General features: G+C 31.4%; 7 protein-coding genes across 12 annotated transcripts; 4 read left to right on the top strand and 3 right to left on the bottom strand.

The window, feature by feature from the left end:
* Positions 1-10,731: 10,731 nt before the first annotated feature.
* LOC137808497 (aspartyl protease family protein 1) lies at positions 10,732-15,019 on the top strand. Of its 3 annotated transcripts, none has more exons than XM_068609637.2 (10): positions 10,732-11,304; positions 11,656-11,788; positions 12,068-12,306; positions 12,598-12,822; positions 12,949-13,084; positions 13,155-13,237; positions 13,316-13,412; positions 13,497-13,557; positions 14,412-14,483; positions 14,561-15,019. In XM_068609637.2, exons 1-10 carry the CDS (start codon positions 11,012-11,014, stop codon positions 14,746-14,748), a joined length of 1,527 nt encoding a protein of 508 aa, XP_068465738.1. In that variant the 5' UTR covers positions 10,732-11,011; the 3' UTR covers positions 14,749-15,019. The 3 variants fall into 3 exon arrangements, 2 of the variants coding, with proteins under 2 accessions (XP_068465738.1, XP_068465739.2); XR_016519320.1 differs by having other exon boundaries at positions 10,776-11,304; positions 13,160-13,237; XM_068609638.2 differs by having other exon boundaries at positions 10,837-11,329.
* Positions 15,020-15,044: 25 nt separating this feature from the next.
* On the bottom strand, positions 15,045-21,890 carry LOC137808496 (pre-rRNA-processing ESF1-like protein). Its single transcript, XM_068609636.2, has 8 exons — positions 21,716-21,890; positions 19,621-20,233; positions 19,453-19,524; positions 19,138-19,361; positions 18,090-18,252; positions 17,771-17,899; positions 16,185-16,870; positions 15,045-15,698 (listed from the first exon to the last, which is right to left on the bottom strand). Exons 2-8 carry the CDS (start codon positions 20,164-20,166, stop codon positions 15,392-15,394), a joined length of 2,127 nt encoding a protein of 708 aa, XP_068465737.1. The 5' UTR covers positions 20,167-20,233; positions 21,716-21,890; the 3' UTR covers positions 15,045-15,391.
* A 2,154-nt stretch (positions 21,891-24,044) lies between these two features.
* LOC137808495 (cell wall integrity/stress response component) lies at positions 24,045-26,317 on the top strand. Of its 2 annotated transcripts, XM_068609635.2 has the most exons (5): positions 24,045-24,519; positions 24,592-24,710; positions 24,807-24,864; positions 25,255-25,332; positions 25,912-26,317. In XM_068609635.2, exons 1-5 carry the CDS (start codon positions 24,342-24,344, stop codon positions 26,103-26,105), a joined length of 627 nt encoding a protein of 208 aa, XP_068465736.1. In that variant the 5' UTR covers positions 24,045-24,341; the 3' UTR covers positions 26,106-26,317. The 2 variants fall into 2 exon arrangements, with proteins under 2 accessions (XP_068465736.1, XP_090155924.1); XM_090299798.1 differs by having other exon boundaries at positions 24,228-24,710.
* An 8,679-nt stretch (positions 26,318-34,996) lies between these two features.
* Positions 34,997-39,319, top strand: LOC137808499 (la-related protein 1C). The gene is made up of 6 exons (XM_068609639.1): positions 34,997-35,755; positions 36,042-36,558; positions 36,637-36,793; positions 36,896-36,986; positions 38,139-38,210; positions 38,328-39,319. Exons 1-6 carry the CDS (start codon positions 35,405-35,407, stop codon positions 38,601-38,603), a joined length of 1,464 nt encoding a protein of 487 aa, XP_068465740.1. The 5' UTR covers positions 34,997-35,404; the 3' UTR covers positions 38,604-39,319.
* A 7,715-nt stretch (positions 39,320-47,034) lies between these two features.
* Positions 47,035-48,345, bottom strand: LOC137805983 (bZIP transcription factor 27). 2 transcript variants are annotated; one of them, XM_068605858.2, is made up of 3 exons: positions 47,888-48,345; positions 47,691-47,768; positions 47,035-47,316 (listed from the first exon to the last, which is right to left on the bottom strand). In XM_068605858.2, the coding sequence occupies exons 1-3, from the start codon at positions 48,206-48,208 to the stop codon at positions 47,248-47,250; spliced, it is 468 nt and encodes a 155-aa protein (XP_068461959.1). In that variant the 5' UTR covers positions 48,209-48,345; the 3' UTR covers positions 47,035-47,247. The 2 variants fall into 2 exon arrangements, with proteins under 2 accessions (XP_068461959.1, XP_068461958.1); XM_068605857.2 differs by lacking the exon at positions 47,035-47,316 and having other exon boundaries at positions 47,499-47,768.
* Positions 48,346-52,231: 3,886 nt separating this feature from the next.
* On the top strand, positions 52,232-64,687 carry EMB3006 (embryo defective 3006). 2 transcript variants are annotated; one of them, XM_068609634.2, is made up of 10 exons: positions 52,232-52,354; positions 53,971-53,996; positions 54,125-54,273; positions 55,628-55,696; positions 56,731-56,760; positions 57,284-57,316; positions 58,841-58,911; positions 59,241-59,322; positions 64,153-64,245; positions 64,384-64,687. In XM_068609634.2, exons 3-10 carry the CDS (start codon positions 54,142-54,144, stop codon positions 64,441-64,443), a joined length of 570 nt encoding a protein of 189 aa, XP_068465735.1. In that variant the 5' UTR covers positions 52,232-52,354; positions 53,971-53,996; positions 54,125-54,141; the 3' UTR covers positions 64,444-64,687. The 2 variants fall into 2 exon arrangements, with proteins under 2 accessions (XP_068465735.1, XP_090155923.1); XM_090299797.1 differs by lacking the exon at positions 56,731-56,760.
* A 527-nt stretch (positions 64,688-65,214) lies between these two features.
* Positions 65,215-66,919, bottom strand: LOC137808493 (SKP1-like protein 1A). Its single transcript, XM_068609633.2, has 2 exons — positions 66,538-66,919; positions 65,215-65,655 (listed from the first exon to the last, which is right to left on the bottom strand). The coding sequence occupies exons 1-2, from the start codon at positions 66,829-66,831 to the stop codon at positions 65,482-65,484; spliced, it is 468 nt and encodes a 155-aa protein (XP_068465734.1). The 5' UTR covers positions 66,832-66,919; the 3' UTR covers positions 65,215-65,481.
* Between the last annotated feature and the right edge of the window lie 3,566 nt (positions 66,920-70,485).

The following is a 70,485-nucleotide window of genomic DNA, read 5'->3' as shown; positions in this document are numbered from 1 at the left end:
TTTTTATCGATGTGAATTTTCTAACAAAAAGTTTTTCATCGTGAGATGGAAAAAGTTCCTAGTAGTACACTGTGTCCGAATAAAAACAAAAACAAACATTCAAACCCTCCAAGAATCGAATTCGCGTACTATAAAAGTAAATTTCAAACCAAAAGAAAAATTTGTATTATAATTTTATCTAAGATAAAAAAAAAATGTCTATCTCTAATAAAGAAAAGTTTAAAACTAGAAAATTAAAAAGTCGATCTAAATTAGTTCAATTTAGATTTTATTTTTATGTTTAAGTGGAATCATATGTTATTTTTCTGGTTAATTGGGATGGATTTTGAATTAAAAATCAAATGAAAAGGCCTTATACTTTTCATCAACCTATTAAATTGTACAAAGTTGATTGTTTCAAAAATATTTGGAAATTTTTGAATCTCTTTGGTGCTAATGCCATGAATCAATTGTCGTTTCATCATTCATTCATGCATCACCAAGAAAAAAACACAAAATAAAAAAATAAAAAAAATCCTAAAAGAAGAAAAACCTGCAACCACAAGCAAAAGACTGGGTAAACAACTTCACCCATCACAATCAATAACACTAACTATTAATTACTGCCACTTTGCTTAACTGAAATGAAAATTTCACAATTCATAAATAATTTTTTTTATAGTAAATAAACAGTTTAGTTGCTTTGGTCTATTGCATGAGTTCAACTCTTAATTATGTAATTATATTCAAGTTTTAATAGTGTGGATTTGGTCTTTTAAATATAAAAAATGTTATTTTAGTCTTTAAAATTTTTAATTATAATAATTAAATATTTCTTATATTTTTTTTTAATTTGAATTTACTAGTGTGATTTTTATGGATAACATGTTTGAGATTAAAATTTAGTCTTTTCAACAAGTTTTCAAATTAGAATCTTATTAATAAAAAAACGTGATTAAGAGATAAAAGACCATTAATTGATTTTTTTCAATAAAAATTGTGGTCAACAATACTCCACATCAATAAAATGGTATAAAAACTTATATATTTAGTGAAAGGATTTAGTTAACATGATTAGAATCTAGGAAACTAAAACTGCATATTTAGAATATTTGAGCAACTAAATATGATAACAATTAGAACAAATAAGAGTAAATCGGTTCAAAATCAATTCAACAAAAAATATTAAAGAAGATAAAAAGTCTTTTTCTTGAACTGTATAATATGATAAGAAAGAAACATTCTTAAATGGAATTGATGTTGAAATTAGGGGCGCCATTGCCTCCACAAAATGAGCACCGGATTGATGAGTAATTTGGATTCAATCTATTGGTTCTTTATGCACAAGAATTAAAAAAATTAAAATTATATTAAAAATAAAAAAATATTAATATATTTGTAATATAGAAAATAAAAGCTGGAAAATTTTATTTTATTTTTTATTAGAGTATTCCATCAAATTTTAAACCAATTTAACTTTCATAATATAAAAGTTAATTAAAAAAATTTAGAAAAGAAAAAATATATTTTAAAATAATTTTTTTAAACAACTATTTTATTTTTCAAAATCTAAAACAACTATTTTAACTTTTAAAATTCGATTTATAAAATTCATGAAAAAAAAATTAAAAAATACAAAAAAAACACTTTTTTTATTTTATTTTTGTGCGGAGCCACAATCTCATATTTGATAATGAATATTACAGTTTTTTTTTTTTTATAAAAGTTTTCATGTTAGGCATTACTATGCAACTTGACATTTCAGCTAGGCTGACACCTCAAGTAACAACAATTATCTGCCATCACATGAAAAAAGTATTATTAAAAAAAAGAAAAAGAAAGAAAATACAAAAATATGGGGAGATTAGACCAAAACTCACATGTTAACAAAAACGATACATAGGTAGACTATACCTATTCATAAAGAATTCTAAGAACAGACTAGATGGAAGTCTATTATACTAATGAAATGATTCTCTATGAATGAACCCTAAATTAGTCAACTTATCAGCACATGCATTTCCCTCACGAAAAATATGAGTAACCCTAAACCTGATTGTCCTACAGAAATTAAGACAAGTATTCCATCGATTACGAAACATCCACGGAACATTAGTCCTAGCAGTAAACGCAGCACAAACCAAGACAGAATCACATTCAAGCCAAACATTAGTAAGTCCCATCTTTTGAGCTTCCTCCATAGCATGTATAACTCCATAAAACTCAGCAACCAAAGCAGTCTGAACTTCAAGAAATCCTGAAAAAGCACCAATAAATTCTTCCATACTCCCACGAAAAATACCTCCAGAAGTAGCAAGACCGGGATACCCCTAGCAGCCCCATCAGTGTTAATTTTAACCCATCCTGGTGAAGGAAATTCCCATCTAACAGGAAGAGGACGAAAAACTTTCCCACTATGAGTCTTAATACCAAAAAACTTAATCACGTTGAAATCCAACATATCATTTTTCATTGAAGCTTTAGACGAATTTCCCACTAGACAAGTTAAATCTTTAATTACCGAAATAGCCTTAGAAACCTCAATCTTATCCTGAAATCTAGCATAATTCCCCATACGCCATATCATCCATATAGAAAAGGTTATCACAGCAAGCTTAATCAATTTAACTAAAGGACTACCATCACTCTTAATAAAAGAAAGAAGATCATCCTTATTAGAGAAATGAGAAGTAAGAAAAACTTGTCGAACCCAACTCCAAATATGTAATGCATTAGAACATTCAAAAAATAGATGTTGAATAGATTCTTCATACTTTTCACAAAGCGTACACATAGAACATATATGCAAACCCTTATTCTGAATATGCAGATCTGTAGGAAGTCGCCCATGAAAAATTTTCCAGAGTACTATAGTTTTGGAAGGCGAAATAGATGAAGACCAAATGAACTTACCCCAACCACATGGAACTCCTGGTTCCAAGAAAAAAGCCCTAGCCGATTTAAGAGTGAAACGACCAGACTCATCTAGAATCCAATTAGGAATATCTTGTTCCTCTCTAACCATTATATGATTAAAAAAATGCGGCATCTGCTGTAAAGATAAGAGAATATTCCAATCATAACCTAACCAAAATTGAGAGACTGTATCTGGAATGCTGGCCCCATCAGAGAACCATGCAATATTTGCTAAAGAAGTAGTAGAACACCATTTATCATTCCAGAAATTAATAAAAGAACCTGTACCAACAGTCCAAGAAGTATAATCAAGTATGATAGAATAAAATTGTTTAATTCCAAGCCAAAGAGAGGAGGATCTATAAACCATTCTAAACTCGTATTTTGATTTAAGAACTCTGGCTTTCAAGAGTAAAGACCAAGGTTTGTTGCTATAAGCAAAGTTCCAAGCAAGCTTAAGAAGATATGCATTATTTTCATGATGAAGATTAATAATATTCAAGCCTCCATCCTCAAGAGGTGAACAAATTTTCGTCCAATTAACGGTAGCGATACTTTTTTTCATAATATCACTAGTCCAAATAAAATTTCGGCACCACTGCTCAACTTGCTTAATAAGTGAAACAGACCATTTATACATATTAAAACTATAAGCTAGAAATCCAGTAATCACTGTATTGACCAGTTGGATCCGACCCATCATGCTAAGAGATTTACCTTTCCAAGATGCTAGTTTCAATTTGACTTTATCAACCAAAGGTTGAAGAAATCGACACTTTGGAGCACCAACAAAGATACACACTCCTAAATAATTGAAAGGCAAAAATCATGACTACAAGAAAGAATATTTTGAATTTTGGTGACAAATCTTGGAGAATTATCCATGGTGAAGAAACTACTTTTAGAGTTATTAATATATTTACCAGAAAAATCACCATATGTTTTAAGAAAAGTACTCAAATTTCGAAGAGACTTAATATCCCCCTACAAAAAATAAAAATGTCATAAGCATACAAAATATGAGAGGGAGTGAGATAACCTTTCGGACTAGCCATATTTAAAATCTTCTTATCATTCACAAGCTTAGAAATACCTCTACTAAGAACTTCCTCTGCAAGACAAAAAAGTAAAGGAGACAATGGATCACCTTGTCTTACACCTCGACTGCAGGGAAAGAAACCCACCAAACTTCCACTTATTTTGATAGAAAGCATAGCTGAACGGAGAATTGTACTAATCCAACTGACAAACGATGGGTGAAAACCAAAGCGTTTCAAAACTAATAATAAGAACTTCCAACTCAGAGTGTCAAAAGCTTTATGAATATCAACTTTGTAAGCCACATTACCTCCTCTAACCTTTTTAGAAAGCATGTTAATAGCTTCAGAAGCAATACCAATGCAATCCTGAATCTGTCTACCCTGCACAAACTCATATTGATTAGGAGAAATGATTCTAGCAGCCACAAGAGCAAGTCTATCCGCTAGTATCTTGGAAATAATTTTAAATTTGAAATTAGCAACAACAATTGGCCTGTAATCTTTAATGGAATCAGCACCCTAAATCTTAGGAATAAGAGATACCACATTACTGTTAATTCCAAGGAGAACCCAATTTTGTTTAAAGAACTGTTGAGCAGCATTACTAACATCTGTCCCAATAATTTCGCAGCAAGAATGATAGAAAACACCACCAAAACCATCAGGACCAGGAGCACTATTACCGTTAAGATTAAAAACAGCATTCTTGATTTCAGAAAAATGAGGACATTTAATCAACATCATATTCTCCTCAGAGGAAACCATCGTAGGAATATAAGTACCAATAAAATCTTCCATATTATCAGCATTCAGAACATTAGAAATAGACTCAGCATAAAGATTTTTATAAAAGTCCAAAATATGATCCTCAATGATTTTAGGATCCTCCGTAACCTCATTATCAATCCGTAGATGATGAATCCCACTAGAATTATTTCTCCTTTTGACCACAGCATGAAAAAAAGCGGTATTTCGATCTCCATCCTTGAACCATAACATCTTAGCCCTTTCTTTCCAAAACAAATATTGACAGTGAAGAGCACGATCAAGCACCTCCTTAGCAATCTTTTCTTAATAGAGAAGCCCATCACTATCAGACAAACTAGCAGTCTCTAAGTTTTTTTGAATACCAAGGAGGATACCCTGCTTAAGAAGAACTGCATTGTGAACATTACCAAAAGAATTTTTATTCCAGTCTCTGAGCTCAAGTTTCAACCTTTTTAACTTATGTTGCAAGATAAACATAGGACAACCAACAACCTTATTAGCCCAAGAATCATGAATAAGCTTCATACACGAAGTGTCCTGAAGCCACATAGAAAAGAAACAAAAATTGCTAACCTTCCGCAAAGAATTACTAGCAAGACTAGCAAGAATAAGGGAATGTCTTCTGTGAATTCTATGCAACCCTCTCCTTCCGTTACACTAAGTATAACAAGATCCAATAAAAGGCATACAAGAAAGATCATTAGTATTAATCCATTCCAGAAATTCATTACAAGAAACCTGATTAGGAGCCACCCCCCCCCTTACAGTCATCCGCCGAGAACACAACATTAAAATCTCTCATAATACACCAAGGCCCTGTGAAGAAACTAAGATCCCTCCACAAAAATCGTCTAGACAAGTATGTGTTTGCACCATAAACACTTGCAAAGCTAAAACTTTTATCCTGCAGAAGACAAGTTACAGAGATAAATTGATCATTAACCAAGAAATTTTGGACAAGATTAGGAACCGACAAACACCAAAGCTTAGCAACTTTATTAACAATAGGAGACGTAGCCACCAAATGCATATTAACAGATTTGAAAAGGACGTCGAAAGCATTAGTGTACGACATCATGGGTTCAGCAAGAAAAACCAGGAGAGGTTTATGTAGGTTAAGTAAACTAAGCAACATCTCCACAGTTTTGTGGTTTCCCAATCCTCTGACATTCCAAAAAAATGAAGAGACCTTCATTGCGACATTGTAGAGAGAACTGCCTTAGCAGTTTTCCTAGATTTACCAGTCCCCTTAGGTGGTCTCCCTGGTTTTCTTTTAGTGCGAACTGTTTCTTCCCCATTATCACTGCCATCCTCCTCCATCTCATTAGAGTTAGCCCAAAATTTTGAAACAACCTGATTTTCAATATGATCAGAATTAATTCCAACAATGGTAGGCAGAATAGTTGACACTCCAATATGAGAATCACCTCCCACATTTATAGTTTCCAAACCATCAAGAGAGGAAAAGTGATTTTGAAGGACCAACGATATTGATTTAACATCCCCAATATATTTAGCCTTCCAAGGGGAGGTATGAGGCGACTGAGATGGTACAGTCACAATAGCAGAGACCTCCACATTAGGATTAGTATCTACATGTGATTTAGCCCTCCTAGGAAAGGTAGTACGCAACGGAGATGGTACAATCACAGGAGCATAGGCCTCCACCTGATGATCATCAATAAGAGTCGTTGAATGTGACTCTAAGTCCTTAGCTTGAATAACAACAAGTGAATCCAAAGTGGGAGTGGACAACCCCTGCTTGGGTGAGGACCTATCATGATCTGAAGCATCCTCAAGAGGAGGCATATCTGCAAAATCATCCTCCCTTCCATCTGTTTTATCAACAAGGTGACCCAAAGGTGACCCTACATTAACCCCACCAGTAGCATCAACTTTCAAATTATCCATGGGACCTTCTAAGAGCTTCATCTGCAGATCTTTTTTTCGATATTCTTTACGTTGGGTTGGAATCGTGGTCCTCCCTTGTTCCTGTTCATCAGAAGGTGTCTTTTGAGAAGGTTTATGTTGAGGCCCAAGAACACGACCCTGGTCATGGATCACCCGGCACTGAGCAAGCTCGTGCCCAATCATCTTACAATGAGAGCAAAATGGAGGGAGCCATTCATATTCCACACCAGCTACAAAAGCAAAGTCTGAACGTTCAACCAAGAGGTGATCAGGAAGAGGGGACAACAGATCAATATCCACCAGCACTCTAGCAAACATACCCCTATTCTTTCTCATAGTATGCTCATCCAAAGACAAAGGAGTACCAAGGCCTCTGACGATGGAAAATATTGTCCTTGGTTTCCAATACTCCAAAGGCAAATGGTAAATTCTAACCCAGGTCTGAGCTTTGGTACTCTTCATGGTAGCTGGGACAAAGTCTTTTGTCCAGGCAAACAGTCTCAATAAACCAGGAGTTAACTTCAGGGAACCCATCCCGAGGGCCCAGCGCATGTCTTCTATAGAAGCGAACTCAAACTCATAGAAACCCTTTCCAAGAGGAATTGCTTTCCATGGTCCAAGAGCTTTCCACACCGGCTGCAACTTTTTAGTTAAATCCAGGTGTGTGAGAGGTTTATCCCCCTTAGATAGAATAACCCGACCATGGAGATGGGTTTTGCAATCCTCAAGACCAACCAAGTAATCTGCCTCATCAATCCGGACAACAATCATGTCACCCTTAATACAAGGGGTAGGTAGCTGGGACAAAGGAATGTCACATGTATTTCCCAAAGCCTGAGCAAAAGTCTTCCTTTGACCGGACATTTTATTATCTGGACATACTTTTCGATCCATCAAACAAGTCCATGGAATGAGAAAACCCGTAGAGCCCTCCGCCATTTTAAAAGGCTAACAAGTTGCCGCCAAGAACTTCCGCAAGACACACGGAATAGCAATCGCACCGCACCACCACGCGAGCCAACAACTCTACTGTCGCGCGAGCCACCACCGCTACAGTCACCACCGTCGGTCGTGCCGGACTGTAAACGCCTCGCACCAGCCCAACAACCACTGTGCTCCGTCGACCAGGCACCGTCGCGCAAACGCGAAACCACACGCCACCGCACAAGACTCTTGCACCGCACCACGTCGTCTTCTACAGCTCTCGCACCACCAGCGAACCACCTACAGTTATACAAAATAGTTATAAGCAAATAAGTGAACAAAATAATGAGTGTACATCTATGAGGTTCAGATACGTTTCATAGATGACGTATCCGTCTTGGACACACGTATATCGGTGAAGTGTCAAATTCAAAAAATATTTGTTAGGTTCCTAATAATTCTAACACAATTTTAACATAATTTATAATAAAAAAAATACATTAATCTTATTATGATTATAAAAGTAAGGTATAAATCCTTTTGAATCGGTCATGAAAAACATTATTCTGCTACACAAAAATCTAAAACATACTTATACACATAAATTTTGATTATCAATTTATATGATTCATAATTATATAATATATCTGTGTCTCCTTATTCTACATTTTAAAAATTATACATATTTTCATATCATATATTTTAGAGATTATACTTATCTCTATATCTTATATTTTAGAAATTATATATATTTTCATATTCATCCGAGTATCTTATTCATGTCCGTCATTTTTATCATTTTTAGTTTAGAGGGTTGTTGTTCAGTCTGTGATCTTATTGCTTGTGTCACGTGCACATTACTCAGAATAACTGTTACTAAACCTATGACATTTAATAAATGGGCACGTGACTTAGTCAGAGAGTGCGTCCAGCAAAGACAAATTATTATGCATAAATTCATCATCACTAATAAAATCAAAATCACCAAACTACTAAATGATTACTGTATTATATTTAAAAATAAAATCATTATCATAATGATATGTAAAACCTCATATAACTATTTGCTTAATATATTAATTAAATTATAATTAAACTGCTAGCCCCAAGAAAAGGAGAATATATCAACATTTTCAAAATAGTTAAGGTGATTAAATAGTTTTATAAATTTTATAGATTTAAGACTGTTTTATTTGTATAATTGGAAATATTGGGAATTGATTTAAGCAATCTTTAGTCTTTGAGATATGATTAAATCCAGTGTGATATAAACTTGTCTGTAGATTCGAAATCATTTATTTAACTTCCACTTTCACGTAAATATATAGTTAACATCAAGTTTATTTATAAATATGTTAATACTCACATTATTTTTAATTTTAAAATAGTATCTTGCATTTTTTAAAGTTTTAATGAAAGAAATATTCAATATTTTCTATTTTTTATAAAATATTTATTTCCCTTGTGTTTTCAATAAAATGACATACATTTTTTATGCTTTTAAAGCGAAATTTATCTTTTTTATTTAAAAATAATATACTGGCAAAATATTAAATAAAAAAACCATGAATACTAAAAATTATAGAATGTATGATTCAATTTATTAGCTTCGACGTGAAGCTTAAGATAAAGACCTTAATGGTCTTACCACACACAACCTTAAATAAGAAAATTATATATAATAAAATAATAAGATAAATTATACACCAGATAAAAAGTATTAACAGTATTCTGAAAATTATAATTAAAAATATACATTGGTTATTACTACATATTACTAAAAAAATCATTAAATAAAAATTAATTTCAATAATTAAAAAAATTATTATTATATTAATTAAATTATATATTATTTTTGAAAAAAAATATATTAATATTTTAATTAATTTTTATTATTAATAAATAATTTAAAAATTAATATCTAATCAATTACTAATGTTTTAGTTAGAAAAATTGATTGCTAAAACTAATCTTAAAATTTAATTAAATATTAATTTATAAATTATTTATTAATAATATAAACTGATGCTAATAATTTTGTTATTTTAATTTAGTTAATATAATAATTAACATTTTTATTTAATGGCTTCTTTTTAAGTAGTATATTGAGTTGACTTGTAAATTTTTTTTTCTAAAAGTGTTGACGTGTACTTTTGGTTGTACTACTTACCATTAATTAAGTAATAAATTTCATAATAGGTGATATAACTTCTATTGACTTGATCTAGTCGCTTCAGCGAGACCACCAAAGTTTTGGAAATTTATTCTATTATGTTGACCGTACATTAATTATATGATAAGAATTATATAAAAAACCTAATACTTATATATTAATAGAATCATTTGAGAGGCTGAAAAATTAGTTAAATTCACTAACACTTAATTATATTGCAAAAAATCATAAAATATGTTTATCTTGTTTTTTATCGACAATAAAAATAAATAAATAAATAGAAACTACTTCATGGGTGGTCCAACCCTTATACATAAATACCTGACAATAAACTTCTATTAGATCACCTACCTACCAACTTAGCAAAGGGATTATCATACCAACATTATCCAACCTTAATGAATCAACCTTAAATAAACCATAAGATTTAATATCAAACCTTAAAATATGTTTATCTTAAATCATGGAATTAATCAAATCCATGTATTATGTGTTGATTTTAAATTTGAGAGATAATATCATTAATTATATATGGTTTACTGTTAGAAATTAATGTTCTGACACAATTTTATTCTTAACAAATATGAGTCGAGAAAAAACAAAATATAAATTATTCTTAACCTTAGAATTCCAAATCCACTTCCAAATGATATGATATGAACACCCAAACATATTCAATAAAATGCAATTTTTAGTTTGAAGATTTGTCATACGATAAGAAAACTCAATAAGAATGGACATGGATGAGTAGTGAAAGAGATGGAAATGGGGTTGCTCTCTGCATCCTAAATGGCAATCAACAACCACATGTTAACTTGTTACACAACTCAAATACTTTCTACTCTCAACAATCATAGAGACAAAGGACACATCATTATAATTTATTTTAGTTAAAAGATTGACAATAGTTATTATAATCATCAAATTTTAACTAGAAAAGGACGCAAAAATTTATTATTTACTTTTATTTAATAAATAAAAACCAAGGTGGTGATTAAATTGAATTAATGAACATAACAAGGGACCCGCAATTTACTTGTGGAACCATTCCCAATTGGACAAACAAAACATTAGAACAGTCGAAACTTTTGCCTGTAACTTCAACTCTGTAATCCTCGACCAAACACCTTTGTTTGTGTCAAACACCATAACCCACAAACCATATCTTATTTTTTGTCTTGCAACTCAACATTTTTCATCAAACAACAAGATTGAGGATCACAAGAAAATTTCAGGAAAACTAAGCCCCATAATTCTCCACCCCACACCCCACATAGTAAACTGTTAGCTTGAACAACTCATGGGTTGTAGGTGTGTTAGTTTGGCATGGATGATGTTAGTGGTGGGTTTGGCTTCAGAGAGTTGTTATGGTTTGGGCACATTTGGGTTTGACATACACCACAGGCTCTCGGATCCGGTTAAGGGGATTCTGGGCATTGCTGATGATTTTCCTCTAAAGGGAAGCCCTCAGTACTATGCTGCTATGGCCCACAGAGATCGCATATTCCGGGGCCGGAGACTCGCCGCCGACCACCACACGCCGCTCACCTTCGCTGCCGGCAATGACACTTACCAGATTCCTGCCTTTGGATTGTATGACAATTCTTCACCCCCGCTAGTTAATTTTCTAACTTACTTATTTTTTCTTTATTGGTATTCTTTTTGAAAAAAGTCAAGTTTTCTGGGTCAGTTTATATCAGAATTCTGCCTCAAATTATATGACCCCAGAAGAATATTTGTGCTGGGAAAGTGCAGATGTAATTTTTGTTTGCTTGAAAAGTTCTAGCACTTTATGTGTTTTAGAGTGAAATCTGATGCCAAAGGGTTTGTTAGTTAAAGAAAAGGTTTGGTTGTTATTTTGATGTAACAAGGAAAAGTTTTGTTGGGTATTTTCTATGTTGCTGTTTGTGTACTGATAATGTCTTCTCGTTATTTGGATTTCAGTTTGCATTTTGCGAATGTTTCGGTTGGTACACCACCTTCATGGTTTCTGGTCGCGTTGGATACAGGCAGTGACTTGTTTTGGTTACCTTGTAATTGTACCAGATGTGTGCCAGATTTGATATCAAGAGGAAAAGTATTCATATTTTCCTACCCTATTGGTTTCTCCTTCTTTTTTCATGATTAATCAATGTTTTTAGAACTTTTGTTAAACAGTTAAAAAGATTTTTTTTATTAAAATAGGTAAAAATACATTATAAAGAAAAAAACCCTTTTTGTATCACTGTGCTCCTTGCTAGAAGTGAAGACCTTATATAAAACTTCACTTCCATTATTCTTGGTTAAATGGATTCACTTTTCATGTATTTCATGCTAAGCCATCTTCATCATCATCATTGTTTTTCCTTTTTGGCAGATAATTAAACTTAATACCTATGATCTTGATAAATCATCGACAAGCAATAGAGTTTCATGCACCAATAGTACCTACTGTATACAAAGACAACAGTGTCCTTCATCTGGCAGCAGTTGTCGATATCGAGTTGACTATCTTTCAAATAATACTTCATCTAGGGGAATCTTGGTAGAGGATGTGTTGCACTTGATTACAGATGATGATCAAACAAATGATGCTGACACAAGAATTATTTTTGGGTAAAATACTAGACATCTAACTGAAAATATTTATTGACTGTGTTTGCATTTGAAGGTTGAATAAACAATTGGCCCTTCCCTTTGATTCTTGAACTAATCGTTGCTTCTTCTTAATAGTGTTAGAAATTAAACATAGACTAAAATTAGAACATTTTATATTTTATATAGTTGATTTGATAACATTGAGTTAATATTAGAGTCTATTTGAACTAGAGTTTACGAGGCCTATCTGAGTTTGACTTAAAGTCTACTATAGTCTTTCTTTGAAACTGCTTTCTTAATCTGTTGCAGTTGTGGCCAAGTTCAAACTGGTGCTTTTCAAGATGGGGGAATTCCAAATGGCCTATTTGGACTTGGAATGGATAATAGATCTGTTCCTAGCATCCTAGCCAAAGAAGGGCTCATCTCAAATTCCTTTTCAATGTGTTTTGGATCTCGTGGTTCTGGAAGAATCACGTTTGGTGACAGTGGCAGCCCAGACCAAAGAAAAACACCATTCAACCTTGATACATCGTAGTAAGAGGATATTATCTTTCATTCCACTTTCAACAAGCTCTCACTTCCACTCTTAAAACAATACAACAACAGAAGCAAGAAAAATTCTTGTGTCTAACTATACTAGTGCTTACTCAATCCTTGCAGTCCAACTTATAACATCACCATAACCCAAATTGTTGTGGAAGATCGTGTTGCTGATCTTGAGTTTCATGCAATATTTGACTCTGGTACATCGTTTACATATATAAATGATCCAGCTTATACACGACTTGGTGAAATGGTAAGTGATCTTCAGCACAGTTTTTTAAGATGGGATTAATGAGTTTCATGAATAAAAAATTTGATTGCAGTTCAGTTCACGAATCAAAGCAAATCGGCATTCATCTCAATCACCTGAATCTAAAATCAATTTTGAGTATTGTTATGACATAAGGTGATATTGGTTTGAGAGCAACCATCTACTTAATTTTCTCTTTGAACAATCAGAAACTGATTTCCACTTTACCTGCAGTCTAAATCAGACAATCGAAGTTCCCTTTGTGAATCTAACGATGAAAGGTGGAGATGATTATTATGTGATGGATCCCATAATACTAGTTTTGAGTGAGGTGGGAACAGAACATATTTTTCCAATTTTATGGTATCTAATCATTCTCAACCTTCTTAATCTCATTTCCTTTTGTGACATGCAGAAGGAAGGAAACTTTCTTTGTTTGGGAATCCTCAAGAGTAACAGTGTGAATATCATTGGACGTGAGTATTTTACTCAAGAAAATTTTCTTCGTAGAATATATCATCATAAAATCTTGCATTCTGAATTATCAATCATTGTGTCTTTCAATTATATAACACCTACAATTAAGAGCATTCATATAACAGTTTGGGAGCGTTTATTTCGGTCCATACAAAACTTCCCTCATAAATATTTTACATATGATTTTGTATAAATATTTTTTTGGGTTTTGGTCTTGAATAAATATTTATTTTTGCCTTTATCATTGACATAGTCGTTTAAAAGATATTAAAAAGGTATTATTAAACTCTACAAACCAAAAGAAACATAAATATTTTATGGGGACAAAAATGGAAAAAAAAAATATTAAGAATCAAAAGCAAAATGTAAAAATTTACTTGACACAGAAAAAAATGAAAAAAATAGGATTAAAATTGATATTTTTTTTTTATTAAGAATCATGTGGTAAAAAAGTTTGTTTAAGTCTTACGTATAACTAGATCATAAATTTTTTTAAAAAGTATAAAAGTAAGGTATATTTTATTGGATATTTTCAAAATAAGTAATATTAATGTAAGTGCAATATTATATTATGTGAAATCATATTCATTAAGTAAAAAAAAAATATTATTGATACATAATTAAAAATTGAAAACATAGAAAGGAAAAAAAAAACACAAAGTTGGATTGAGATCACATGAATCCAAATCCGTCCTCAAAAACCAATTTTATGTCATGAGTATCCCAAGTTACAACAATAGCATAATTCTATGCCCACGCTTCTTATCTTATTTAGTTTAAGGAAATCATTGTTCAACCTTTTTTGCTGAATCATGCATCATTCAAACTTGCAACATTGATTATATTAATGCAGAAAACTTCATGAGTGGTTACAAGATAGTCTTCGATCGTGACAACATGAATCTTGGATGGAAAGAAAGTAATTGTGAGTATATTTCAGCTCTTCAACATTTGAATTGCTCTTCCACACTCTTGTTAAATAATGTTATATGCTCCTCTCAGGTTCTGAATATGTGCTCTCAGATACACCACCACTTAACCCATCGCATGCTCCTGCTGTTTCTCCTGCTATCGCTGTGAATCCCGTGGCTACATCCAATCCATCTACTATTCCACCCAATCGATCATTCATGATTAAACCTACTTTTTCATTTCTTTTTGTCCTATTTCTACTTTTACCCATTTTTTAGCCTTTCCCTCTTCATTCTTCCATCATGTATTATTACAAAAAGTAGTGCTTTTTTTTTTCACTTTTAGTTTATCACACGGGTGGCATTTGTGCTTCACTTTTTTTCCAGTTATAATAGTCTCTGATGGGCTTGTATATAAGAACCTAATATAGGTGTAAACTTGGGAAAGTTCAGTTATACGTTATACAGCAGTTAGCTGGCATACAACATACACTTGATTTAGTAAATAAAATCTCTCCAGAAAAATGAGATAATTAATCATTATACCAAACACCAGATGTGAAAACTCTTAGCAGTTATTTTGAAGAGGTATGCATTCAAATCTAGATTGACATACAGCTATAAATGTTAATAACATGGTGATCATTATACCACCAAAAGATGGATGCGGGTTTCAAGACTACTTAGAGACTATTATCAAACTCATTAATTTATACTGTTCAACATGTAGTTTACAACAAAATATTAATGAAGCATTGTAATTATGTAGATTCAAAATTTTAAATGGGTGATTAGGATTCAAAACTTTCAACGCCTTGGAAGAAGATTAACGCCTTGAAAATTCCTTTTTCCCCTGCTGGGTTTTGTAGAATACAGAAGAGACCAATTTTCTTGTATTCAAGTGTTTTCTGAACCACAAGATTCAGAACTGCTGCCTTTTTTTCTTCGTACCTTTGATGTGTGATTTTTCATCTTTCCTTGTCCTGCTAGCAGAGGGTAACTGAACTTGCTTTGCTTTCATCTTTATCGATTTAACCAAAGATGATATTTCATATTTATCTTTCTTTGACATCGAAGTCTCTAATGCTTTTTCCTCACCCTCCTTCACCATGCCAGAATCATCCGAAGACAATTGCATTTCTTTTGGTTTTGTAGGCTCCCTTTCCGCAGGTGGATCCGCACTATCCTTTTGCTGTTTCTGTGCTAGCTGCCTTGCATATGTCGCACTCCTGCAAAAACACCCACGATTATATTTTGGAATAAAATAAAACAAAATAAAATGCTGAGTTTGCTACATTAAAACCTGCATATTCTTGAACCAGAGAATAATCAGATATCAAGACCATCCATCCAATCTTGATAATTAAAATTAGTTAAACATGAAACTAGCGTAACAAATTAGTTGCTACCTATCTAATAGAAGCCCGGCTATCAGCAGCAGCATTAACTTTTGGTTGAAAGAAATTTATCATGCAAATAAAGATAATTTTAAAATTCATGAAATTGGTATTCCAGGATCTTATGAGGACAAATGGTCCCAATAAGAAACTAGAAGTTCGCACTTCACTGTTTTGATAAAAATTATCCGTTTAGTAGAACTATAATTTAGAGAACCAGAACATCCAGTTCAAATGGCCTAATCAGAAACCATTTATTAATCTGATTTTAAAAACATTGAGCAGAATGTAAATGCCACTACATAGAACAGAAAATACCTTTTAAATTGTGGGTCGGTGGGATCAATTGCATAGTTTGAAGAGAAAAGAGCTGAAAAACGTGGATCATCAAATGCATTACTTGGAATTTTTTCCTCATCAAAAGCATTCTCCCTCCTTTTTCCCTTGCCTTTTTTAAATTTTAGATTATATCCCTTGAGACCAGTATCTGTCCCCTTATCATCAGCAAGCAACAGTTCAAGCTCCTCTTTGCTCACATTGTCTTGGGGTTTATGTTCTTCGTCTTCTGTATTTTGTGCCTTTTTCCTCTTCTTGACAGCAGGCTCCTCCATGAAGAAGTCATCTGCTTCTTCAGTTGCCTCTTGATCAGTATCATCATCGCTGTCGTCATCTGATGAATGCTTTGCTTTATTTTTCCTGGCCTTCTTTTTCTCACGTTTTTTCCTCAAATATGCATCCCAAACTGTTTCTGATTTTTTATCCTTCTTTTCCAATATATGTTTGCTTAAATCTTCCAAACCTGTATTGAAGGTGACCTCCATGTCCTGGATATTATCATGTTCATCACCTCCATCTGAATCATCACCAGATTGGAGCAAAGCACGGTACTTAGCTCGTTTTTTTTCCATTTTATCATTCTGATCATCTGTCTCCCTATTATCCTTGCTATCATCACTTTCACTCTCATCAGAATTTAAGAGTTCCTTCAATTCCATCTGAGCTAGCTATTCAAGAGGAAGAAGGGAAGATGAGAAAAAGACTTTCAATTTGAAGCATATAGCAAAAAGATAAATACAGAAAATACATATAAAATAATATGGAAGAATATCCATGCTTCTCAATTACAGACAAGATGTAGATAAAAAACAAATAGACATGTGTAAAGGATACACAAGTACGTTCCTTTGTAATATGTATAAGGGGTCTGAAACTAATTTTATAAATAAGATCACCGTGTATAAATGACCATATAAAAGATGGAAATACTCAAGACCCCACCCATAATAACACAATGCAAGCCCAGAATTTTTCACAAGGAAAAACTTATGCACAACAGAAACAACAGATGACTGCCAATGTTTAAATCCAAGATAGGGCGTAGCAGCCAGCTCCAAAAACGCTATAGTGTAATGGAATAAAGCGGGACAGCTGATGTTTTCAATTTTTTTATAATTTATACAACGTATCCTATATACATATAAATTCTCAAAACTGATAAACATTTACTCAAAATTAATAACATCTATAATTAAGAATAAAAAATCACAGGTGTAAAAAACAAAGCATACAAGTAAATACCAACAAAAGTCTAATACAAGTTTCCTAGATTGGTAGGAATTACCAGCCATCATCTTCTAAATCCAAGTCTTTATAATTTTCACTATTATTACATCTATAGATTTCGATTTTGGAAATAAAAATCCAAAAACAGTCTACCAACAGGCCTAATATCTTTTTTCCAAGGTATTTTTTGAAACTAACACAAAGCTGTTATAGCATCAGCAACAGCTTGCTGCTTAGTCCGCCACAGCCATTGCACTAAACCGCTCCACTGTAGCACGCTCTGCATTGCTAATTGCTATAGTGCACTATTTAAAACTTTGATTACTACAAAGAAAACTTACCTGCTCATCATTGAGGTTCCGATTCAATGTCTTTACGCGAAGAGGTTCTTCATCCTCCCAAGTAAGGGTAACCTCACTGTGCTGAAGTGCCCGAGAATAGAAATCATTACACTCATAATTTGCAGGCACCTAAGCATAGAAAGGAGTCAAAAATTTGCAAATTATTGTCATACTGCATAAATACATCGTATGTAAATATGTGTGCGAGCACACACGTATAGAGACCATATAAATTTAAAGTCCACATCAATCAATTTTCTAATTGGATTTTTTAATCTGGCATACTATTGGATGTCAACTACAATCGCATCTTAAATACCTCGGTAGCAACATCCCGAGGTGGGTGTTTGAATTCCATGTCGTCTGGGATAAACCTTAAATCAAGTGCATTAGATGTCTGCATGAACTCAACCCCATCACACTCCTTGTAAATGTAATCTGCTGTGGTAATTGAGTTGCATTCTACCACAGCAAAATAGTACCTAGGGAGCAGAGAAATAATAAAGATTAGTATGAAAAGAAGAAAAAAGATAAAATGAGATATATATCACATGGTAAACATGTATCTGTTAAAACACTCAACGATGTGCTGAAAAGATCCCTTAAGTTTCCCTAGTTGTACGTTGTGGATACATGTATCTGTCAGCAGAACAGTTTACTCAACTCGAGTTGCATATGAAAAGGCACAGCAATATAAAGTCATCTGAGGCGTCACACATGAGTGAATAACAATGTGTGGCTTCCTACTCCAGACACCCTCCCAACTGGATCATCATGATAAAATGCAGGAATTCCAATATGGTCAGTTGGAAAATGATAGTCACAAGAATGAGGTGGGGACGTTCTCCACAAAAACTCAGTTCCCCTTTACATTGTACCATCATTAAGAACTCCAGAAGCACTTAATGTTGATTCTGGCACCATATTGGCTCTACAAGGCTGAAAGGGACTCAAAAATGTCCCATACACTCGTCATCAAGGAATCAGTTAGACTGAATGATCATTTAGTTGAGTATTGAGAGCAGACTCAACAGCCAGACAAAACAGGAATCTAAGGCAGCATTTCTCTGGGTTACTCATACAGGTTTGCTTGCATTAGAATCTCCCCAAAAGTTCTCTTACAGAAAGCAACAATAGGCAGGATATTCAAATCCAAAATAGGAGACTATAATATTATGCAAAGTGTAACACAAATACAGACAAGACCTAATGCTCCCATCTGTGGAAGAAATTTCCACAGCCCAACCTATGGAAAAAAGCATAAAAACAGAACCATACAAGGTGATAATGCATTTGACAGTTTTATCTAAATGCAGTTAAGTCAAGCCAATATATCACATTACAAGTGTTTTTTAATAGTTATTTACCGCATCCTACTCTTCTCATATGCACGAAGTTTCTCATTATCAATGCCATCATTGTTGTTATCTTCATCACTGTTATCATCTTCGTCATCAAACAGACCAATAGGTCCATGAACTTCCTCCTCTTTCATCCGTTGAAGACCAAACTCAGATGGATAGATAGCTACTGATTTGATCAGTCCATTAGGTGGGAGAAATGAACATAACAATGCATACAAATCAACAGCCTAGCAAAAAACAACAAACAAAAGCGACATTTTAGCCTAACATTTTAAATAATTCTCATATTAAAAATTTATTGCAGCAAATGCATAGTACCTTAACAAACCTCCAGTCCATGTTAACAACAGCAAGCCTATGTGTTTCTTTTTCAATCTCCGCTATGTCTTCCTGTCCACAAAATAAATTCAAAAGGGCCCATCCATTGTTATATACAATGTCACACAAAACAAAGATGGAAAAATTCAACTTTAAACGATACAGTACCTGGACATCAGATTCTTCTTCCTCATAAACTTCCTCATCTGCACCTTCGTCTGTATCGGTATCTGTAGCAGACTCTGACTCACTGGTCTCTTCTGACTTAGCTGACGACTCAGATTCACTGGTCTCTTCCAACTCAGAATCTTTATCACTCTTTGGTTTCAACCTATTGGCTTTCACCAATTCCTCTTCAATCTCTTCTTCCTCGTCACTACTCTTCTCAGTTTCCTTTTCATCAATTTTGTAGTAATGGCGCATAGAACCAACTTGAGAGGTTGGTTTGTTCTTGGCCTTGCCTCTCTTGTCAACAGGAGCAGAAGAAGGCAAAAAACTCTTGTGAGTGAACATGCGGTTGAAGCGAGAGTCAATGGCCACCTTCGTTTCACGCTTTGGGGCCTCCCTAAACCGAGGATCTGTGTGAACCTTTGCAAATCGAGGATCATTGATAACCTTGCCATCACTTGGTGCTGAATGTTTTGAACTCAAATTATCCTTAACCTTCTTCCTTTTGTCCTTTTGCTTCTTCTCGTTTGCATTTTTTGATCCCATTATGCCCAGGTTCAAGAGGATTAGGAGACAATCAAACTTAGATTCTCCCTTCCAAATGAAGTAAAAACTACAAAATGTTGCATTGTCAATAATTCGGAAATGAGCTAGTATGAGCGTGGTCCACTTGTAGTGAACCCAAAGCTCATAAGGAAAAGAAATATACAACATAAATAAAGTGCATGTTTCAAAGAAAATGTATGACTCTGTTATCGCAACAAACCAACAATGCTCAAAGATGCATAGTTCACAAAAAAAATTATGAAACCAAAAAGGAAGTTAAATAACACACATAAATTATAATTGAGAGCAATAAATCAATAAGAAACAGCCACATAAACCGTTCGGCATTGTGATGAACAACCAAACAAACCCTATAAAGTGAAAACCTATAACTAGTCATCTGACAACCAAAACTTAAAAAAGCAACAAAAGAGAAGTGGAAATATGCAGTCCATAAGCATAGCTTCAGCTCCAAGCAAGCATACAACCTGAAGACAGTTCATTCAATCCAATAGTACAGTCTACTACTTCCAGCCACTCTTTAAGTATCCTTTTTACTGCCACTGTTAAGTATCTTAAACAATAACGAAAAAGCCTAATTTATTTTTACATTAAAGACAACAAAAGATAAATCAGATACACTTGAGTTCTACCAACCAGCAGCAAAAAAATTAAGCTCTTTGATGATCATTTAAAAGCAACCACAATAGCCTCTCTCATAGCAATTCTACCATGAAATCAGTGGAACAAATTGTTAATAGGATCAACAAAACCTAAAGCAGGATCCTCTAACAAGTACTTGGCAAAAAACCCAACACAGACAGGCACTCAATTCAGACACCATTATTAACAAATAATGCTATTCATAATAGGCGACACCCGGCTAATACTTTCTAATGACTTACTTCTTCCGTGATTCAACCTAATAGTAGACTAGTTGTACATATAAAAAAAAAAAAGCTTGGAGTGTTACATGTGAACTAATTGGACTTCGATCATAATTACTGTGTTCCAATTAGAAGCCAAAAGCACTTCTTACTTCAACAAGCTATGCATAACAAATAGACAAGCCTATTTAGTCATTCCGTTAATTCCTACTACATCCTCACATAAGCTTATAACACCTAACACATGCAACAACAAAAAAATCCCACTTTCAAACATAGTAGAAATTCACAGAACTTTTAAATAATTTTAAAATAGAACTTAGAATAACAAATCCAATCAAGTTTCTGAAACGTTGGCTCTCAAGTGACATTCTCTAGTGTACAAATAATTTCAGAAACCATGAATAATTGTGCAGACCTCACCTAACTTATACAAAGAACGCCAAACACATCTCTATCACACAACTAACACCATTGGAAGACAATGACCCGTTCATTGCATGTTCTCAAATGCATTATGAAGATATGTTCCAGTAGTCTCATACAGCAAAAAAATGCATCGTATTCACATAATCATAGAATTGAGCAAATCAGCAACAAAATAGAGGGAGAAATTAAAAAAAAAAAAAAAACAGAAACATAGTAAGATCGAATATGATTACCTGTCTATTATTTGATGAAACTATTGTGTTATAGAAGCTATTGCTTTGAAGAAGAGAAGAATGGGAGCGTGGAACGAAACAGGTGAGAAAGAACGGCGTGCACTGGAGAAAGAAGAGGACCACTACCAGTAATAGGGTTCCTGGTTTTCTTTCTTCATTTCAAAATAAATGTTGTGCATTTTATATTATTTGACGTAGATTATAATAGTTATTTAAACCCTAATTAATATTTTTTATAAATATTTTGAAATTTTCTTTTTTCATTGAATTTATTTTATAAAGGTTATAGAAATATTTTTGTGTATTTGGATAAATAAATTATTACTTTATTTCAATACCTTTTTAAGAGAATACAAAATTGTTGGTTAAAAATTTATAACTTTTGTATGAGAGTAAAATATATTTTTTAATTGAATGTTTTGACCTATAATATGAATTTTATCTTCTTTTAATAATGTTAAGGAAATATTATATAAAAATATTATTCTATATTGCATACGATTTATTAGTAGAAATTTTGTTGAAATTATAGCACACAATTTCTTTCAAGTGATTTATATTTCATATTCCAAGTACAAAAAATAAAGTATATTTATATTGAAAATATTACAACAATTAACTGTAGAAAAATACTAAAATAATAAAGGTTTATAATTTTTATGGTAGTTGATATGTTAGCATGCTTTTTATATAAAATGTTTATTTTCCTGTGGTATTTTATCTGTATTTTTTAGACTAAACAATATAGATGTGGACATTATCGTGTAAAAAAAGGAAATAATAACAATGATTCACTAAACATTTTGAAATTTAATTTTAAAAAATATAATGTGAAGTGTAAAAAAACATTTAATTAAATTTGACTTCTTATAATTTTATTTGTAACTACATATATTTGAGATAATTAAAATATCATACAGATCAATTTTACTAATATATATTAGTTGTGAACTATTAAAAAAAGTATATCAACGGATTAACTTTTTATTCATCTTGATAAAACAAAATAAATCCAAGAGATAGTTGTTGTATCGTATATGATTGTTGATAAAAAAAATTGTAAATTATATTAATTATAATATAATAAGTTCTCCATTATAGGCAATAAAATTTTATTTACTTTAATACACTTTATCACATCTTTTATTTTATTTTATTTTATTTTTCTAACTTAAATGTCGTATATTTAGGTGATTTGTGTTTAAGGAAATACAATAAATAAATATTGAAAAACAATGTTGATCTTTAATATGTTATTTTTTATCTAACACTTTAAATTCATTAATCAACTAAAAAAAGTACTAAAAGTTATTTTCAAAGCAATCAAATCACTCTCAACCTTAATTTTTGTCAATACTTTAAAAAAATATTTAGATTAATTATTTATAGAATTAAATGAAATAGTGTGGTTATAAAATTGATAATTTTAATATAATTAAAATATATTTTAATCCATTAAACCAATTGCAAAGTTGTAACATTTTAATGTCTAATACACTTTTAATATATTAAATCACTAAAGTAAATATTTAAAGTACTTTAATATATTAAAACATTGCTAATAGATTAAAAGTGTTACAAATTCAAGTTTAAAAAGTTTAAGTAATTTTAATAAACTAGATCGTATTGTTAATTGGTTAAAATATTCTTCATTGCTAATTCATATTAAGACTCATTTTATTCTCTTAAGACTGAACTTAAACACGTCAATAATTTTAAAACACTTTTAGTTAATTTTTTATTTAAACCAAAATAAAATCTAAAATAAAGAAATCGCTCATGACAAATTAAAAACTAAGATTACAATCCAAACTTCAAACAAAGACGAAACCCCAAAATCCAATGGATTTAAGAATCTTCTGAAAATTGACATCATATGAGATCATAAAACTATTGAAGTATTATTTGATATTATTCATTTTAGTTTTTATATTAATTTCGTAGTATATTTTCTTATCTGTTATAACAACCCTGATTCCTAGTATAAAATAGTTATAGCATGTGTCATTCCACTCCAAATTTTTAATATCTATATCTATATATTTATATATAAAGAGATTATATATAGAGATTCTTTTAAATAATTATCTCTTTTACACAATTTTTTATATCATCAACTGAATCATAACTTTAACATCACATTCTTCAGTCTTAAAATTATTAATGAAAAAAAGAGAAAATTCGTAATAAAAAAAACTCAAACTATAAAAGATGAAGAAAAAATATGTTAATTAATTAGTTCATATTTTTTATATATATTATTTTTTATTTTTTATTTCGACTTATTTAAAATTATTTTATATATGTTAAATTTCTATTGATAACTACTACTTAAAATATAAATTTTAATAAAAAATACTTTTTTATTCCTGTAACAGTAATCGGTGTTGGTGGTGGCCGTTGTAACAGGTGGCTCGAGCATAGGGTGCCGCTACACTTTCCTCCATAGACCTCACATCCAGGCTATAAATCTCTTCCCATGGAGCTATCTCATTTTATTTAATGTCATTAATTTTAATTTATAATTTACTTTTACGATGTTGTTGTCGTCTCCTTTCTCTGGAAGCTACCCCAATCTGCACTGAACCTTGATCTTAGCACCACCACCCTCTTCATCTTCCATTTCATGGCGTTCGCTCACTACCTGCTCGCAGTTCCCATTGAACCCTCCGACTGTCCCAAACCTTCCACACCCAACCCACGGTTGTCGATTTCCTCACACTGTTTAAACTTCTCTTCAACGCTCCGCCCCAAAACTCACAAACTCTCTCTATTCGCCAGGCTCAGCAGAATCGCTCACAAAGGTAAGATTTTTCATTTGTTTATTCATGGGTTTTTCCGAAAATCGCTGATTTCGGCATTTGCTTTCGGTTCAGCCAAGGCTAAGCCGCAGGAACCCGAAGTCAGTGTGGCCGGTGATGCCTTCACGGAATTCAAGCATCTGCTTTTGCCCATTACGGATAGGAATCCCTATCTCTCTGAGGGTACAAGACAAGTGGGTCACTGTGATGCACTTCAGTTTTATTGGGCTTGGCTTAATTTGTGCATTCATTCATCAAGTGCTGATTTGGGGTTGTTGTGTTTTTATTAGGCTATTGCAACCACCTCTGCTTTAGCTAAAAAGTATGGAGCTGACATTACAGTTGTGGGTATGTATGTGTATTGTAACTTTGCATGTGCCTGTTTGCATCCCTATGGTTGGATTTGAAGAGAAAGAAAGATGAGGATAAATTTTCGCTTTTGAATTAAAAGATTTATATAATTTCGTGTTAGGTCTTATCCAAGCTGAATAGGGTTACTTCTTGTGAAAAAAAATAGAGAATGTTTGTTAGAAGTGGAAATTTCCACTCCCAAATATAAGGGTTGTTGTGTTAAATTATAATGATTTACATTATTTTTATGCATGATTTTTAGGCGTGTGTTTGAATTATAACTTTTTGGGGAAACAATTTATTCTTTTGGCACCTTCAGATACTGTTTTCTTTGGAATTAAACTGAAACTAAACATAAAAAGCAATGGGGTTTATGTGCTTTTGCAGTTATTGATGAACAGCAGAAAGAGACACTGCCTGAGCATGAGACTCAACTATCCAGCATCCGTTGGCATCTATCTGAAGGTTTGTAATAGCTATTTTCTCTGTTTAATTTATTACATTTTGCCTGTTGAGACCCTTCACAGCACAATACTATGTTTTCCTATTCTGTGAGCATCATTTTATAGCGTGATCGTTTTGTTCGAGTGTTTTGTAGGGAAATTTTATTATGAATGGGTGGTATATGCAATGACTATTTTTTATATGAATTGTTCTGAATGGTCTTTCTGGAAACTCACTCCTCGACAGCATGATTATTTTCTTTGAATGTTTGTTGCATGGCAAGTTTGTCATGTATTGGTGATTTGTGTTTTTGTGCAATGACTTTTACATTAGATTGTTGTAAATGGTCTTTCTTAAAATTTGGATTTTGGCTACACCATTTTTGAACACTTTATGGATCATCTAAGATTATATTGGATATAGAGGACAACTAGTAGAAAGAGTTTCATGTAGATTGAAGTCATTACAATATTAGGGGTCTTGGAGTCTTGTTGTTATCAATTTCAATAACATATTGGTGCCATAAAGCTGCACTACAATTGAGGATTTGTCAATTGTTGTTCAATTTACTACTTGTTGTGTTTCATGATAAAAACACAGGTGGATTGAGGGACTATAACTTGCTAGAGCGGCTTGGTGAAGGGAGCAAGCCAACGGCTATCATTGGTGATGTTGCTGATGACCTTAATTTGGATTTGGTAGTTATTAGCATGGAAGCAATCCATACAAAGCATATAGATGCAAATTTGCTTGCTGAGTTCATTCCTTGTCCTGTCATGCTTTTGCCATTGTAATTTGCATGTTTTAAGGTTGGGAGCGGTTTTTGTTTCATCCACTCTGTCTTCTCTAATGCAATTAGATATTCCATCGTGTTGTGATGTACATATATGTGTGCTGAAGCACAACCAAATTTTATGTCTGCAAAGGAACCATGTCAGATTTTTCTTCTGGGAACCAAATTTTCAAGAAATGATAAATATGGGAGGTATTTGAATCCTTTATCTGAGCTATTGGAATGTTGTTCTGCTATTTTTTTGTTAGTTTTGGATATATATCTGCTTGAAGACACCATTTGAAAAACTCACATCTTTAGTGGTTATTGACCTCCCATGTTCTCTCTTGAACATGGTTCATGGATATTGCAATTTCACTCCCACTGGTTCTGAGTTCTGGTTCTGGGCAACATATTTACATTGGATAAATCTGAATTTAATACTTTTCACTTTTCTCTCTCATTTGTTGTAATTGGACTTAAATTCTGAAGTTTGAATCGCATGAGCCCCATTTCAGAATGAACAGTGCTAGTTTCATGGAAAACATTTGGTGAGAACATTCACTTACATCTATTGCCAAATGATATCTGCATTTTCATTATACAGTTTTATTTGAAACATTTTGGCCGAAAACAATGTGGTAGAGAAATTGCATTTTTTTCCACATTGAATTAAATTGTTTACTTGGGAAAAAATGGAAATTGATGAAATATATTTTTTTTTATAGTATTAACTGATTGATCAAGGTCAAAATGTAAATTTGATTAAATCTTAATAGGTTTTGTCTTTCATGTTTTTGTTTTAATTTTTTTCATACATAAATTCTTTAAAAAATGTTATTTTATTCAAATACATTAAATATTACAAAATTATTAAATAAAAACTAATTTTAAAATTTAAATAATTGGTACTAAATTGATAATTGATTGAATATTAATTTAAAAAATATTTATTAATAATAAAAATTAATTTATATATTAATAATTTTTTTACTTTCTAAAATAATATATAATTTTAATAATTTTTTATCTTTAAAATTAATTTTTATTTAATCATTTTGTAATAGTGAATGTTTAATATAATTTATTACATAGGTTTTTAACAATAGTAGAGCATTCGTTGATGTTAATGGTAAACAAAAATGTAAGAAAATAATATTTATAAGTTAAGATGATTTTTTTGTTATTGAGTAGGTTATTTTATTTTATTTACCTTTTTTTTTCTTGTTACCTTGCTGCGCGGATCCTCTTGACATTTTTATCTGTTACCAAGAGAGAGAAAAATGTAACTAACCAATTTATTTAATTTCTTAGGCATTAGCATGTGAGGAATAAAAGAGTTCATGTAAATATTTAAAGATCTTCATACTCCATAACTCAACTTTAAATGCTACTCAATTATATTGAGTTTGAATTTTATTTATATTAGGTCAAATACAAGTCAAACTCACTCAATTCTCACTCACTTCTATAAATTGGATGATTAGTTTGATATAAGTGACACAAAATTCAATTTAGAACCTACTTGCATGTATGTTAGGACACATTGACATATTTAAAAAAATAATTAATTTTTGTCAAGATTTTATTTATTTTAATTAGGTTGATATAATTACAACTTTTAACAATTTTTTTTTAAATTGATCCAATTGACCCAACTTAATTGAATCTAACTTACTCTTTAATATTAACCTCACTAATTTCCAAAATCCATCAAAAAGGAAGAAGAGTGATATGATGAAAGAAGTCGCGACTTCATCGACTATTGTCCAAATAATTCTCTCATCTTAATCAACCAAAATATCAACTCTAACCTTTAGCTAGGTCGTGAAGGTTTCTTCGCCTAATTTACCTCGTCCCTAGTTGCCAAATACAAGCGACTTGCCTTACCCAAGTTTATAGTTGGAGGAGATGGAGTTAAGAACATGTCAAGGCTCGCATTTCTCTTCTCTAATGGAAAATGGATAAAATTGAGAAGGGTGAAGTGGATTTCAAGACTGAGAATGTCGAGTTTATCGCAACCGATCTTGAAGGCTGCACACATAAGGGTTTAAATACAAAAATATATTAGAATATGAAGAAGACAACACAATCACAAATGATTGATAAGTCAAAAATATTAATTACTCTAATTTAATAATTTAAATATAAGAACTAAAGGTTCTCTATGAAAAAATTAAATAAAAATTCTCTCAAAGAAGGTAAACTTAAATTTCAAATAAGTCTAAAACTTATGACAAAATGTTAACAAGTCATGTGTATATTATAAATTAATAGTACTATATTAATTTCTTATTTAATATCAAATAATTATTTAATTAATATAAAAATAATAAACGTTTCAAATAAAATTTACAATTAGAGAAACATGGAAATAAATATCTAACACAAAATACATCATTTTTATTATATCATCATTTTTTCTTCATAGCTTTTTATCATGTCACAATATACGCATTCATCATCTCACCTAGACATACCATTCACCAAAAGGCCTTTCAAAAACATAACAAACTAAATTATCCCTAAAATTCAATCGATATACATAACACAGGTAAACACCGAGAAAAAAACAAGTAGAAAATTGAGAAAAAATTACTTCAAAATAAGAATTGATTTAAATTATTCTAAGCAAAACTTTCTTAAATTTTAGAAGAAAAAAAAAAGAAAGTATAGTTAGAAAAAAAATTCAGAGAAATAATAAAATTTGTAAAATAAATTATTAAATAGCTAAATTATAATTTACACATGTATTATATTAACATGTTTTTTTATTAGTTCATTAAAAAAAGATAGCTTGTCTTATTTACGCTTCTAGTTTTTTTCCCCTAAAATATGTTTTTTTTAATGAAAATTTTCATGTTAGGCATCACTATGCAACTTGACATCTCTGCTAGGCTGACATCTCAAGTAACAACAATCATCTGCCATCACATGAAAAAAGTATTATTAAAAAAAGGAAAAAGAAAGAAAATACAAAAATATGGGGGGACTAGACCAAAACCCACATGTTAACAAAAACGATACATAGGTAGACTATACCTATTCATAAAGAATTCTAAGAACAGACTAGATGGAAGTCTATTATACCAATGAAATGATTGTCTATGAATGAACCCTAAATTAGCCAACTTATCAGCACATGCATTTCCCTCACGAAAAAATATGAGTAACCCTAAACCTGATTGTCTTACAGAAATTAAGACAAGTATTCCATCGATTACGAAGCATCCACGGAATAGTAGTCCTAGCAGTAAACGCAGCACAAACCAAGACAGAATCACATTCAAGCCAAACATTAGTAAGTCGCATCTTTTGAGCTTTCTCCATAACATGTATAACTCCATAAAACTCAGCAACCAAAGCAGTTTGAACTTCAAGAAACCCTGAAAAAGCACCAATAAATTCTCCCATACTCCCACGAAAAATACCTCCACAAGTAGCAAGACCAGGATACCCCCTAGCAGCCCCATCAGTGTTAATTTTAACCCAGCCTGGTGAAGGAAGTTCCCATCTAACTGGAAGAGGATGAAGAACTTTCCCACTACGAGTCTTAATACCAAAAAACTTAATCACGTTGAAATCCAACATATCATTCTTCATTGAAGCTTTAGACGAATTTCCCACTAGACGAGTTAAATCTTTAATTACCGAAATAGCCTTAGAAACCTCAATCTTGTCCTGAAATCTAGCATAATTCCTCATACGCCATATCATCCATATAGAAAAGGTTGTCACAGCAAGTTTAATCAATTTAACCAAATGACTACCATCACTCTTAATAAAAGAAAGAAGATCATCCTTATTAGAGAAATGAGAAGTAAGAAAAATCTGTCGAACCCAACTCCAAATATGTAATGCATTAGAACATTCAAAAAATAGATGTTGAATAGATTCTTCATGCTTTTCACAAAGCGTACACATAGAACATATATGCAAACCCTTATTCTGAATATGCAGATCTGTAGGAAGTCTCCCATGAAAATTTTTCCAGAGTACTAAAGTTTTGGAAGGCGGAATAGATGAAGACCAAATGAACTTACCCCAACCACCTGAAACTCCTGGTTCCAAGAAAAAAGTCCTAGCCGATTTAAGAGTGAAACGACCAGACTCATCTAGAATCCAATTAGGAATATCTTGTTCCTCTCTAACCATGATATGATTAAAAAAATGCGGCATCTGCTGTAAAGATAAGGGAATATTCCAATCATAACCTGACCAAAATTGAGAGACTGTATCCGGAATGTTAGCCCCATCAGATAACCCTGCAATATTTGCTAAAGAAGTAGTAGAACACCATTTATCATTCCAGAAATTAATAAAAGAACCTGTACCAACAGTCCAAGAAGTATAATCAAGTATGATAGAATAAAATTGTTTAATTCCAAGCCAAAGAGAGGAGGATCTATAAACCATTCTAAACTCGTATTTTGATTTAAGAACTCTGGCTTTCAAGAGTAAAGACCAAGGTTTGTTGCTATAAGCGAAGTTCCAAGCAAGCTTAAGAAGATATGAATTATTTTCATGATGAAGATTAATAATATTCAAGCCTCCATCCTCAAGAGGTGAACAAATTTTCGCCCAATTAACAGTAGCGATACCTTTTTTCATAATATCACCAGTCCAAATAAAATTCCGGCACCACTGCTCAACTTGCTTAATAAGAGAAACAGACCATTTATACATATTAAAACTATAAGCTAGAAATCCAGTAATCACTGTATTGACCAGCTGGATCCGACCCATCATGCTAAGAGATTTACCTTTCCAAGATGCTAGCTTCAATTTGACTTTATCAGCCAAAGGTTGAAGAAATCGACACTTTGGAGCACCAACAAAGATACACACTCCTAAATAATTGAAAGGCAAACAACCATGACTACAAGAAAGAATATTTTGAATTTTGGTGACAAATCTTGGAGAATTATCCATGGTGAAGAAACTACTTTTAGAGTTATTAATATATTGACCAGAAAAATCACCATATGTTTTAAGAAAAGTACTCAAATTTCGAAGAGACTTAATATCCCCCTACAGAAAATAAAAATGTCATCAGCATACAAAATATGAGAGGGAGTGAGATAACCTTTCGGACTAGCCATATTTAAAATCTTCTTATCATTCACAAGCTTAGAAATACCTCTACTAAGAACTTCCTCTGCAAGACAAAAAAGTAAAGGAGACAATGGATCACCTTGTCTTACACCTCGACTGCAGGGAAAAAAACCCACCAAACTACCACTTATTCTGATAGAAAGCATAGCTGAACGGAGAATTGTACTAATCCAACTGACAAACGAGGGGTGAAAACCAAAGCGTTTCAAAACTAATAATAAGAACTTCCAACTCAGAGTGTCAAAAGTTTTATGAATATCAACTTTGTAAGCCACATTACCTCCTCTAACCTTTTTAGAAAGCATATTAATAGCCTCAGAAGCAATACCAATGCAATCCTAAATCTGTCTACCCTGCACAAACCCATATTGATTAGGAGAAATGATTCTAGCAGCCACAAGAGCAAGCCTATCCGCCAGTATCTTGGAAATAATTTTAAATTTGAAATTAGCAACAGCAATTGGCCTGTAATCTTTAATGGAATCAGCACCCTGAATCTTAGGAATAAGAGATACCACATTACTGTTCATTCCAGGGAGAACCCAATTTTGTTTAAAAAATTGTTGAACAGCATTACAAACATCTGTCCCAATAATTTCGCAGCAAGAATGATAGAAAACACCACCAAAACCATCAGGACCATGAGCACTATTACCGTTAAGATGAAAAATCGCATTCTTGATTTCAGAAAAATCAGGACATTTAATCAACATCATATTCTCCTCAGAGGAAACCATAGGAGGAATATAAGTACCAATAAAATCTTCCATATTATCAGCATTCAGAACATTAGAAATAGACTTAGCATAAAGATTTTTATAAAAGTCCAAAATATGATCCTCAATGATTTTAGGATCCTCCGTAACCTCATTATCAATCCGTAGACGATGAATCCCACTAGAATTATTTCTCCTTTTGACCACAACATGGAAAAAAGCTGTATTTCGATCTCCATCCTTGAACCATAACATCTTAGCCCTTTCTTTCCAAAACAAATATTGACAGTGAAGAGCATGATCAAGCTCCTCCTTAGCAATCTTTTCTTGACAAAGAAGCCCATCACTATCAGACAAACTAGCAGTCTCTAAGTTTTTTTGAATACCAAGGAGGATACCCTGCTTAAGAAGAACTGCATTGTGAACATTACCAAAAGAATTTTTATTCCAGTCCCGGAGCTCAAGTTTCAACCTTTTTAACTTATGTTACAAGATAAACATAGGACAACCAACAACCTTATTAGCCCAAGAATCATGAATAAGCTTCATACACGAAGTTTCCTGAAGCCACATAGAAAAGAAACGAAAATTGCTAACCTTCCGCAAAGAATTACTAGCAAGACTAGCAAGAATAGGGGAATGATCAGAACAATTTTTAACAAGAACTTGATAAGTACAAGAATCCCATTCATCTAGACACACTCCATTACATAAAGCCCTATCCAGTCTTCTGTGAATTCTATGCAACCCTCTCATTCCGTTACACCAAGTATAACAAGATTCAGTAAAAGGCATACAAGAAAGATCATTAGTATTAATCCAATCCAGGAATTCATTACAAGAAACCTGATTAGGAGCCACTCCCCCTTTACAGTCATCCGCCGAGAGCACAGCATTAAAATCTCCCAGAATACACCAAGGCCCCGTGAAGAAACTAAGATCCCTCCACAAAAATCGTCTAGACAAGTATGTGTTAGCACCATAAACACCTGCAAAGCTAAAACTTTTATCCTGCCAAAGACAAGTTACAGAGATAAATTGATCATTAACCAAGAAATTTTGGACAAGATTAGGAACCGACAAACACCAAAGCTTAGCAACTTTATTAACAACAGGAGACGTAGCCACCAAATGCATATTGACAGATTTGAAAAAGGACGTTAGTGTACGGCATCATGGGTTCGGCAAGAAAAACCAGAAGAGGTTTATGTAGGTTAAGTAAACTAAGCAACATCTCCACAGTTTTGTAGTTTCCCAATCCTCTGACATTCCAAAAAAAAGAAGAGACCTTCATTGCGACGTTGTAGAGAGAACTGCCTTAGCAGTTTTCCTGGATTTACCAGTCCCCTTAGGTGGTCTCCCTGGTTTTCTTTTAGTGCGAACTGTTTCCTAAAATATGTTTAACAACAAATTTATGTAAAAATCAAATATAATATTTTTAAATTTCATCATGAATACATAGTATTAAAAATATTATCATTATTATTTAAATATTGTTCTGTAAAAAAATGTAAAACTTGTCCACCAAAATATTACGTTGCCTATTTTTATTTTATTCTTTATCTTACATTATAATTAAAATAATAACTATTCACTATCTATTATTGATTTTTTAATTTAATTTAATATTTATATATATATATATTAATATATTTTTTTTTACCGATTGCTATTACTCATGAAATTTTTTTATTTTAAAAGATAAAAAAATAGTTAATATACATACAGACATGTAAAATTAATTATTTTTATAAAAAATTTCTGTTAAATTTTATTTTAATACTTTTTGTTATGAATGAATATGTTAACATTTAACTAAGACTAAATATTAGAAATTAATTTCAAATATGAATTTCATCTTAAAATTTTCAATACATGATATAATTTTTTTATACTTTTAATTTAATGGAACTGTTTAAGAGTTACAAACAGTCCCACACAAACCTACACTAAACAATTTAATTGGACTTTTTTATATTTTTTCAAACTTATATTTTTAATAATTTAATTCTTTTATTTTAATTTCTTTAATAACTAAATGTAAAATATATTATAATATAATTTTTTGCCGTAAATATAAAATATAACTTACATGTTTAAAAATATTGCATATTATTGATTTTAGTTATATAAAATAAACCTGTATTAAGTATAAAGCACAAGTTAAAATACTATATTATATCCTGAAATAACTATTTTTTATTTATAATTCATTTAAAAAATATTTAATAATTTTAAAAAATATCATGAAAGAATATAATATAAACTCTAAACCCTAAAGTCTTAAAGATATAAACCGTTGACAAGATAAAGTACCGAGAAAAAGATAAAGATAGAGTGGTTTAGGATGGTTAAAACATAATTTTTTGAACTAATTATTGAAATTAAAGTTATATTTTAAAATCATTAAAACAAATTAAATATTTAATATATGAAATCTGAATAAAATATTTAGGTCATATAACCTTTCAAAATCATCATAAAAATGCGCTATTATTAAAGAATATATGTATAAGAATTAAAATAATATATATATATAATATAAATATTTATGAAAAATAATTTATAAAAAATTAGAATTGATGAAAACTATAATAGTAACGAGTATAACAGTATTAATAGAAGAAAAAAAAACAGTTTATTTCAAAACAGAAAGACACCTATGATTCAATATACATTACTAAGATTTAAAAAACATAAAAATTATAAACCATATAGTAATATAATATTTTGAACATTTGATTATTAAAAATATTTATTGAAATTTATAATATAGAAATATTTTTTTAATGTTTTTAAAAATATAGAAAAAAAAATTGAACATTATTTTATTTAAAAATTTGATTGTAAAAATATTTAGTCTAACTGAATTAGTTATGATGATTTAGAGACGTAGTATACGGTTACACGGTGGCTGAAGATGTACGTGAATAAAAGGTAAGCAAAAGAAGTTTTGTTTTGAAGAATTTTGGAGAGAAAGATAAGTTTGTAAAAGATGAAATAATATCTATAATAACTATGATAAGTTGAAAATGTAGTTGGAATGAGAATGAATTAATTCTGGAATGATAAATCTTGAATTAGAATGATGTTTGGTTAGAATAAATTTATTCGCGGGTAGGAGTATTTGGGTAAAGTTGGAGGGTCAGAGAAAAGATGGTATAAGAAGGAAGCTGATCTCTGATTCTGAGAGTCACAGTGAGAAGCGAGCAAAAAAGCACAAGAAACAACGTGACCCCACCCCTTCTCCTTCTTATAAATGCACACTCTCTAACAAACCAAATACCTCTACCACTTGCGATCCAAGATCAAACCCTAATATACACATACACACACTTTCTCTCTTGGAATCCCAAATTTTTTTATCACCTTCTCCTCGATCATCTCTCAGACACACGCACTGAGATTGATTGAGATTGAGATTGAGATTAACCCTAACACATACTCACACACACTGTTTCTTTCGATTGGGATTCCGATTCCAATTCAAATGACTATGACTGGTGCCTCTCCCAATCATTCTCCTAAGCCTGGAGTCTCCTCGCCCTGGAGTCAGATTGTGGCTGCTGCTGCGCCTCCTTCCTCTCCGCCACTGCCGGTAGACTCTGCCTTGATCAATTTTGCCCCGGCTGACGATTTTGACAACGGCGGTGGAAACAATGTCAATACCGGGAAGAGGCCTGCGTGGAATAAGCCCTCCAATGGTGCATCTTCTTCCGTCATGGATGCAGATTCCTGGCCTGCACTGTCGGAATCCGCCCGTGCGACGGCGGTAAAATCGCCCTCGCCTTTGGAATTGGACAAGGGTTCCGTGGATGCGATGTCTACGCCATCATTGCAGGTTTTTTTTTTTTTCATCCATCTTTTCTTTCCAATTTTGTATTATTAAACTAAAAAAAAAATACAAAATATGTGGACAGTGTAGTTTATTAATTTTTTGTAGTAATATTCAGTCCTGTCTGGTGTTTGTTGTCTTCTCTCTATATTGTACTAACTGAAAAATAATGCAGTGCATATTTGTTTTTATTATTAGAATTTAGATCAAGATTGTTGCAGGTGATTGTAAATTGGATCTATCTTTTAGTTTGTCTGGAATGTGGATTATTGAGAGTGCATTGCTATTGTAGGGTTCTGGAAGTGTGGTTTCTTCACCGCATAGGCAAGATAGGGATAATGCAAGTGGGAACAACACTGCGCAGACTCATCAGAAGTCTTTTAATAAACGAGGTAATTTCGGCCCTTCTTCTAATGGAGGTCACCTTCCTCCACAAACTTCGGGGCCTCAAGGGCCTATGGCTCCTGCTGTGTCCCACAACTATAATTCTTCACCAAAAGAGCATCAACCACGAGCTGGATTTGTGTCTAATGATCATCCGCAACAACGGAATTCTTTTAGACACCGGAATGGTGGTGGTCCTCATCAGCGTGGAGATGGTCACCATCATAACTACGGGGGTAGGCGTGATCATGACCGTGGAAATCAGGACTGGAGTAATCACCGTAATTTTAATGGTAGAGACAACTATATGTCTCCAAGATTTGTTCCTAGGTTTATTAGGCCTCCACCACCTCCTAATATTGCTCAATTATATCCACCACTACCTCCAATGCGACCTCCTTATGGTTCTATTGGGTATCCTCCTGGTACGTGATGTATATAAAGAAGGTTAAGATGATCTTTTATTGTTATGGACAAGGTCTGATAATTGTTTGCCTTTGCAGAAATACCTCCTCAGATGGTATATGTTCCACCCCCACCCTTGGAATCAATGAGAGGTGTCCCATTTGTCTCTCCAATACCACCTAATGCAATGTTTTTTCAACCTACAGATAATCTTTTGCACACTAAGATTGTCAACCAGATTGATTACTATTTTAGGTGTTGCTTATGCTTTGATTAATCACTATTCTGATTTTGTTTTGTGATTTTAAACTGCTTTAGAAAGTTGACCACATATTTACCACAAATTGTCTCTTTCAGCAATGATAATTTAGTTAAAGATATATACTTGAGGCGGAACATGGATGACCAGGGATGGGTTCCTATAAATTTAATATCAAACTTCAAGAAGGTAAGTTGGTTTGATGTTATTTGGATGCCTGATTTTTTTGTATGTGAAGTTGGTTTTATAACTGATTAATAATACAATGCTGCATTTTAACTTCTACATAACTAAACTAATTTATCTGTTGGAGGATTAAATGGTTTTTTTATTATTATATAAATTTACCTGAAACTTTCTGTTGTATTATTGTTTGGGTGCTTTCTATATTGAATAATGATTGATGACATATGGGGTCCAATTTATCCTATATTTTACTGTTCTTTCTGTAAGCTTCGCGGGATGACAAACAGTTGTAGCATATGTTTTTTGGTTTATTGAGTTATAACAAAAAATGTCTGAGGGAAGTGTGAATTTACTCTTAAGATTAGGATTTGTATTGAAATTAAGGTATTACGAACAGGTGCATGGTAAGTGTTGTGCTACTGTCAGAATGGACCAAAATGTAAGGAATGATGGTTGATACATGAATTATGCACCACTGTTGTTAGACTAAAAAGGGTTGGATACAAACCTCACTGATGATCCTTTTGATTTTCTGTTATTTGTCTCAAGAGGTTTTTAGTTGATTTTTTTTTAACTATACACTATGACAGTGATGATGATAGCTAACTGTAGTGTGATCCCTGTAATAACGGATATAGGGGGGTCGTTTTGAGTAATATTCCATGGTATACACACATACCAAGTGTGAATGTGGTGGTGCACAATTTGCTTTATGATTTGTGATGTGACTTGAATGAACCAAGTTTTGCTATACTCAATTTTACCATCTTATTTTTAAGGAATCCTATATTCATGTTTCTTGATGGTGTTATGTTGTTGTACAAACCCTGATTAATCAGATTAAAATTAAACTATTAACTTGTTTATTTGAGTGACTAATAATGTGTATAGAGGTTGGTCTTGCCTGAATTTTCTTGATTTTGATTTTTACTGACATAGGTAAAATGGAAATAGATGACTAAATGGTGTCCTTAGATGTTTGCTTATTGTATGTGATTTTTGGAATCACTTCTAAAGCTGATTATTATATGTAGGGTAGTCTGTTAGAGTTTTCCATATTTTTTTCTTCTCATGATTTCAGTCAGTATTCTTCTACTGTGGACATGTAGATGAAGTATTGTTCATCATTAGATGACTAGTTTTTTTATGTTGTAGGTGAAGTATTTGACTGAAAATATCCAGACTGTGATAGATGCTGTTCGAGCTTCATCTGTTGTTGAAATTCAGGTATTTTTGTCAAACTTGCATTGTATCTCCCTATTTTAAAATTTAAGTAAACCGGATACTCAGATTATATCTGTTTGTTAAATCTCTTTATTTTAATTTATTCTTCTGGGATTATAGGGTGACAAAGTAAGAAAAAGAAATGATTGGAGGAGATGGATCATGCCTCCTGCTCAGCTTCCTAATTCTAGAGGTTCTCAAACCATTGGACAGCTGGCAGAACAAGTCCAAAACATTACTCTGGAAACAACTAACAATGATGATGCTGGGGTATTAGATGTTTCACAGAATAGACCCTTCGGGGACTTGAATGGTCAATATCTGCTTTCCACTGGCGAGAGTACTGGACAAGTTGGCATTCAAGTTTCAGACCATTCTATTTCTGCCAGAAATTAGAGCTGCATCCGTTCTTTAAAACATTTTTTGATGAATATTCTTCAGAGGGAGGCAGGAAGCAGGGATCAGGTCTCAATTTTTACATATCGCACAGTGGGACATGATTTCTCATGAGGTATCTAGGAAAACATGATTGAGAAATGGGAAGAAAATACCTTTTTATAAAACCGAAAAAAAACACCAAATGGTAAAAATGGCCCTCAAAAGGCACATTTATATTTTTGTGTTTTGGAGCTAGTAGCATTACTCTTGTGATTACTTGTTTATATGGGGTGTAATGTTCCTACTCCAATGGTGGGATGGTAGTTTACTTTAACATGGGGATTATTTTTTGTTTTTATTCCCCTGAATTCCCCTCGGCTGCATTTTTAAATTCTTTGGGGTTCATCTTCTCACCTGGTTTAGGAGCATTATATGTGAGATCAATGGGTGTTGAACGAGTTTGATAGCTACTAGTTGACTCAGTGAAGGGGAAGATGGCTTTCTGCTGGACTGACTGAGCTTGTTCCGCAACTGCTTTACTCAATCATTGTATGATGCCCTTTGCTATTTCCCCTTCACATCATATTTGGAAATGACTACATTTTTTTTTTCTTAGTTTTATTTCATTCAGACTCTTACTAGCCATAAATTTGCCCCTGTCGGGTGATTTAAACTTATATTTTTTGCAGCTGTATGAGGTTGGAATCTTGTCAAATTTAGACTTTTGCCCTTCATCCAACTTGTCTTCGTTATTTCATAGCCCTGCCTGTTCTAACATCGTGTATTCATGTCTTCACTTTTTCTTTTATACTTTCGTTTTCAAATAATTATTAGCAAGTGATTGTTTTCGAGTTGATTTGTTATACATTCACATGTTTAAATAGTTTTATAATTACAGAAAAAAAAATATTTATGTTTTTATACGTTAGATATTGTGTTTCAATGATAGCATCAAATTATTTTACACCACATATAGCCCTTTTTTTCTCTATTACTAAATGAAGAGAAGAAATGTAAATTTTTGAATTTAGTTTGTAAAATATTTATCAAATACAAATTAGCTGAGTTGTTATTTATTAAGCGAGTTTTGTATGTGAAGTTTTTTACTCCTCTAACTTGTATGTAAAAGTCTTTTTTCGCTAAATGAATTTATATGATTTGCATTTGTGCGAAGTTCTCATTCTGTGATTCAAAATTATATTTTATAATATATTGGTTTTCATATTATTCTTAGTGAATATTTGAAATTAAATTTTAGTTTTATATGATGAGAACTCCACTTTCAACAATTTTAGAAATTAAATTAATTTCACGTTTTTCAGCTCTATAGTCTCTATATCATGTGTTTTATTTTTGCGAATAGATTTAGAGAAGATGGAAATTATTGGAAATAATTGTATTTAAAAATACTAGAGAGATAAATGTCATTTGTTAAAAGTGAATGTTCATTTAAAATGTGAAGAAATTTGAATTTGAATATCGTTAAAGCAAAACTGTCAATCTTAAAATTTAAAGTAAGAGTGTTATTTTGCACTGTCTCAAACGAGATAGGTGTAATTTCTCCCATTGATTGTAATAATATTCAGAGAATAAAAGTGAGACCATACATCTATTATAAAGTATTAAATTGCATTTATAATTCATGTCTCACTCACATTCATGAACTAGACCCTTATTTGGTATGTAATACTTGATATTTTAGTTGAAATAAATTTTGAATAGATAAAAATGTATGAATAAGTTATAAACGTTTTTTCTTTATTTCTTCAGAAATCATATTAGATTATATAATCGAGATAGTAAAGTGAAAATCAAGTTAAAGTCATTAAATTTTTTATTTGGTTAAGTAGTTTATTATTTATTAAGAATTCAATTTGGGGTGTTTTGAGAAAGGAAGATGATATTGGTATAGAATTTGATAATTGGGATTTACTAGAAGTTTAGTTAGATTTCTGGAAATATATAAAAGAAGATTTACTATTAGGCACGCTACCTCCAACTTAGAGGAATGTGTAAAATTACTTGTTTTTAAAATTGGAAATAAAGTAGCTAACTGGTAAAAGTAACTCAGCATATATTTCAACAATACAACAAATCTCATTCATGTCTTTAAACCACATAATATAACATTACAAACCGAAACTACTATTAATAATTTTATTTTCTTAAAAATATAGGGACACCAAGTGTCCTTTTTCCACCAGTTCGCTATTAAGATACGATTCTCTTCATGAAGTAGACACATCATGCCTTATTTGCTTGACTATTTTTACTATCACTCTATTAGTAAGTCATGTAAAATACATTATTTTCGGATGAACTCAAATTTTGTTTACCTTCTCTTCTTTTAGGTAACTAGTTTGGCTTATATTGATAAATTATCACATGTGAAATTTGGATTTTTAGATTTTTTTTTTCAATTATGTATTGTAAACTGGTTTTATTTTTAGTTGATGTAGAATTTATTATATCTCTCACACGTTGATGTATATATATCTCAAACGTGAAACTAAATATTTGTAGATGGTTCGATTATAGTCCGAAAATGAATGACACAATGGGTCTAACAAATCTTACTATGATAGATTTTGATACCATATTAAAAAATGTGTTTAACAACTCGTGCTCACAAAACCAGCTTTGTAATTTCTCCCACTTATATATTATGATTTGGTTAGATCTCTAGTTAATGTGAAATTTTCAACATTTGACATGTTCGGGGTACTCCATGCAAAAAGATAAACACTTACTTGAATAATGGACTCTACCTCTATAAATATGTCATAACTTAGATCATTGTTGATATAAGTATATCTATATTGTTGATATAACTCACGTGGTATTTTTTTCTCAATTGATTATGTTTTATAAGTGTTGAAGATTGGTGGAATTTCATTTTTTAAAATAGAACAGCGAGTGATCTTCAAATTTTTTGTATAACATTTTCAAACAATTATTTTTTCTTTGACTAAGATGATTTTCCCATTTCATTTAAGGAAAATATCATGCAATGTAGTGACTTCTATTAGCAAATATGAAATCAATATTATTTTGCTACCAAAGATTTACCAAAAGTAGTGAGATGATTGACATATCTATTGTATATATACCCTATCTTCTATATAACCAAACAAAATGTATGAGATAATTATGTTATGAAGGATTTTTAATTTTTTAAATATTGACTAGTATGAGATGTCGATAAAACTTCTTTGATGCAAAAGAACAATTTTTACTAGTCAATTTGTTAGTAGTAAAAATATTTTTGGTAAAAAAAATGTGTTGAGTCTTAAATAACCTCAATATTTTGAGATGAATTAGTTTATTCTATCCCTAGAAACTCTCGTTATTATATTTATAACTCCTATAATCCTTCATTTATTGGTTTTAGCTTTAAACTATAATATATTTGATGAATTCTTCATTGTTAGTTTGGATTGAAGGTGGAGAGTGATATTATCATAGAGAATATTCTTATATAAGACTATCTAAGACTTTTGTACTCCAAATCTCTTGTTATCTTTTTCGATACATTTTTTCATCGTATGACTATAATTTATGTAAGATCTATAATATTCTCTTAACATGTAATTATTTCTTGTAATATTAAGTATTTTATTATATGGTCTTTTAATGTCACTAATAAAAAAACATAAAATTTTAAAATTCATACTTTCTAATGAACCATACAATTTTTTTTTTTAAATAATGTTCTCTCCATTGTTGTTATTTTTGTAATTATCTATTTTGATTTTGAGTGGCATGCTTTATTAATTTGAATTTTGAAGAAAAATAGTTCTTGGTGAATTGGAATTAGTGTGTGTGAAAAAAAATATGATAATAGTAAATAAATACATGTTAAAATTAATTTAAAATATTTCCTTCAGTATATTTACAATTTTTACTAATAGTTATTTGATTCCTATTTAATTTGTTCTTTGGTTTTGATTATCAAAATAATCATTACATTGTATTTTTTATGCCATTGACATATTACATAACACATTATATATAATATTAGTTTATAACAAATAAGTGAAGTTTTAAACATTTTCATATAAATGTATTATATACATATATTTTACTAGTTACATAATGACATCGTAATTTATACTTTTACACATAATGTGATGTCAAAGACATGTGACATAATTCCTTTGGTTTTTTATTTCTCCTCTTCTTTCTCTCGTTACCTTTCTTTTTGTTTATTTTTAACAATTTATCTGTCAAGGAATAAATCCTTTGACTATTTATTTTGGTGATATTTTTATTCCCTTCTTATTGATTGATTGAATTGTAAGCATCTTTTAAGAAAATAAGTTATTTTGTATTTGATTCTGAAATATGCAGTATTTTTTTTTCTATTATAACTATTAAATAAATGAATTTATTATTGAAAGAAAATATATCTATTTCATCAATAATTTAAAACATTAATTAAGAGATTGAGGGGGGTGAGAAAAGGTTACTAATGTTATATATGCTTGATTATACGATTATTTGTATAATAAATTTAATGTATATATGTTTGATTATACGATTATTTGTAATTTAATGTATATATGCTTGATTATACGATTATTTGTTTAATAAATTTAATGTGATTTATTGAGGGGTTCATATACATATCAATAGTACGTATAATGTTTTAGATGTTATTTTCTAATAAAACATGTTTAATACAAATATTTTAAAATATATTTATTTGTTATGTTGTATTTGGATCCATTCTTACTGAAATTTATAGACTAGTAAAGTTTTGAAATGGATCGATAGAATCTTTTGAATTTATTTAATTTATTTGGGACCATACTTAACTTATATTATTGATCATAATTTTTATATAACTTATTTTTCTTATTTATATTTTTTTTATTGTAATTATACTTAAAATATAAACATATGATATTTTTGTTCATAAGATGATTATGAACCTATTTAGATTTTTGTTGTAGTGCGTGTTCAGTGATATATAAACTTTAAGTTTAACTCAATCTTATAAACAGGTTTGCACCCACTTATATATAATGAAATGTTCTAATCTCTAGTTGACGTGGGATCTCCAACAGTTACACATAATAAAAAAAAATAAAAAAATGTAAGAGTTTATATATAAACTACACTTTGTAAATTTTTTCATTGTAATATATATTATCTACATATATTGTTTTGTTATTTTTAAATTTATTATTTATGATTTTTAATTTGTTGGTGACATTTGTGAAAATAATTTACTCAAAAAAATCTGATTAATTTAAATATAAATTTCTGTTACTGAAAATGAAAATTGAAATAGTTTCAAATGATTTATTATGTTTTGGGTAATTTTAATTTAATTTATCTTACTTCAAAATTATTTATTGTTTATAAGACGTTTTTGTAAATGACAGAAAAGTCTAGAACACTATAGATAGTTGGAAGCAGAAAACGTGATAATAACACTATAGATATTTGTGTTGATATAAGTTAGATTATGTATGATAAATAAAATTCAGATTTGTTTTTTTATTAAAATTAAGAAAAGTCATAAAAATAGTTGTCGTCTAGTAATTGTTAGAAAACATTCTTAGCTATAGGCACGCCCCCAAAAAGTTGATGAGACATTGAAAAAACAAAGTGTCCTTTGTTTGTCGTATGTATTGTACATTCTATCTAACAAATTTTTTTAGATTTCGATGAGATAAATATATTTTTCTCTTATTATAATAAAGTGAAATTAATTTTTATCTTTAATTTAATTTTAAATTTTCTTTCAATAAGAAAACTATTTATAAAAAGTTTTTTTTTTAATTTAAAAAAAATAATTTTTATTATTAATTATATTATAATATCTATCTTAACCATAAATTAGCCGCTTGTGCAAGTTTCTTGGAGCTTTCTCTGCGTTTCTTGACGTTCAGACTACTTTGGTTGCTGAATTTTATGGAGTTATATATGCTTTGGAGGAAGTTCAAAAGTTGGGTCTTATCAATGTCTGGCTGAAATGTGACTTTGTCTTGGTTTGTGCTGTGTTTACTGCTAGGACAAATGTTCCTTAGATGCTTCGTAATTGATGGAATACTTGTCTTAATTACTGTGGAAAAATCAGGTTTAGAGTTACTCATATTTTTTCGTGAAGGGAATGCATGTGCTGATAAATTTACTAATTTATAATTTATTCAGATAATCCTTTCATTGGTATAATAAGTTTCAATCTATCTGTTATTATAATTCTTTATTAATAAGTATAGTATACCTATGTATCGTTTTTGTTAACATATATGGGTTTTGGTCTAGTCCCCATATTTTTGTATTTTTTTTAATAATTTTTTTTTTAATGTCATGGCAAATGATTGATGTTACTTGAAGTGTCAGCCTAGCTGAAATGTCAAATAGTATAATGATGTCTAACATGAAAGCTTTTTATATAAAAAAAAGTAATATAAAATATTTTAATATTTTAATTTATATTAAAAAGTTATTTATCAAGGAAAAAAATAGATAATAATTTATTTTAATAATTTTCTTACTATATTTAAAAATATAAAATTTAGATTAAAGATAAAAATCAATTTGAGATAAAAGTAGATCATATTGAACCGTTTGAATAATTTTATTATTTTGTAATAATGTCGTCTTTCTATTAGTTAATGACCTGTTTTAATTTTGGGTATGCTTTATCAATTTAATGAATAAATGTTTTGATGTGTGGTGAATTGGAATTGATGTATATGAAAAAACGACAATTGTAAAGAAAATACATGTTAAAACTAATTTTAAAATATTTTATTCAATGTATTCAACAATATTAGTCATTAAACTTTTCATTTTTAACGTACCGTTAATTGAAGTAGTGAAAATATTATTAAGAAAATGAGAGATATCGAGTTTAATATAAATTAAATATGGGAGTGTCCATATAAATTTCTCATTTTTTTACATACAAATAATTTATAGTATCCTTTTCATATTTATGATATATTTTTAACATTTTAAATTCATAATTGCAGAAAATATTTCGAATTTTAAAAGCCCCCAAACAAATATCCTTACATATATATTAGATTTGAATTCTCAGTTTAATGTTGAAAAGGTCTTACTTAATAAATGTTAATAATTGATTACATATTAACTAATATATACTAATATTTAAACCAATTAGCACACTAACCCACCAACATGTTTCCCATTATTCAGATAGAATTTTAATTGATTTCTATTATCAAAGTAGATAAAGTAATCAAATTGAATAAATTGTTAGGATTGATTAAATATTTTCCCTTTTTTTTACATAATCAATATAGATTTTTTCACACGCAATACAAAAACTAAAGTCTAATTAATGATATTTTTTTTAAGAATTTAACTATCTTGACTTATGTATCATAAATACGTATTATTTCTAAAATATAAGATAAAAAAACACAAATTTATATATTATATAATTATAAATTATATAAATTGACAATAAAAATTTATGTGCACGAGTATCTTTCAGTTTTTTTTAAGTAGAAAGATGTTTCTCATAACTAGTTAAAAAGGATTTGTTCTTTAATTTGATAATCATAATAAAAATTTATATAATAAATTTAAGTTTTTAGTAAATTAATATATTTTTTGATTTTAAAATTGTGTTAGAACTATGTTAGAATTGTCAAAAATCTTATAAATATTTTTTAAATTAAACCCTCGAAGGATATATGTTATACGAATATTTTACGAGTTTCAGTGACGGATACATTTGTCTAAACCAGATAACACATTAACTACTTTTTGTCTGATTGGCTTATCCTACATATCTCTATTATTGGCGAATCCTCATGTTTGTTAGGAACATTATCCAAAGCCTAGCAAAAGAGTACAAGTATAGGTGGAGATAATTGAAGTTTTGAACTAAAAGAATAAAAGAAATATAAAGCATGTCACACACACCATCAACCTTTATCATATAATCATTTATGGAAGATGGAGTTTCTCATTGGAATTGCATTAATATCCAGAGAGCAGAAGGGTGAGAAAATAAATAAAAGATGGAATTAAATCATCATATATTTATACTTTAAAGGGTAGTTTCTGTGTGTGTGCAACATGGCCATGGGTAAAAGCAGCACTCTAATAGTCAAATATTTTTTTTGGAAAAGGGATGATATATTTGTGCTCGTACCCCTCTATTTGTTTTTATAGTGTTTGAAACATGCGAGTTTACTCTTCAATGATTAAGGTATTGTGGTTTTTAAAAATTTTAAATTTCATCATAAATTTATCTTTAAAAAATATTTCAGTGAATTAAAAAAATATATATTTAAACTGTTTTTACATAAATTTTAAACCATAAACCTTCAACCTAAACAATAAAATTATATATTGATTGAATAATTTTTTTTATCGACTATAATCAGTTAAGATAAATAATTGTCAAAATTAGAGAATAAAAAAATATTGAAGGAACAATATTAACAATCCAAATCCAAATCCAATAGTGAATATTTCTATGCCATAACAAAAAAAGAGTACCTAATAGTAATATTTAGAAGAGTCACGATAATTCAAGAGTAAATTATTTTATATTACAATTGTTGAAAGTAAGAAAAATTACTAAAAGATGAAAAAGAAAATATGAAATTGGAAATTGATCTTATTAATTATACACTTGGAAAATAACATTTACATTTTTTTTTCTTTCTTAAAATGGAGCTGTATATGTTCGAGATAAATTGCCCCTCTTCCACTGATTCGTTGCAGTTTCACGCAACTGCAGCCAAAACAAAAAACACACATTTTATCAGTAGCTACCAAAAATTCCCTGTCATATGATGAAAGATAATCTGAATTAAAAATAGTTAAAAGATATTTTTTTCAATTTTCTTTACTTTTTTTTTCACCAATAAAAAATACACCATTATTCCTAAAATTGACTTAACGAACATCAAACACTCATTAGAATAGAATTTAAATAACTCTAAAAACATATTACATAGTAAACTTTAAGTCTAACTGAATTCCATCGATTGAATGAAATCAGATTTTCACCAATTTATATAAAATATTCTAATGGCCAAGAAAACGGGAAAAAATGTAGTGTACGGAAAAACCTATAACCAAAGGAGAGAAAAGAAAGAAAGGAACCAGTTGCTGCTGTCTTATGAGTCTCGCATTCTCTTCTTGCAACTGCTCTATTTTCTGCTTCAACTCAATCAAGTAAGCCTACACAGAAAAAAAACACAGACAAAGATCATTGTTAAGCAAAGAAAGAAGAAAACTCGAAACTGTGGACTTTGGTTACACTCTATAACAAGAGTTGAAGAAGAAGAAGCAATATTTACCTGCTTTCTGGCTCTGGATCGGGCAGCAGATTCGCGATTCTTCATGAGTCGTGCGTTGCGCATGTCCCTTGAAGCTGGTGGAGCTCTTTCATTCGAAAATGGGTGGGCAAAAGGTTCGGTCTTTGAAGCAGTATGCAGCAGTTGCAGGTCCTTGTGCAGGGGAAGGTACTCAGAAGAACGCGTGCTCAAGGTGAGAGCAGTCACAGGAGATGGGTTAAAGGGTCCAGCTAGAAAGTCTTGAAATTTTGCACCTTTGGAGATGTGGGTGGTGTTGTGCTCGCTTAAGGCAGTGGAATTGATGCCGTTCCACACATCTTCCATGGCTTTGTTGCGGTTTAGGGTGTTGTTTCTCAAGGGTTTGGTGTGAGAAGTGTGAAGGCAGTGAGGAAGAGAGGGGTTTATGGTTCAGGTGTTCCTGTTGCATGTGCAGATGGTGATGGTTATTGATGATGGTGACAGTATTTGGTGGAAGATGAATTAGGGCTGGATTTGAAATTCTTAATAAGTTTAATTCATTGTGATAAAATAAAATAAGTGAGAGTTGGTATTTGAAATAAAATATTAGGAATGATTTGATAATAGTTTTATTCCTAACAGATAGATGAAATCTAGAGAACTATTAAAGTTTTCGTCTTTTTTTTTCGATCGGGTAGGTTGTTAGGTACTTGGCTGAGACCTTTCTCGTCTTTGTGTCTCTCCTTCGATTCTCAGTCTCGGGTGAATGCCAAATGTGAGAGATACCTGTAAAAGGCATTCCGACATTCAAGTCAGTAAAACGGGTAATCGACACTCAGGTAGGTGCACAGTAATAATAACGTACATTTTTCCTTGAAAAGTGTGTTATTTATATTATTTTAATGGACTTACCTTATTATGCATGATTAGTGGAATGGATCACACTTAGGATTGCATTACCTAGTTCTTAATGATAGTTTAGCTTCACTAACCTTGGTTTGAGCGTTAATGGTTATACGTGTCGGTCACTGGCCGTGCGTGGTGTGTCAGCCAACTCGGTCAGGTGGACTGAGACACGTCAGCGTGTGTCTCGGTCAGGAAGACCATGATGTCGATCGACCATACCGGTACAAGTCCGATAGCAGGTGGTATGATAAGTTCAACAAACTCTTGTTAACCTGATAAGTCCAATAAATTTTCGATAAAATAAATTTAAAAATAACTCTAATACTATGTTAAAATGTAAACTTCAAATGTAACTCAATCTTATCAAACCGAGTTATATGAGATGAGGGTTACACCAATTTATTAATCATAGAATATTTTAATCTCTAATAAAAGGAAATACTTGTGTGCACAGGATCAAAATAAAGATGAAGGAACGGTCTTAAATTTGATCACGTTGGTTACACTGTTTAGTACCTTGTCTGTGTATGAACAGTCATGTCCGGAGTGTCAGGCTTAGCAGCTTCTGACGTCTTCAGCAACCATCTCTTTCATAACTTTTATTACTTTATGGGTTAAGTATACTTAATTGATGCATGTGAAAATAATTGATGCATGCAGAAATAGCTGAAACGAAACTTTTGTAATCAATTTGCATAGTTAAAATGGGTATGAAATAAACAAAAGAACACACAAAAAGTTGGATTCATCAGTGCATGTTTTGATACTCATCCTATGTTGGATTTTTCAGTCATTTTCCATTTTCATATGTAACAAATGTGATAGCAAGATTTTCCATTCAAGGATGTTTAACGTGTTTGCAAATACGTCATGAGTGACTCTGATCTTTGAAAAAAACATTCCATGGAAAGTGAGTTTGGACAGGATAAAGGATCATACAAATTGACCACTCTTCACACGATAGTTAGGTTCAATGTCTTCAAAGAAAAAATAATTATAGCAAGTATATATTTTATAAAAAGTAATTAAAGTGGAGTATTTTTTTAATTTGAAGTTTTTATTAAGATAATTTATTTTTATAAATATTAAATCACATGTGAGGATTATAAAGTTAGACAGATTATGAAGTAGAAAAGACAAAAGTTTATTTACAGAAAATGTAAATATATGGTCAATTAAGTTCATCAACTTATTTAAATTCTCGTGTGAAGTTTTTTCAAACTACAATTTCTTTATTTATAAGAAACTAAGATAAAATAACACTAAAAAAAAGTTTACATTTACCTATAATAAAAATATGTAGATAAAAAATTACATACATATTATTAATGAGATAATTTTTGTAGGTAAATTTGAGATGGTATGTAAGTTTCTCATCATGTTGCATTTGTAGATAAATTATTTATCGTTGTACTTGTTTTATCTACTGTTTGTAATTCGTAAGTAATTTCCTACTAAACTTTCATGAATAAATTATGGTATGGTTCAAATTCGTAAGAAATTGTAATTATTCATATGTACATTATATTCATTCTTAAACTAAATTTTGTGGGTAAACCCATAATTCTTTTTACACCTACATTTATGAGAAATTGAGTTTTTTCTTGTAGTACAAGTTTACGAGAAAATATGTTAGTGGTTGTAAAGAAAATGAGGAGTCGAAGATAAGAAAAAAATCTAGCTATAAATTCAATTGAAGACTTATTGTGATTGTGATACCAAGATTGTTTTTAAAGCAACAAATTCCTTAAGGGAAAGGGTATATAGGAATTGAAGGAGAATGAATAAAAGTTAAAATTATTATTACAAAGTGAACTTTAAGTCTAACTCAACCCCATAAACTCGAAATGACTCTGATACCATATTACAAAGTGGACTTTAAGCCTAACTCAACCCCATAAAATTAGGTCATGAGGTGAGGTTTGCACCTACTTATATATTATGAAAGACTCTAATCTTTAGTCGATATGGGATCTCCAACAATTATTATTATTAACAATATGTATCATTATTGTAACTTTAATTTGAAGATTGCCATGTGAGATGAGCTGAAATTGAAGAAAAACTAATAACATTAAGAATATTTTGTGTTTTAAAAAGACTTTAGTCTAGTTTGTCAAATCTAATTTGTGAAGTTCCACTAGAAAACTTTGTTGTAATTTTTTTTTTTGTCAGTGATCACTTTTAGCTAATACTAAGAGTATTATTTTTTGAAATTTTTCTAAACTCTTACAACTACTAATATTCTTTTAAAATATTCCCAAACTCTTACTATCTCGTATGTTTTTTTTTAACAAACAAGTCATTCCTAACTTATGCATTTAAATATTTAACAAGCATATTGAACACAAATGTTTTAATTTAAATAATTAGAGATTTAAATGTCTTGAAAAGAAATATAGTTTTCTTCTACTTTAACTTTTGTCACTTTATTGTTACAGCAAACAACATGTAGCATTAGCATAATAGACTTTTTAGAATTTTTGTACGTACTTATCTTAGAAAACACTTTTATTATTTTGTTCATAAATAGTAAATTACGCATAACACAAATCAAACACATATAAAACACAAATTATCACTATGATATATTTAATGCTTATTAGATGTATAATTTGTCTATAGAACATAATAATAATTGTTTTTACACTTAATAAAAAACTATATATAAGGTTTGTTCAATTTTAAATTTACATAATATGATAAAGGAAGATATCATAATCTTCAACTTACTACTTTAATGAATGAAAGGATTTAAAAACAAAATTTGTCAACAACAATATAGTACGCATCAACATGCTCATTAGAACACTGTGAAACTAATGATAATCCTAAAATATGACATATCTTGCTAGTACTCTTTTTATTTAACTTTCAATAACTAAAATATGGATGCAAAAAACTATGTTTATAATACCTTTAAGAATCTTAAGAATTCTGTTAATTACAACTAGATGATACTTTATAGGTAATATTTGAATTTCAATACAAATATTATGCACGATAGAAAGACATCAATTAAATATAAGAGTACAATAATCGTACCTCTGTATTTGGTTTGATAAACTTATTTACCTTTTCACTGACATCTGCATAATATATTGTAGTTATTGGTGATTTTATTTTCTTGTGTTATTGGTGAAACACAATAAAAACTTGTTAAATATAAGAACTAAATAAATGATGTTTGTGGCCTTAATATCACAATGTATGCTTTCATTTATAGTACAAGAAGCAAAATTTTAGGTGTTTGAATATTGTCAATATAATTTTATTAGACATTTAAGAACTACTACTAATTAAAGAAAAAAAATCATTTTATATTTTCAAAAAGGATTATTTTCAACTAAAAAAAATAAAACTCAATTAATTAAAGCAACATTAACAAAAATTTGAAAATATTTAATTATTTTTAAATTATAAATTTTACATATATATATAAAAAATACGTCATATTTTGAATGGCTAGAAACACACTGAATATATAAGGCGGGAAAGAAAAGTGAATCAAAATTCTGAACAACTGTTCCCACATCCTTACACCTTATTTTCTCCTGTTCAGGAAAATCTCCGTTCGCCGGCGAGGGCGAGAGACACAATTTCACGGTACGTGCTTTCTCTTAATACTCTCGATTATCGTTTCAGCAATTCTCTTCATTACTAATTAGGTCATGGTAACAATTACTTCCATAACCGATTGTCGCAAAAGGTTTCCCCAACTCAGAATTGGCTTAGGGTTATGAGTACTAATTTTCCATAGCAATTCATGTGAATAGTAATGTTGGCACTGCGAATTCTGTTCTATCATAATCTTAAACTGAATATAAGAGAAAAACAATAAACAAACCTTAGAGCAGAGCACAAACTTATGAAAAGAGGAAGAAAACCACGGTGACGGTAGGAACGGCAGCGATGTCGTGAACTGAGAATAGAACCGCCACACACCACCACGCCGTTGACCGGAACGACAACGACGGCGTGGAGAACAAATAGAACGACGGCGTCTCACGAACAGAGAGAGCCTTCCGCAAGGAGAGGAAAAGAGAGCCACGAAAGTGTCCGCGAGTAGAGTCAGCGGTGTCGGTCTTACGCGAGTAGTAGACGACGAGAAGAAGGAACCGTACTCCGCAAGCAGTAGAGGAGGTGAAGAACGAACCCTAGTCGCGGTGAGTTTTGTTTATTTTGGCACACGAAACGACAACTCGATTGCAAGCTCGCGAGTTTGGCCGAGCTTATCGAGTTCACAGCCCACCGATCCTGCTCCAAAACTGAGTTTGCTTACCATTTAACTCGGGCACTGGGCGTGGGAACTTTAAGTCGTTATGAGTTAACACTCGAGTTTGATAACATGACAGAAGATGTAGAACACATGGTTTTAGCTTTTGTCTAGTTTTTGTTTTTATTAATCATAAACATTGTAGAATAAGGAGGAAATTACAATGGATTCGAATTTATAGCAGTATTTTTAAGAGCATGCCATTTTTTCTTCTGTCAACTTGTTAATCTCTTTGAGAGTTTCAAGGCTATAGAAGAGAAAATACTAAGGATTGAGGAAGAATCTTGGGTTTTGGTTTTGTATTTTTTAGATAATAGAAGAAATTCAACTTATTCCCAAATAATCAGGTTTTTAATTTGTATGCAGTATTAAAGCGTTGAACCCTGTTTCCTAATATCTGGCTATGGATCCTGATTGAGTGAATGCTTTTAACAAATTGCTGACAGTGTAATTTGTTGCGTGGTTCCTCTGCCCCTATAAGTAATTTAATGGTAAAACAGTTTCAGTGTCAACACTGTCAAGCAACTGATTTGGTGATATCATTTGTTTAGAAAATTGGAAGCAGAGAAAATGTGACAAAAACAAATTGAGATTTCTTTTGCTTTATGGATATCATCCATTTTTGTCCATTTATTTATTTCCTCTCTAATTACTGTCAACCAGGCACTGGATTTTTTCTTTGTTATTGTTTTGTTTTTGTTGGTTCTGGTCATTTTTAATGTTTATGAATCCCACCTAATGTGTAAATATGTCTTTCAACTTGTTTTTACAACTGATCTGCAATGAAGATTCCAAAATCTGCTAATATTGGAGCTCACAACGCTAATAAATGAATGTTATATACTTGTAATTTCGAGCCAGTTTCCATGTACTAAATCTCTTCTGTTCTAGCTCGTTTGTAATTTAGCTTTCCAATGTTTACCAATTAACGTGTTATATCTTTCAGGTTACTTTCAGAGGGACTCATTGCAGGTAATTGTTGCTCACATCTTTGCTTCACAGTTCACTCACTTGAACGGCATATGATTTGCATGCACGAGCTTCACCTCCATTTTTTGCTTTTATTTCTGTTCTGCTCTGTGTCCGATGATTCTTCATAGCCTCTGATTCTAAGGAAATGGACAAAAGACCTGAACATGGTGCCAAAGCTTCCCTAGTGCCTTCTAATAGAATTGGATCCAGGTTCTCCAATTTGAACAAGTCTTTCAAATATTCTCTCAGATCTTTGCTCACTTCATGCTCAAAGGAGGTAGACTTTGTTTCTTCTTTCTTCTCTCTCTATACACGGATGCTTTTAATTGTGTGGTATAATGAAAGAGTTAACAATAGGTATGTAAAATAAATTCACTTCTTAACCCTGAATGCTGTTTCCAATAATAGTAACAAAAATTTGTTAGCAGAGAAACTGAATCTCCCCAACAATTTAAGATTTTAAGTTAATAGAAACCATTTGACTTAAAACGGAAATGAAGATTTGAAAACTAAATTCATTACCACCTGACCACTTCTACCTGGGATAAACCAAAATCAATAAGTATTGTCTAGTTTTTTTATATTTTTTTATAAAAGATTAGGCACATTAAGTATTGCCTGTTTTTAATTTATTTTCATGTATTGCTTCCCTTTAGAATTTAGATTTGTTGATTTTTACATCAAATCAACAAGCACTACTGCCACACCCTCCTTACGCGCTACTCTTGTAATTAGTGGGAAGAAGTAGGTGAGGTTAAAATCAATAAACTAGATGACGTTACCAATTATAAAGCTAGACCAAAAGAAATGATTGATGGTGGGTTGATATTTGGGATTTCTTGAAAAATACCTTCTGACATACATTAAAGGTGAGTTTGAAACCCATGTTTTGAAAGTTGGACCGATTTTAGGGTTTAGGGGAACCAATAATTGAACTGTAGTTGAACCAGCATTAATAAAATAAATCTAATAATTAAATTATATAAAAAATAATATCAGACAAATAAAATATCATAATTTAATAATACTAAAACCTAAAAATTACACATTTTATATGTTTTTTTTATTTAAAAAAGGGTTTAAGATTCAATAATACATAATAATATTATTTGAAAATAATAAGTTTGCTTAAAAGAAAATGAAATATATATATATATATATATATTTATGAAAAATTAAATTTAACATCTAAATAATATATTTTTAAATAATTTGTTCAACCACTGTAAACTGGTTATGACTGATTTTGATCAGTTCACCGTTTTCATATTGGTTTAAAACTTGAGACGAGTTTTATGGTTCAAATAGACCAGACACCAGGCAGGTTCACCGGTTATGGCAATTGTGTGGTATGACTCCCTTGTAGTTTATAGATGCATAAAACATTACCCATATCTATGTCACTAGTTCAGATCAGATGCTTTTGCACTAAAAAGATATCCATGACATGTTTACATAGTGTTACTGCTTAATAGGTAGTAATGGTTGAATTATGTCTAATCCATTGTGATAGCATACATTTTTATCCTATGGTTTGAGTATGACTACTGAAGTATAAATCTGAAATTATGTTAATATTTTGCACTCTAAAACGGCTATGTATTGATACATGTTTCTTTTGATGCTTAAAGGAATTTTATAAAGCATTTTCAAGTTTCTCTAACAATGAAAGGGAATCCCTCCATCGCCTATTTCTTCAGGTATGCACCCTTGATATGTCCATATTATTAGAAGTATATTTCTGAATGTTACATTGAGTTTTAGCCAATAAGAAAACTGTGACAATGGGTTGACCCAGGTCATTATTTTTCACATCCAGTTTTCCAAATGAATTGTGTTCTAAATTTAGGACAGTGGTTGAATTTCAAGGATTTCCTTTATACTTATGTCGCTGTTAATCTTGGAAATTTTTTGGTGCAACCTTGTAGTTAGAGTTATATAATAATTGTGTTCCTCTTCCTCAGCCACTTAATGCTAAGTAGGTTTATATAAGCTACTGACTATTAAAAGGGGGTCAAATTAAAAAGCCATCTTTACACATAAATAAGCAAAATGAACAAGGCCTTAAGTGTGATACCTTAGTAACATCTAATAGATATGAAATTAAACAAGGCATTTTTGTTAGTATCGAGCTTATGTCTATCAAGAAACTTGTATAGTAAACCTGCTACCCCAAATCATTGAGTGAAGACAAATGAATTTATATCTAACATGTCCCGTCAAACTGGAGCCTTACGAGACCGGAAACCTTAAAAGCTCAGACATTGCACTGGCACTCCTTACCTTGTGTTGAAATATAACTTTACTTTAAAACATAAAGGCTCTAATACCAACCTACCTAAGAACAATTTCTGAAGCACTTCAGAGAAAATACTTTCAGCCTGCACTGATTTTAAAGGAAGAAGACAAATATATATATGGGTGTTGTTGCAGTGTTTGACAAAAAAAGAGTGATATGTGCATCACCACTCTTTTATAAAATGCAAGACTACACAATGAAATGCGTGAATTATTGGGATTGATAGTTTGACACTCCATTTTACAGGAAGTATCTACCTTTTTTAATTATAAAAGGAAACAACGAACATTATTTACTAATCAAGCTATATGTATCATTCCTCTTCTCAGCTGAATGCAATTCACATAAATTCCTTTATTCTATTTTTCAAAGTCTAAGTGTCAAGAGCTGCTCAGAGTTTCATTTATTTGTATTATTTTGTATCATGTCTTTCAGGTCATTACTTCGTTGCATGAAAACTTAGAGGTATGTTCGAGATAAGTGCTGATGTAAGTAATGTTGATCCAAAATCCATTTTCTCTCAAATATAAACAGCTGATGAGATGCGTTATGCAACAGTTGAGGATGTTATCTAAATATCACCTTTGATGTTTTTCCTTTCAGTCATAGCTATTTCTCAAGCATAAGCCTGATGCTGATGTTTCACTATTTCAGATACTTAGTAATGATATCTGTCATCAATGGTTTGAGTCAGTAAACTTAATTATTTTCTTGAAATTTGTATTAGTTAGCATATGCAATGATTTAGTATTTTTTCTTTTATTTCTTTTAAAATGATTGGTTCATGATTTGTTGTTACTGTGCAATTTTGTTCTGTTCCTTTATCTTTCCCTCTCTCACATTTTGATAGATTTGTCAGGAAACATCTATTTTATAACTTGTCTCCTCTAACTATTTATTTACACATGTAAAGCTTTATAGCATAAAGAATTTGTTATTATTTTGATAAAAGTGTTAATTTTAAGTGTTCAGTTAATTATTTTTACAGGAAGGGTTTGAGACAATCAGTCTTCAAACACAGGTATAATTGTGTTATTGTCTCTGTTGTTTTATTCTAAAATTTAAATAAAAAAGTAGAATAATGTTGTATCTGATTGCTCAACATTCATATACTGCAATTTAGTTAGGATTGCAACCATACATTATAAAACTTGCATGGTACTAGGCATGGCAGACGGGAGGGACAAGGTGAGTTTTGCCTCCCCACCACTGCCACACCACCTAGGACAGGAGCAGGTTCACATGGAGAATTAAGATTAATGGAAATCAAAGGGGCAAACTTTAAATTGGATTAGGGTCCTCTAAATTGAGTCTGTTAAAGTGATCAAGAGTTTATTTACTCATGATTTAGTCCGACAGAAGTGCATTGTGATCTAAAACCTCCAAAATTAAGTACTTACACTTTCTTTCTCACAGTAAAGACATATTCATTTTAGAGGATCTTCTCCTTAATTCATACTTGAAGGTGCTATTTGAAATTGTGTGGAAAATAATAATAAAAAAGAATATGGACATGTTATCGAGGATAGGAATAGCACATATTTTTAGTCAAATCCTTACAATGTAATCAAATTAATAAATTTGTATAAAAGTCCTCTTATTCTTGTGTTTTTTTTCATGGATACTTGTATTTACTCTTGCAAATGGTCAAATACCTCCCACTCAGGTGGTAGTAGTAAGTAGTACTAGATTAGTAAAACAAAGCGAATAAAAACTTTTCTTATTTTAATCAAATCTACATTTAACTCAAATTTCAGTTATGGGAATCTTAAAACTAGCCGAGATAGTTAAGAAGTTGAACCTTTCTAGTTCTATTTAAGTTTTCAACATTAAGTTAAGATTTGACTTTTGAGATATTCTTTTTGAAAGGTATGTTTGGATAAGCTTCCCAAAAAAGATATTTAGAAGAGAAAAATAAGAAATTAATTTCTCCACAAGTTAGAATTAGCATATGCGAGTTAACTTGTAGAAAATCTCTCATATAATTCAAATTTTTATTTTTAACTATTGCAAAAGTTAATTTTAACTTATGAAAAAAATCATATTTTTTCATCCTATTTTTTTTCTTAGGAAGTTTTTATGGAGAAGTTAAGATTTGGCTTTGGAGATATTATTTTTAAAAGCCATGCTTGGATAAGCTTACCAAAAAATATTTTTAGAAGAGAAAAATATGAAATTAATTTCTCTAAAAAGTTAAAATTAGCTTATGTTTTAGGTAACTTGAAATCTCTCATAACTTCAATTTTTCTATTTAACTATTGCAATTTGTTTTCTTCATATTTTGATTCTTAGAAGTTTTTACGGAGAAGTTCTTCCAAGTAGACTCAAAATCTTCTACAGTCCCTACAGAATCGTAGCACAATTCAGTTACTCCCTTTAACTAAAGTGAAAATTTTGAATTTTTTTATATACCTTAACATAGGTAAGATATGGTGGCTTTGATACTCTTACTGCCATACACTCTGTGTAGGACATACAGGCATGCACTTGCAATATTCTACCATATTCAAGTTAGTCTGTAATTTTGCATTCTTCTTTGTTGCAGGCAGGAGCCACTCTTGATGCTGTGGAGGAAATTGTGGAAGAACAAGATCTGGATGTCCTGTTTTCAGATAGGTATTATAGGACTTTGCGATAGCATTTTAAGTAGTTTGTTGTAGGATGTCATTATTATAATTATATATCTGAAGTGATGATATTGAAAATTCCATTCATATTAGCAATCAAATTAACAATTAGTGAAAGCTTAATCTTCAACACAAGGTTCTCTTTGGCTAATCCCATTTTTAATTTTGTTGATAGAGATTTCAGATTATTTGGGGACCAATGCTGATTATTTTTTAACACACTTACTCAATTTACTTCTTATCGTATATTTATTCGTTATTACATTTGCAGTATGTTTGATTATTTGAACTAATAGGGAAACATTGATACAAATGCAGGAGTAACATAACGGATGTTTCAGAGAATCTGTCTATGGCAAAGAAGAAAGAAATTCAACACTTAATGCATATGGTTCAATTGGTAGGTACAACTTACGCTACCTGAATGCATCCTTGTCATATTATACCGAAGGTAGACTAGAAAAGCACATCTTGAGTCTATTCGACGCCACTATTTCCATATTCCTTTTTCTCTTGTTATACCATCTCACCCCACCTAAAAGCACACTTTCCACTTTGTGTGTGTCTATCACTATTTTCATGTTATCCCATGCCTTCCTTCTAATCTACGATTTATATTTTTCATTCTCAAATTGTAATAGACAAAACGTTTATGATCCCTGGTCGTGTGGACTCCAGGAACAGCCATCCACTTTGTTATGACCCTAATAATTATTCCTTGCAGCGTAACAGTGGTAACCTTTGTCTACAACTGGACATACAATTCAAGGTTACAAAGCAAACCCTTATTAAATAGTTTGTGAATTTGAATATAAATAACTTTATTTAAAATTTGAGATCATATGAAATACGTATATAGAGCTGAAAGGTTTGGACATGAAAATTACTGCAAAGAAAATTCAGCTGGGTCACAAATGATATACTTGAGAAAAATACAAAAGTATTAGGGTGAATTTGAGAGAGTGAATTTCCGTCTGTGAGGATCTCATATTTATAATAACTTTGGATACATCAAATACAATGTATGAGAGGGAAAAGAAGAGGATATGAAAAGATATATTTAGGAACTAGGTACAACACAAAGCATACAACACCTTTACAATAAATTCTATTTCAGTATTCCAACACTCCCCTCAAGCTAGAGCATACAAATTTTATGTGCCGAGCTTGCAACAAATAAATTCAATGAGGTCATCACAAGGATTTTGTTAACACATCTGCAAGTTGATCATTTGATCCGACAAACTTAGTTCAAATTTCCTTGGACAACAACTTTTTTCGAATAAAATTACAGTCAATTTCTCTGTGTTTAGTCCTCTATGGAACACTGAATTGGAAGAATGTGGAAAGTAGCTTGGTTACCATAATACATCTTCATCGGTTGAATCTCACAAAATTCTAATCTTGGAGGAACCTTTAACAGTATAAGCTCACAAGTGAGGGATGTCATTACTCTGTACTCAACTTTTGCAGATAATTGAGCAACAACATTTTGTTTCTTGCTTTTCCAAGAGATAATATTTTCTCCAAGCAAAACACAATATCCTGTAGAAGAGCGATTCCTAGGAGAACCAACCCAATCAACATCACAATATCCAAAATATTGGGTATTCCCTTTATCTTTATACAATCGTGGTTGTCCTGGAGCCTTTTTGAGATATGTTAATACAGATGACAACATTCCAATGATCATAAATCACAACACCACCTACAAAAGACAGATTTGGTCTAGTAATAGTGAGATTTGGTCAAGAGCATATTTCCTTTTAGAGATTAGAACTCCTTCCTTTGATTGGGATACTTTTAATATTTAATTGATGAAGGGGCCAATGACAAATGGCAACCATGATAAGGGAAAGTCTGACAGTACTCATTTTGGTCACCGGAGAAAGATCTTGTGCCAAATATCCTATATCCCAATATCAGCGAAGGCAACAAGAACCCGTCCTGGTCGTACAGCAACTTCAATTGTCTGAACCGGAGGTAAGAACTCATACCAGTGAGACTCTTGAGGACACCTTAAATACTGCTTTTGAACCTAACCTAAATGATTTACCTATTGCCTTGAGAAAAGAAAAAAGATCTTGTGCCAAATATCCTATATCCCAATTTGTGTCTACAGAAAAACTTTCTATGCAGCACCAGAGTTTTCTTTCAGCTATTGATTCTATCAAAATCCCTTCATCGGTACAAGAAGCCTTAAAAGATGAGAACTGGATTCGAGCCATGAATGAAGAAATGAGCGCGTTAGAAAGGAATGAGACTTGGGAGATTGTAGAGAGACCAAAAGATAAGAAAGCAGTGGGTTGTAGGTGGATATACACAGTTAAGTATAAGTCTGATGGCACACTCGATCGGTATAAAGCAAGGTTGGTTGCAAAAGGGTACACTCAAACCTATGGGATCGATTATGAGGAGACTTTTGCTCCAGTGGCAAAAATGAATACCGTCAGGATTATTCTCTCCCTGGCAGCACACTTTGGTTGGGCAATGCATCAATTTGATGTTAAAAATGCCTTCTTGCATGGAAGCTTGGAGGAAGAAGTATACATGGAGATTCCACCTGGTTATGGTATTGTTAATGAAGGGAATAAGGCGTGCAGACTTAAGAAGGCCCTATATGGTCTTAAACAATCACCTCGTGCTTGGTTTGGAAGGTTTACTCAAGCTATGGTATCTTTGGGGTACCGACAAAGCCAAGGTGACCATACTCTGTTTATAAAACATTCTCAGAATGGTAAACTCACTCTACTTTTGGTCTATGTAGATGATTTGATTATTACAGGTGATGATGAGATTGAAAAACAAAATTTGAGGGAGAGACTAGCTGCTCAATTTGAAATGAAGGATCTTGGGAAGCTGAAGTACTTCCTTGGGATAGAGGTTGCTTACTCGAGACAGGGCATCTTTATTTCTCAAAGGAAATACATCCTTGATCTTTTCAAAGAGATTGGTCAGTTGGGTTGTAAGCCCACTGGAGTGCCAATAGAGCAAAATCATAGGATTGGGAATGATGAGGAAAACCCAAAAGTGGAGAAGACACAATATCAAAGACTTGTGGGAAAACTCATTTATCTTTCACACACTAGGCCAGATATAGCCTATGCAGTTAGTGTGGTTAGTCAATTTATGCATGATCCAAGAGAAAGACACTTGCAGGCAGTAGATAAAATTATTCAGTACTTAAAAGCCTCTCCAGGAAAAGGATTGCTATTCAAAAAGGGGGAAAACTTATCCATGAAAGTATATACTGATGCTGACTATGCAGGATCGATTGTTGATAGGAGATCCACCACAGGCTACTGCATGTTCTTGGGTGGAAATCTGGTGACATGGAGGAGCAAGAAGCAAAATGTAGTTGCAAGATCAAGTGCAGAGGCAGAATTTAGAGCCATGGCTCAAGGGGTGTGTGAACTCTTATGGATGAAGATCATACTTGATGACCTAAAAATAAAATATGAAGCTCCTATGGGTTTGGCATGTGATAATAAGTCCGCTATCAGTATTGCACACAATCCGGTTCAACATGATTGAACAAAGCACGTAGAGATAGACCGACACTTTATTAAAGAGAAGTTGGATGATGGTCTTATAGCCACTGAGTACATCCCTTCAAGACTCCAATTGGCAGATATGTTTACTAAGGGACTTCCCATAAAACAATTCGAAGATCTTACTTGCAAGTTGGGAATGATAGATATACATTCACCAACTTGAGGGGGAGTGTTGCATAATTAGGAGAATTATGTTATAACTAAGTGCATATTCCATTTTATATTTATTAGGACAGATTTGTTAGTGATTTTATTTTATTTGATTTGTACAGCTTTAAACACTCATTATTTCTGGCTTTCATTGCCTATTATTTCTTTCTTTAATTAGGTTGTAAAACAGTCTATAAATAGAGACTGTAATCACATTTGTAAGATATCTCAGAAATATATTTCATCTATTTCTTTCCACTGTATCATTGCAGTGAAGCCTATAGATCTGAGTATATCCTTCTGCCACCAATCGAGTTTTGAGGCAATCAACTTCATCATTAGGTCCAACCTTAATGACATAAACTCAACGACAACTTACTATCTTCTTCCCCGAAGGAAGAGGAACTAAGTCTCATGTTTTGTTATGTTCAAGAGCTGGCATTTTAGTAATCATGGCTTGTCGTCACCCCAGGATGATCTAGTGCTTCTGTCACATTTTTAGGAACAGTATTAGAAGAGGCAAGAAATAAAGGAAAAATAGGTAGCTAAGAAAAATGTATATAGGGTGAGGATTAAGGATAGATTGAGTACCTTTGTGAATAACAATGGGCAAACTCAAGTCATTGTGATCAAGAGTCGTGGTATTAGGTGATGGTTGAGAAGGATGTGCTGAAGGGGACTCACCTTGGGGCACTCGACTAACCATTTAATGCAACAGAGAAAGAACAGATAACAACCTAGGGTTTCAAGTGAGAGAAACTGTGATGACTTACCAAATGCTACTGGAATGAAGAACCGAGGGCAAAATGGGCTTAGAATGCTTCAATGAGTTGAACCGTGGTGGTTCGAAAAGGTTCTGACCTATGGAAGGCAACGCGTAGGTTTGGCTAAGACAGTGACTGGATGGCAATTCCTTTGCCCAACAGAGACTGGCATAGCGGGATTAACCCGTACTAACTTGAGAAAAATACACGAAAACTAAAATGCATTTGAGAGGGAATTTACGTCTCTTAAGATCTCATTTATAATAATTTTGGATATATCAAATATAATGTATGAGAGGGAAGAAAAGAGGATATGAATTGATATATCTAGAAACTCGATACAGTACAAGCACACAACACCTTTACAATATTTAAGACTATTTAATCTATCTTATTTTATGAATTGAAAATAATTGATGTTTTCCTTAGAGGCCCTTACACAATGTTTGTTATAGAAGAAAATGGGGGTATAGTTATAGTTACTTTTATATCTTTTTCTTATTTGGTTGAAAACTTTGAGAGAAGGAAAGGGAGGGAACTGAATTCCCTCTCCGGCGACATTGAGAGTATTAAGAACGGAGGGGAAATGGTTCATAATTTTGGGATTTTAGTGACTAAGTTATCTTGAGGGTTTCTTTTTTTCTCTGCTCCTCTTCATTAGTATTACTTACGGTTTTATTTTTTTTCCCTTCATAAATATCCTTCTGTTGCCAAACCAAATAAGAGAATTTTCCCTCCTCTCCTACTTCTGTCGTTTGTTAGGGAGAGGAACATAATCAAGTGTTGCGCACCCGACTGCAAATCCTTAGGGAAGACAACAAAGTATTATCTGGTGCTTCACAAGCTGTTGAGAAGGTTAATGTCTCTCAACTTATCTTTAGTCCTTCCATTAGTCGAAAGGTTATATAATTCTGATGTTTTATTAATTGGGGGTTTCTTTTTTGGCCGATGTATGCCTCCGATCCGTTGCTTGTTTATGCGCATAATCAACAGCTCAAGAGCATGAATTTAAATTATGGAGCCAACATCGGTGATGGGATCCATGATGAATAACATATCATGTAGGTGCTCCTGCAAATTTGACCAAGGTTCATCTCTGCTTTAATCCTTCCTTTACGGTACCTGTCGTCGTTATCATCAAAATTGTAATTGTGAAATGCCTTCTGGCCCCTATTTATATATGGCAACAATATCATATGATTTCCATTCATAATGAGATCAATACAATGGCGAATTACATGAAAACAGTATAAGATTGTATCTGATTGTAAAATATTTTAATTTCAGTTTTTTAATAGCTTTGACTTCCTAATTTAATTAAAATATTTTTTGTTCAATTAGGAAAAAAATTGGAAATAACTTTTAAAAAAAAGTTATGTTTATTTAAAATGAACTTTTTATAACCAACTCAAATTTCAATTTTATGTTGTTAATTTCAACTATTTTATCTGGTATTTAAACTGTACATTTTTTAAATTTCATTTAAGAGATTGTATCTGATTGCAAAATATTTTAAATATTTTGCATTTTGCATTAAAATCCCAAAACTACTCCACATTTTGCACTTTTTAAAACAATATTTTATTACAGAAAAGACTTGTAAAGTTGCAACAACATCTGGAAATAAACACAATTCTTTTATAAAATTTGGTAATACTTTTTATTCTTTTATATATATAAACACTTTTTTATAAGTATGTAAGTTTCGTTTTTCTATTTACCTAAAGAGCATTTTTAAATAAAGATAGAGGGGATCAATTTTCACAGGCTAACATTCTAGCGTTTCAGGGAATTTAAAAAAATATCAATCAAACGAACAAAAACTTGAGAAGGAACCTATTATTTACTAAACATCAATGAAAGCAGTAAAGAGGCACACAAAGTTTGACAATGAATCAAACTCCATATACTAGAGACTCAAAAGCATTACCAAATTCAACTATTACTTACAAATTTCAAGATTGCCCACGAGGTTCAACAAAGAAAATGTCTTTTACGCCAACATATCAAACATAATACAAAATAGTAACATCATAACTAGCAACTATGACTTAATCCCACCCACTGTCTTCATTGCCATTTCAAAGTAACTCATTCAAACGCCCATTGGTTTTCCCGACGAACTTCCTCTTCTTCCTCGGGGGTGAAGTCATTCTTAATGTTAAAAGTCTTGCGAATTTCCTCAGGAGTCTTCCCCTTTATCATGTCTGCTACAGTCTGGCAAGTAAGATCCAAAAGGTTCTTGATGTTCAAGTAGTTTGCAGCCTGTAACAAAAACCAATAAATAACACAGTACCATAACGAATAAACAAAGTAAATTACAGACAATAACATGCAGATACATACAGAAAGACAAACGTCTACAACGATGTCAATATTAATATATCATGGATCAAGTACATCATCTAATGTGTTAAAGTCAATATTAATAGCTCTGCCATTATTGTTATTTTACTACAAAATATTTACAATAACTCTTCATTCCATGCAAACATTACTTATAAGGTTGTCATGATATGTTACAAAGATAATAAAAGTTAAATCATTCACAAATTATTACATTCTTATAAAATAAGTATCCTCTGGGGGGGATTTCTTATAACACAATATCTTAAGCTTTAAGACTTTGGCCATAACCCCTGAATTGGAGATGCCCAGGTATATACTCTGCTCCTCCCTTAATCCATATTAAGATACCTTTTCAAGGACAAAATGATCAAGCTCCAGAACAGAACATAGATCGGATGCCATAATTAATCCTAAAGAAGCTGAACAACTCGTAAATTAAAATCTGAAGCCACAACATCATAACTTGACATCTCAAACATCATAACCAGGGTTTTGTTCGTTAGTCTCAAACAATGCGGCAAACAATTTCCCAAAAATATTAAAGCAACTGCAAATCCCGTTTAAAACCCTGTTTGTATTAATAAACAAACAACAATATAGAAAACAGACAAAGCCAAAATTGAAGTAAAAAATTATACAGAATGCGAATCGACACCGTGAAGTAAAAACACAACAAATCAATAAAGAAAACTCACAAAACCAAACAAAAGCCGAAATCCTCAATCGCAAAAGGCCTAACGGCACACCAAAACCAAGAACAAAAAGAAAAGACGGAAAAGTGATATCAAGAAAACGAACCAGAATGAGATCGAAGAGCGTGGCCTGATCAACCTTGACAAATTCAGCATCCCAGGCCTTGAGTTCATCCTCGGTAGGCTTTTCATCGGCGCTATTGGCCTCAACGTGCTTCTTGCAGTACTCGATGACCTTGGCGAGAATCTTGCTTGTGACGTTGGGAAGAGGGATCCCACTGTCGGCGCAATCGTCCTCTATCATATGCTTTATCGTCTGCGACTCGAGAGCGACAATCTCATCCACTTCGAAGGCCTCACCATCGGAACTCTTGAGCGTGATCTTCTTTGTCGATGCCATTCACAAATCCCTAACCCTAACCCCTTTTTCTCTCTGTTCCGTGCTATTCTATTTCTGAAGCGAAACGCTATTGGTGAGAACAAACGTGTGGTGTGTCCTCTATTTATGGCGCTGTTCTGTGGGCCCCACCCCAAACGTAGTTGAGTCGCACCGCTTCGTTACAATCATTCATTGGTTAAACGGGATTTTTCATTTTACTAATTTTTATTTTCTTCAACATTTTAAATTTAAATTTCAAATTATGAAATTATTTTATGTGAAAAGTTATTTTTTGAAATGCATTTAACTTTCTTTTACAATCAATAATTGATTTATTTTGATAAGATATATTGATAATAATATATATCTTAAATTATACTTTATTTGTTTGATTGATAATAATAGTTTTATATATATATATATATATATAATTATATTATATGATTTGGTTTCTTCATATTATATATTTACATGAATTTACATATTTAAAGTTTAAAGAATAAAAAGTAATTTAATTCAAAAATAATTTTAATTAGATATAGACTATGTTAAAAATCAAATATGTACCGGTATGGGCGAGACCAACACGTAGACTCCCTGTTCGAGATCCACTTGGCTGTCCGAGACCTGTCTACTTGACCGATATCAGGGGAATCTGACCGAGTTCCGAGAGTTTTGGCCGTGTCCTGGGAGTCTCGGTCGAGGCGACCGAGACTTAGGAGACTTAGATGAAGCCAAGCTTGGCCGAGACGAGTAGAATCACCACGGTCGGCCTACCGACCCATACTACCGTTAACGCTCAAACCAAGGTCAGTGAAGCTAATTCGTTATTAAGAATTAGGCAATACAACCCTAAGCAAGATCCACTCCAATAAACCAGCCCAACAAGGTAGGTCCATTAGAATAATATAAATAACACACATCCCAAAGAAGGAGAAAGGTACGTCATTTATTACTGTTCACCTACCGAGTGTTGATCACTCGCTTTACTGACTTGAGCGTTGGAGTACCTTAGCAGGTACCCACCATCTGGTGTTCACCGGAGACCGAGTGCCGAAGGAGAAGCAGGAGGACGAGAAGAACCCCAGTTCATCACCCAACAACCTGACCGACCGAAAGAAGAAAAGACTTCAATAGTTTTCTAGGTCTCATCTCCCTAAGAATAAAATAATTTTATATATTAAAACAAATATTACATTCGTATTAAATTTGTATAAGTTATTATGTGAAGTTATAAGCGAATATTATTGTAAAAAATGGTATAGATAATATATTTTAAAAAATAAAATCAGTTACAAATAAAAAGGTGCCGCGAATATATTTAAAAAAAGCATTGACTATAACAAACATAGAAATAAGTAAATTAGTATAGAGAAAATTATTCACATTTAATAAGATTTTCTAGAAATACATTAAAATCACAATCTTTAATATATATATATATATATATATATATATATATATATATCATTATTATCTTTATTAAACTATTATTATCAATATATATCATTATCAATATATAGTTTAAATTATATCTTAAATTATACTTTATTTGTTTGATTGATAATATATATATATATTAAATTATACTTTATTTGTTTGATTGATAATATATATATCTTAAATTATACTTTATATGTTTAATATATAATATGAATAAACCAAATCATATAATATAATTTTATAAAATCATTTAAACTTTAATATTAAAATCATTAATTTTTTTATATAATAAATGCATCATACATTGTTAATCCTAATCTATTTCCTTCCACGGGTTACTATATTAGTATGTAAGAAAAATAATATTTCACTTTAAATAAAAAATATTAAATGTATTTAAAACTTTTTCTTCATGTTCTTTAGTTCGTCTTCCTTCTAACTTTATCTTTTAATTACAATCTTTTTCTGCTTGTAATATTTTCTCTAAACTAAATCTCAATTTTCCTTTCAAATAATGTGAGTACTTATTTACATTTTGGCAATTACTTCTGTACCATATTTTAATGTGAAATGATAAAAACATTATTAAATAAAAAATTTACAAATTAAAATATATTCTGAATTTTATTTTTTTAAATACGGATTGGAGTTTAGAACACTTTTTATATTTTAATTTTTTTTAATTATATTTCTGAATTTTGATTCTTAAATTTTTTTCAAAATATATTTTTTTGTATTTTAAAATTACTTTTTACATGAGATTTTGATTTTTCAATTAAAATTTCATTTCAAGATATAAAAATATATGCTAAAATTAATTTTTAAAATGTACTTTTTTGAACTCCGAATTTTTAGTTTAAGAATAAATAATAATTTTATAAATATAAAAACAATAGGTGAAAGTCATAATTTATAAGATGATGTAAGAATTTGCCTTAAAATTTTTGTTTGTAACATGTTCACCTATTGATCGTGGTTAATGGAGTGACAACATAGATGGGCTAATGGAAGCATCCCTTGTTTGGATCAACATGTTTGGAGGTAGGGGTGAAGATAGGGGAGCAAGTTACATGCAAAAATTAGGAAAGATGTACACGTAGAATAAAAGTGTTTTGTGTTAATACCTTTGCAACAATGATATTGGTTTGCACCACTGTGAAACTGCATGAAATGATATTGGTCTGAACCACTGTGGAAAAATAATCAATGCCACAGTGCACCACAAAGACTATACTACACGCTGTACCACACCGAGAAACTCTGAGGAATCTTTTGACTGGTTTGATTTTTTTTCTTCAAAAGCTTCTAGTCGTGAGTAGTACTCTGATTTCATTCATTCATTTCGTATTATGAGAAATGAGAATCTTGTGAGAGTTGTGTCGTGAGTTATAATGATAGTGAAATTTTTATTGTGTTGAGGACGAATAAGGAAGACATAAGACGTAATGCATTCACTGTTTTTGGATTATAATTGAGTTTATGTAAGATAAAAGTGTTTTATATTAATATCTATGATATTGGTATGCACCAAGTTGCATAAAATGATATTGGTCTGCACTACTGTGAAACTACATGAAATGATATTAGTTTGCACCACTGTGAAGAAGAAATCAATGTTACAGTGCACCAGAGATTATGCTACACACTGCACCACACAAAGACTCTAAGGAATCTTTTTTTTTTTTATCAGCAAAAATGATTGAATAACATGAAACAATTTCTCAGACCAACAAATAGAGAGACAAACAAATCTACCACTAAAAACCCGTACAACCCGTACAAATTCAAAACTAACCCGTACAAATTCAAGTTTAACCCGTACAAACTCTGAGGAATCTTGTTACTATTTTTTTGTCTTCAAAAGCTTCCAGTCGTGAGTAGTAGTGTGATTTTATTAATTCATTTGAGTGCTTATATTCTAAGAAATATGAGTCTTGTGAGAGTTGTGTCGTGAGTGATAATGATAGTAAAGTTTTTTGTTGTGTTGAGAACGAACAAAATAAAACATAAGAGGTAATGCATTCACTGTTTTTTGTATTAGAATTTAATTTTTGTAGGATATGAGTGTTTAATGTTAATATCTTTGCAACAGTGCATGAAATGATATTGGTTTGTACCATTGTAAAGAAGGAATCAATGCTACAGTGCACCACGGGGACTATGCTACATATTACACCACACAGGGACTCTGAAAAATCTTTTGACTGGTTTAATTATTTTTTTGCTTCAAAA

The sequence above is a fragment of the Phaseolus vulgaris genome, chromosome 3 (assembly GCF_051622355.1).
Source record: "Phaseolus vulgaris cultivar YP4 chromosome 3, ASM5162235v1, whole genome shotgun sequence".
In the NCBI taxonomy this organism is placed as follows: Eukaryota; Viridiplantae; Streptophyta; class Magnoliopsida; order Fabales; family Fabaceae; genus Phaseolus; species Phaseolus vulgaris.
This window is presented reverse-complemented; position numbering and strand designations above follow the sequence as displayed.

Excerpts from the sequence above, each read along its gene's own strand:
- LOC137808497 (XM_068609637.2), top strand. The coding sequence starts at position 11,012 with ATGGGTTGTAGGTGTGTTAGTTTGGCATGGATGATGTTAGTGGTGGGT. Across the intron at positions 11,789-12,067 it reads ATTTGATATCAAGAGGAAAA|ATAATTAAACTTAATACCTA; the intron begins GTATTCATATTT and ends CCTTTTTGGCAG. Across the intron at positions 13,238-13,315 it reads GAGTATTGTTATGACATAAG|TCTAAATCAGACAATCGAAG; the intron begins GTGATATTGGTT and ends CTTTACCTGCAG.
- LOC137808496 (XM_068609636.2), bottom strand. The coding sequence starts at position 20,166 with ATGGGATCAAAAAATGCAAACGAGAAGAAGCAAAAGGACAAAAGGAAG. Across the intron at positions 16,871-17,770 it reads GGAACCTCAATGATGAGCAG|CTAGCTCAGATGGAATTGAA; the intron begins GTAAGTTTTCTT and ends CCTCTTGAATAG. Across the intron at positions 15,699-16,184 it reads ACCGACCCACAATTTAAAAG|GAGTGCGACATATGCAAGGC; the intron begins GTATTTTCTGTT and ends GTGTTTTTGCAG.
- LOC137808495 (XM_090299798.1), top strand. The coding sequence starts at position 24,342 with ATGGCGTTCGCTCACTACCTGCTCGCAGTTCCCATTGAACCCTCCGAC. Across the intron at positions 24,711-24,806 it reads TCTCTGAGGGTACAAGACAA|GCTATTGCAACCACCTCTGC; the intron begins GTGGGTCACTGT and ends TGTTTTTATTAG. Across the intron at positions 25,333-25,911 it reads CCGTTGGCATCTATCTGAAG|GTGGATTGAGGGACTATAAC; the intron begins GTTTGTAATAGC and ends ATAAAAACACAG.
- LOC137808499 (XM_068609639.1), top strand. The coding sequence starts at position 35,405 with ATGACTATGACTGGTGCCTCTCCCAATCATTCTCCTAAGCCTGGAGTC. Across the intron at positions 35,756-36,041 it reads TGTCTACGCCATCATTGCAG|GGTTCTGGAAGTGTGGTTTC; the intron begins GTTTTTTTTTTT and ends TTGCTATTGTAG. Across the intron at positions 36,987-38,138 it reads TAATATCAAACTTCAAGAAG|GTGAAGTATTTGACTGAAAA; the intron begins GTAAGTTGGTTT and ends TTTATGTTGTAG.
- LOC137805983 (XM_068605857.2), bottom strand. The coding sequence starts at position 48,208 with ATGGAAGATGTGTGGAACGGCATCAATTCCACTGCCTTAAGCGAGCAC. Across the intron at positions 47,769-47,887 it reads GATCCAGAGCCAGAAAGCAG|GCTTACTTGATTGAGTTGAA; the intron begins GTAAATATTGCT and ends TTTTCTGTGTAG.
- EMB3006 (XM_068609634.2), top strand. The coding sequence starts at position 54,142 with ATGGACAAAAGACCTGAACATGGTGCCAAAGCTTCCCTAGTGCCTTCT. Across the intron at positions 54,274-55,627 it reads TCACTTCATGCTCAAAGGAG|GAATTTTATAAAGCATTTTC; the intron begins GTAGACTTTGTT and ends TGATGCTTAAAG. Across the intron at positions 64,246-64,383 it reads CTTCACAAGCTGTTGAGAAG|CTCAAGAGCATGAATTTAAA; the intron begins GTTAATGTCTCT and ends CATAATCAACAG.
- LOC137808493 (XM_068609633.2), bottom strand. The coding sequence starts at position 66,831 with ATGGCATCGACAAAGAAGATCACGCTCAAGAGTTCCGATGGTGAGGCC. Across the intron at positions 65,656-66,537 it reads CGCTCTTCGATCTCATTCTG|GCTGCAAACTACTTGAACAT; the intron begins GTTCGTTTTCTT and ends TTTTTGTTACAG.